The following is a 72,089-nucleotide window of genomic DNA, read 5'->3' on the forward strand; positions in this document are numbered from 1 at the left end:
TGACGAATTGTTCACCGATTGCGAAAGTGTTGCCGAGGTATCGAGCGACGAAAAAGGTAACTTGTCTAATTCTACAAATCAATTGTTGGCGCGAACCCCACCGCTGTGCTCTATTATCAACCACCTCGGGCACCGGTGTTGAGGCGAAGCGGTCGAGAGCACAAGATTTCAGGCAAGAATGATGATTTTTTGATTACGTGCAAAGGTCTACCTCGTCACAATATTTCACAGGCATCATCTACTACTGGGTCGCCCACTACCGCTGGTCTGTCTACTGAAGGTGGAAATCCCCAATAGCTGGGTGCAGTAGCAAAAATCGTTCCGAAGGCCGCGGATGCCATGCTGAGGCTCTGGGTCGAAGTGGAAACAGGCGATGCAGGAGGAGTATAACGCGTTCCTTGACTGAACTCCAGTGCACGTCATCCAGTGCAAATTGGTCTACAAGACGAAGTACGACGCCGCAGGAAACGTTGACCGTTACAAAGCTCGCCTGGTCATCAAAGGATCCTCTTAGCGAAAGGGGGTGGACGACACGATCTACACATCGACCAGATGGATGCAATCACCGGTTTCCTACAAGGTGATTTGGAAGAGGAGATTTCAAGGAACAACCGCCATGTTTCGAAGAATCTGGACGCTCTAGACAGCGGAAGCTAGTATGTTGCCTGTGAGCCGGGTATGGAACCGGAAATTGGATACACCTTTGAAAAAGCTCAGCGCAGCTCAGCGATCCGTTTTTGTACCACCGCTGCACCGGTGACAAAATGCTGTTCGTTGCCATTTAAATATGTCATGATTTTCGCAAGCGACAAGACCGAAAAGACGATATCGAAATGAAGCTTAGCAGTACGTTCCGAATGAAGGATTTAGGACCAGTGCGGAACTGCTTGGGCATCCGGGTCACCCGACTGGGGGGCACCATTGCGTTGGACCAAGAGGCATACATCGAAACCGTTCTGGAAAGGTTCCAGATCCAGAATGCCAAGCCGGTAGCTACCCCGTGGAATCCTGGTGTCAAGCTTACCAAGCATATGTCGAGCGATGGACATGAGGGCTAGGTTATGGAAAAGGTTCCATATTAAGAGGCGGTTGGTTGCTTAATGTATTTGGCGCAATGCACCCGACATCCTTTTTGCGGTCGATATGTTGAGCCGCTTCAACCAAAATCTGTCTATCATTATAATGATAAAATTATATATACTATATTAATTATTATAAAAAAATAATTATTTTTTAATGATTCCAGTTTATTATCGTCAAAGAAATACTCGAATGCCTGAAAACTAATTATTTTTATATTTGTAACGTTCAGTCGTTGGCCAAAGTGACCCAAGAGGAATAAGCGTGTGAAGATGAGTGTGAGTGTGTGCGAATGAGCTACCATTAAACCTGTGTGAGCGGATTGAGTGACTGGAGACTTTGTAGAGTATGCTAGAGGAAAAAACGGTCAGAGTAGAATTAACAGTTGAGAAGAATGTTATTAAAATAAAAGTGCTCCGAAATATGAAGTTTGTGTTTTCCGTTCCCGAAATGAAATTCTGAAAATATTATCCGTTACAACTTCAGAAGTGGGATTTCCCTGCTTTCGGGAAAACGGTGGATCCTGGCTCCGATAGAAGAAATGGAGGATTTAAATCGAGCGGCAAAAGTGAGCTGACGGCTTGTTTGGAGGACCACCATATTGAATTCATTTGTGGGCCCTCTGCGAAATCTTGATTAAAAAAGAACGAGGAACCAACGCGGAAGGAGAGCTTCCTTCTATTTCGGGAAGTCCAGAAGAAGATTGGCGGCCAAGAAAAGCAGCATTGAAGCAGCTGAGATATGATTGTTGCAGAAACGCCGACTCGTGGCTGAGAAACTGCTTTGGTTGGAGCCGATCTAAACATCGCGAAAAGGGGTTAACAGTTCGAGTTGACATGAACTGAAGGATTGCGCTAAGTTAGGTTTGGTGGACAAGTTCCGGCGAGGCACAACCACTGTGGATGGAGAAAATGACATTCCCGATCGGTTCCGAAGTGCAGCATAGTAGTTCTTATCTCTGATTTCTATTGTGACATTGTTACTTGCTATCTATTCCTCTTTTAGTATCCCGTCTTCCGTAATTCCGTCTTCCGTTATTCCGTCTTCCGTCTTCCGTTATTCCGTCTTCCGTTATTCCGTTATTCCGTCTTCCGTTATTCCGCCTTCCGTTGTTTCATATTCCGTTTTTCAATTCCGTATTAATTTTGCTAAATGGTTGGTTTAATAGAAGTTAAACGATGCTGCATCAGTGATGGATTTTATAGCATGACAGCAATTTACAAAAAAAAATGTACTTAACTATAAGTCTTCACCCAGTTCCCTTCCTTTGACATTGTGACCTACTAACCCCGAGAAAGCCACGGGACACTGGCTCCCCATACTAACATTATATTTGAAAACAAAATTCTTGTTGAAAAACAATCGCTAAGAAAAATTCTGATCGAGTCGATCAGATGTCAGGATGGCCGAGTTGTAACGTTCAGTCGTTGGCCAAGGTGACCCAAGAGGAATAAGCGTGTGAAGATGAGTGTGAGTGTGTGCGAATGAGCTACCATTAAACCTGTGTGAGCGGATTGAGTGACTGGAGACTTTGTAGAGTATGCTAGAGGAAAAAACGGTCAGAGTAGAATTAACAGTTGAGAAGAATGTTATTAAAATAAAAGTGCTCCGAAATATGAAGTTTGTGTTTTCCGTTCCCGAAATGAAATTCTGAAAATATTATCCGTTACATATAATTTTCATTTCTGAGTGTACAAAGCTGGATTTGAATTTAGAAAATCTAGAATTAACAAATTTTAGATATGAAATTTCCAGGACCTGATTGATTTTGTTTTGTTTTTGATGATTTCCGAAATACCATCAATTTTAGTCAAACAATTTGACAAAAAAATATGTTAAACGACATTGTCTCGATTAGAGGATGAACTCTTGTTCTGAAACCACAAAAAAACTGCGTTGTCTTTGTTATTCATGAAATTGCGTCGTTATTTGTTGTTTTACGTCAGCCAGTAAACCCATAAAAAATCTACGCATCCACTCCAACACATAGACCCTCTGCCATGGTTCCGTTTGTTATACCCCAAAATATTGGTTCTCCATTGCTGGCTGGCGACACTATGCAGCCGCAGTAGGTAGGTACCTATACTTACAGTATTTACAACCCATATCTTCGGCCATAATACACAACCTCCCAACACCACCCAGCCGTTTTCCACCCCGTTCAAAATGAAAATGGGGAGGTAGAAGACGCGCACACTCACTCTTACTTTTTACAAAATACAAACACAATACATGATGCACGTACATGCGCATGAATATCCAAACAAAGCAAATAACACCATAGCATAGCATAACTGTTGTGACTTGACTTGGGTGTCGGATGGCCCTCTAGCAGCTAGACAAAGAATAATAAACAAAAACATTAAATGCCCTTCGCGCCTTCCTGCCAACCGGATCGGACACTACTACTACTACTACTAGGTATCATTGCCCATCAACATTGCCCAACCACCCACCCATCCCGACCGTTTTTGAGCATTTTACCGAAATCGAATCGAACAGGTCGCTGAAAGATTTTCCCTACCAACCCATCTTTGTGTAAGAGGATTTTCCGGTGACTCTCGCCGACTGAAAAGGTGTTAATTGGATTCTGTTTTTTTGTGTTGATTTTTAATCTTTCTCGTTCTCCGAAAATCGATCTCGACTCACAAATGGAATTTGCTTGCACTTCAGCCTTATTTTTGGGAATCTTTTGAATAACCTAACTATCGGCCTTTTATACTTTTTTCCATCCTTGATCGTAATTGTATTTTTTTTTTTGTATGCAAGCTATTGTTGAAAATTTTACAATTTACACACTTGTACTAGACAAGGAAACGACGAAATTCCAGCTAAATATGTCTGAATGGTCTAAATTCTGAATAAGTCAATTTTATCAAAATTTTTCAATCAACGTCATTCTAAAGTTATGCCACGAGAAGATTATCTTCTGGAAATTTTGATTGGAAATTGTCATTAGGCTTTGAAATGTAATTTAGTATGTAGTGTCAATCCTTTATCAAAACAGAAAAACCTGACATAATCTGAGTCGTTCCTATCCATGCTAGCACACCCATCATATACGCCTCCCTATAGAAATTGCGTGTTTATTTGCCTTCTTGAGATTTATTGTGTGTTTCGCATTCCCCTTGTTGTTGAGGTAGTGGGCATATGTCTCGCGCGCATTTTCCACCCAGTGCGTTCCGATCGTAGTGTGCGTAGAAGACGAAGTCGCCGTGTCGTGTGAGCAAGCACACGTGCAAAAGAGAGTGCACCATTCAAAATATTTTTATTCGTACGTCTTTCTGCTCTCGCTTCTTCTAACATACACTTGTATGATTACCATAGGAGAGGCACCGATCGAAGGGGGCTTTAAAAATGTATTCGTTATCATTCAGGGTTTCCCCAAAAAAAAAACAGACGCACTTGTGATTCACTTTCGATATAAAATGATCCATATGAATGTGTGCACAGTGCGAATGATTTCAATCTTCTGTTGACGAAATTATTACAGCAATAAAAACTACAATCAAATATGGATAACCTTTGCTTTTAACATGAACGATATCAATCATTGTTTGAATAGTTTTCTTGATATAGTTAACTTAAAAAAAAAAATTTGCGTCCATATATTTCTTTTCCTTCTTTGAGTAATCATGATTTTTTCTAAAATTGTTCGCAATACCTTTGACAATTTCATTGCTAACATATTCAGCAGAGTAACGAACGTAAGATAAGCCGTAGCATTTCTTAATACATTGGCTTTCAATTAAAAAAAAAACGTTTTTGGACGATTATCTACAAAAAAGCCATTTTTCAAACATGTCAAAAACAGGGCCTAGGTATTTCTTACTTTTTTTCCAAACCACTCCGAGTGGTCACTCGATTCGGATTCCCGAAATTTTCAAATCACTTCAGAATACTTAACTGTGTTGGGAAAGTCCAATATAAGTTCAATAAACGTTCTAAAGGATTAATGAGTTTAATATCAGATTAAAATATCAACTAAGACAGAACTTTTTCAGTCAGTTAATTTTCAATTGATTTTTCAGTAATGTAAAACGTGTCGAATGAACATATTAAAACATTTCCTTGACCGGATAAAAAGGATGATTTTTGGTATGTAAATGAATCAACAATTACAATAACCGAAAACCATTTTGAGAGCTTTATGACTCATAAATTATGAGACAAAATCTTCAAATTGCGTTTCTCAATTCATTTCGAATAAATTATAGCGCACCTTGAACAGTAAACTTTCGACGAATGTTCCGATAGGAAACCTGAAAAGCGCCTGGCAACTCTGACGATTGTAAAGAGCGCGAAAACACACACCACCGTACTCAAAATAATAAAAAAAAAAACCTGTATGTGTGTTTTGGTTTACGTATTCATATCGTCGTGGTACAAACACACGACAGGTGAGGGGAGGCAATATACAGGAAAAGGTGGGCCATAAGAGGGCGACGACGGTGGGTGGCGGAGCTGCTCGTAAGAACATTAACTTTTCTCTCCATGAAAATGTTTTTTTTCTTTTTTTTTTTGAGGGGGGCCACTTTACTTTGTCTTCATAGAATTTTGGAAAAACGCAATTAGGCATCTTTGGCGGGTGCGATAAGAAAAATCTGTCTGGTACTTACTCGTCGCCATCGGGGCAGATTCCAGTTGTTTCGTCGTATTTGGTGCAATAATTGTCCGCACTGTAGTTAAACGATCCATCCCGTCTTCGAACTGGCCGACGGCGTCGCTGATTCATGAAGTGCCAATTGAAGCACACGAACGGCCGATGTTGGTTGCATTTGTGTTGCAAAAATGATGGGCACTGTTCCACTCGAAATTCTTTCAGGTATCTGCAACGGAAACTAGATGATTTATATATCGGCCAACGCGGAAATCTTTCCGCTACAAGATGCGACACTTTTCAGACATTGAATTCACAACTTACGTGTAATGATTTGGCTTTTCTGTTTGGGTATTTAGCAGAGCTGCTTTCGGATCTGACGACGCCATTTTATGGTTTGTTTATGCCTGGTTCCAATTCCACTCGTTGAGGGCGCTGTGGTGGCGTTGTTGTGAAAAATAAAACGTCTGATATCGGCCATACATCCGATGCAGACGCTAGAAATGTCGCATAGCTTAGCGAAGACACGCTCCGTTTGAATTCGGGTGGCTTGATTTGTGCACGGAGAAAATACGTCTCGCGTTTCGCTTATATGGAATGAGGACTTCAAGGTTTTGAATATTTGCATAGATAAAAGTTTGTTTTCCGAACGAAACAATAACAAATTTTGTGAGCTTCAAGCTGCTACTGATTAAAATCTACGTTCCAAATTAAAAATGACTCAAATATGTTCGCTTATTTTATTCAAAGATTTGAATCAAGAAACAACTGGAAATTCATCCCAAGCAACCAAAAGTCGCGTTTTTACTTAACTCCGAACTCCGAAGTTCACATTTGGCTGAAAAAATGTATTACGGGAACTTCAGGTGACTCTTGTCGCGTAAAAGTTACTCAGGAACTTCCATCGCCCTTTGAAAGGTTAAACTATCGATAACGGAACTTCTAAGTGCTTTTAATGGAACTTCTTTCAAGAAGGTCGATAACGTTCGCGTAACATTCCAAAACGCACCATTAAGATACTTGAAGGTGTTTTAAAGAACCTATATGGGAAATCTAAGCGACATGTCAAAAATATTTTTCAAGAAGGTCGATAACGTTCGCGTAACATTCTAAAGCGCACCATTAAGATACTTGAAGGTGTTTTAAAGAACCTATATGGGAATTCTAAGCGACATGTCAAAAATGTCTGTCAATTTCTTGTCATGGTATTTGTTTTGTTAATATCTGTACTAATATTTACAAATGGAATTCAATATTTTTTCGAATTTTTCTTATAAATGTTAAATAAGATATTCGAATAAATTTTTGATGATGCGAATTTTTGCTATGATTCATATTGTGTACTGAAAGTCCTTTGAACGAAATAAGGTACCTTCTATTGACCAACCCACTCAATCATCTCAAATGACATTAAGTTTAAATACTAATCATTACAGTGGCAATTAGCTATTGCTGGATTGGTCGAGAGGCTGGTGAGTTTCATTGCAACCTAGAGAGCAGCGGTTCAATTCTCTAGGCGTCTAAGCAGCTTTTGTAATCAAAACAATATAATTAAAATCAATGAGATAGATTATGATAGACCGGCAACCTAGCAATCTGACATGTGGTTGTCAGAGCAATCTGTCAATTGGATTTTTTTTTCGGCGCGTAGAAGTTTCTTGACATTCTCTTAGAAGCTGAATAGCGTTCTCTACAGCCACCTAAACGAACTTGAAAGTAGCTTTAAGAACTTAAATTTTGGGCTGATTAGCATTCTCTTCAGACACAAACGAGAGCTGATTAAGCTTCTATGGAACCTTTTTAAGGGAATTCTGGTTGCTTGGGATGTCATCGTAAAAATAAACGAAAAAATGCTTTCTACATTTACATCGTGTTTATTTTCAAGTTTTAACCTCTCTGTAACAAAGTCCAGCCATGTGAGTCATTACGAATTTAATTATCAGCTTATGCGTCAAGTTCTGAGATCACAAAGTCCAAACAACTTATTTTAAAAATACCGTAAAAAATAGTAACACTGAATTCAACGGTTACAATACAAAATTATAAAATGAAAAAAAATTTTTTTTTTCATTTAATGTAACAGAACAAACATCCGTACCCACCAATAAGAGCACCTGCAACGGTTCAGGCGTAAATATTGGTTTTAAGTATACCAGTTTTAGCACAATTTGAAATTTTAGAATCGGCTAAAACACCCACTCCCCACCGGTGTATGAGCAAATTTAAAACGGAAACACTTTCATTGCAGACACTCAATAATTGAGAAGAAAAAACCCATTTTATTAGAAAAATTGCATAAGTTTTGAGTTTCACAGTTAATTGTCTTAAAATTAATTCTACGCATATTCTTTTTGACAGAACAATGATTTCAACTATTCTACCAGGATTTCATTAATTTAAAAGCAAAAATGACTACACAACGAGGAAAAAAGGTCAATTGAAAAAATTCTTCAATTATTTCAACCAAATTGCTTTGAATCAATGGAATAAGGTTTTGTTGAAATGAAATGAAAAAGCAATTTTTTTTAAAGTTATTGCTGACATTGATAAAGGAAACGAGAAATGTTCATCCCAAAGCCAAAGGAAATTTTCCTTTGATTTGTCGACATTTTTGTTTGACAAAAACTTGTTTCACTATGTTGCGCCCACTGCTAAAAAACCGCTCCTGCGGTGTAATCTCTAGGTAGAGCTAGATCAAGATAGGTAGATCAAAAGGTATGACATTGCGCTTAACCTCAATCGACAGAGCCGTGTAAACACAGGGTCAAAAATAGTTACGAAATTTCGAACAATATGTATGGGATTTGAAACATAATTTCAATTTATGGAAGATTGAGGGGTCTTATTGTCCAAATAAGTAATCAGTCGCATTCTTTGAAATACGTTGTGTAGCAATTCGTAAAATTTATGTTCAAATGCTTTCTTTATTTTGACTACGAGATAGTTTTTCTTTGGCAATATTGCAGTATTTCAGCAAAATATTCGAATTTCGGAGAGCATTTCTTCAGATGTAGTTGTAAACATATGGTGAAAAAATGACTTGTTATAACTTGTAATGATTGCTTCTTTATTTTAGATACTAAAAAAATTAATAAAGTTTCAGTTATAAGGAATTTAGCAAAAAGCAATTTTTTTTAACTGTATAAAAAATCCGCTTAAGAAATATATTTTCCATCCGCAGACCGCTTAATGCATTGTAAATACTTTGGTAAACATTTCTATATTTTTTGCAGAATTTTAAAATTAGTAGTTTTATAATAAAACTAGTATTTAAAAAAAATTCCATACATTTCTGTGGAATTTCTATAACTATTTTTCGGTCGACCTACTAATACATATGCAAGCAACGGAGTAGTATACCTAAGGAATCTAGCTATCCTGGAGCTAGATAGCCGAACCCCATCAACTGACAGTTGCGAATATCGCTTGCACCAACACAAGCGCGCACTGTCTGTCAACGAGGGTCGGCGGGTAGGAACGAGATTGTCTAGAGTACAGTGGTGTTATAGAGTAGCATTCTCTGGCCAAAACATTAAAACGAAGAAGAAGAAGAAGAAGAGATTGTCTAGCAGTTTCCGCTTAGTCAGTCTGTTGAAGAACGTCTGTGGCAATAAATCGAGTCCGTTAAAAATGTAGAACAGAATTTGTTATATTGCTGATCCACTCTTTTTTTCTATTTCTGCGATAGCTGATTTGGGCTCCCGTAGGGTACCACTGTAAAAAAAAATTACAGTATTCAAGAAAAAAAATGAGCATTGTTCTACATAAGGATTATTTATCGACTGAAATTTTAATCGGATGAACAAGCGGAAAACATTGTAAGATGATTTAATAAAAAGTTGTCAAACAAACATGTATACCAAATATTATTATCGGATTATCTATTGTTTATAAAACAAAAAATTGTTTTAATGAAGAGATTAACCACCGTAATATTTATATGTTACTTTAATTTGTCGGCCTTAGCGGTGAAAAGTGATGTCCTTTTTAGTAGGGACATCTAAGGCTTATGAAATTTTATAGATGGATAGAAGGTTAGATGAAAATGAAAGATGTTGAAAATGAGCGGGTAGAATTTATTTTGAAGCATACACTGAACAAAATCGGGCTATATAATATATAGGGTCAATCCAACAACTTTTATAAATTAGGGTCTTGATAAAAGATAATAGCATTTCTAATAAAAAGTAAAATAAAATCCAATAAATTCTAGCACTTGGTTTTGGTTGATAAAAATCCGTGTGAAACTACTAAAATATCCAATAAATTCTATAAGGCAGTCACCCGTAGTAAAATGCATAAGAAGATCTAATAACATTTATCAAATTTAAACCATTTAAATAATATCGATTCTGAAAAGTAAGATTATTCGTTCGTTAATTATAATCATTGTTCATTTTCAAAGCTCAATCCAAAATACTGGTAAGTAGTTTATTTTGATCTGCAATGCAATGAAATATTGTGATTATTTTTATTCCAGAATGAATACATGCGGAAATAACAGAATTTATTTTATTTAATTTCGCTCGATAAAGAATTTTCTCCAGCTCAAGAAGAAGACGATCTATGTGAGGGGAAAACTTTATTCGCAGCTTCGTGTGGCTCAATCAGAACATCCAGCTTGATGAGAGGACTTTTTTAGACGTTGCAATACGGAAGGGTGTACATATTTCGTCGGTAAGTTTATATAGTTCAATTATTTTGAAGGAAAAGTAATAGTGTTAAAATACATTCCAGAACAAATGTCCATTAACCATATTTTATGGATACCACCTCACGGCAATGAGCAATACAACACAGGAAGAAACACCAGCAGTATTGAAAGTACGGAGAACATCCAAAAGTGCATGATATGGAGGATGCGGTGTATATATTAATTAAAAAAATTAAATTGAAGGAAAGTAAGTAAAATAGAGCAAAACAAATTTTTAGCAAAATAAACATTAGTATGTTTCATTGGATCCCACGATACCGTTTCATTTCATCTGTAAAAATAATAAATCATATCAACTAGCCACGCTAGCCACACTACTGCATTTATCGGAATTTCCAATGAAATCAATCCTTCAACCATTTCAATAGAATAAATTCTTTCTAGTACTGGTAAAAAGTATTGGATTTTCTAGTAGTGCAAAAGCATTACACTCAGAAAAATACTATTATGTATGCCATAAGATTCTCTTATGAAGTGGCGCCATAAGAAAAATAAATGAAATTCATAAGATTGTCTTATGACGCGAATGAATTCTGAAAATGAACGCCTACTTCAATGAGAGGTTGTTGCTTTTCATAAGAGATTCTTATGGAAACAGTAAATCACTTTCTAATAAGAAAAATTATCGATATTTCATGCTGAAAACATTCACTTTACTGTTTGCCAAATTCGTTTAAAATCAAATCCTTCATTGTCACCATCAGCAGCGCATCAACAGACGGCTCCATCAAAGTTTTTTTTTTGCCGCATCTTAATCCTCGACCTTTCGTTTTTTGCCGATCAGCTTGCTGAAAAGTAAACAAATAATGTATTTTAGTTTACTAATATATTCAACGTTCACACCAAAAACATCAAATCGAACTTACCATTCCGGAGATAACAATAACATTTAACATTGAAGGAAAACTATAACAACTATGAACTGGCGATTGCTTCGTACTGTTAGATGATGAAAAAAAAACTGATGCTATGAATGAATGTGTTCATCATTTTTTCACAATGCCGTTTCTTCTATTTTTCATACGAACATCGTATGAAAATTGAAAGAATTTCATAAGACTCTTATGAAAAATTAGTTTGGACGCAAAAAAGTGGTTCATAAGATCTATTTTATGAAATTTATAATAAGATATACTCTGAGTGTAGAATTTCCGATATTCTTTATAGCCCAATTTCGTTCAGTGTATCATCACATATCAAATTTTTGTTCCTCAACATCTTTCATTTTCATCTAACCTTCTATCCATCTATAAAATTTCATAAGCCTTAGATGTCCCTACTAAAAAGGACATCACTTTTCACCGCTAAGGCCGACAAATTAAAGTAACACAAAAAATTGTTTTTGCCTTGAGCTTGGTCAATCAGCGGTCAAAATCACGGAAAAATGAATAATTAAAAAAACCTGTTTGCGATGGGGTCAACCAGCGGATAAATTCACGAAAAAAATGAAAAGCTGTAGTTGTTTAAATAAGTTTAGAGTTCGACGACACGGTAGCAATCATTCATTGAATGTTGGACTTCGTGCTATGTTTTGCAGTCGGAGTTATCCGTATAAAGTTTAACTGAAAAGCGGTTAGCGTGTAGAAAACCGTCAAATTTTATACTGATTTGACAGATCGCACAAATTTCGTAATTATGAGTGCGCAGTCCAATTTTTTGCGATGCGAATGGTATTATTTTCTATAATAGACTATTCACCGTACACAACTCCTTTTTTTTAACTTCTCATATACGATTTGTTACATTTTAACGACAACATAATTGAATTCGACCAGCATTTAAAGTATCAAAGACGCATTTATCGCATCAAAAATCTTCGTCATGCCAAATAAGTTAATTCTCAGGCTATGGAAAAATGTGTTTTCAATAATGTAGATTGTTTTTTGTTTTGTCTGGGATGTAATTAATTCAATCTCAATGAATACTTAGAATAATAATATTTCATTCCGATGACTTCATGTTTTGTCCTCTCTTGCAAAATAATGATTTGAAGATTGATTCAAGAATTTACTTCTTAACTTTTCAATGAAATTAGTGAGTAAGAGTGAATTTTTTAACTGTGTTTACTGCTCCGGCTAGCCTACCGCACGGAAGGCTACCGTCGCGCGATTAGAAATTTTCCCAGTAACCGCAATACATCGGTCGAATAAAGTAGAAGTCCCTTGCGTAAGGCTGATGTCATGCTGAAGCAACTAGCAACGCGACCTACAACGCAACGTTCACACGACTAACCAGCTCTCATTTGATCTCCATGGAAATCGCGCAGACCTGTCATACTGGTTGCTTTGAGTAGCGCGACCAATCTGATGCCAATGTGTTTAGTAGCGCGACTAGTAGGAAATCCAATAGGAACATTGTTTTTTCTCGATTTGAAGCAGTGATTCCGGGTTTTAAGCACAATTGGGATTGGGCCTGCTAAAAAGAATAAAGCTTGCTCTTTACTCTTACACAGATTTCCATAAGAATGACAGCTAATCGGAGTGAAATTGGAGTGAAGGCTATTGCTTTCTCTGTTTAACACACGAGAAATCGTATACCGGGTTTGCGAGCGCGCCCATCGCCCATAGTACGAAGATCTGTCCGAACTTGTGATAATAAACTAAAAACTATCTTAATCGGCGAGAAAATTTTCATGAATTCTTAGTTCCGGCAAAAAAACAAGGAATTTTGTCGGTTCAAATTTCGGCATTCTTGCAATCCGGGTCGTGATTTGATGAGTTTTTGATGGCTCCGGAAAGAAAGGAGACGATTCAAAGCATTATCAGTTGTAAAGAAGTGATGATTTGTAGGGAATTTCAAAGTGACAGGTCGCGCCAGCATGACATACCAATGCAATGCAAAGCAATCTTATTGGAACGTTGCGTTGCGTTGCGTTGCTAGTTGTTTCAGCATGACATCAGCCTAAGACGTTAGTTTTTGAAACTGAGTGGATCCGGAAAAAAAATAACACAACGTAGGGTCCGGTTTATCGCTCGACGGTACACACTATTTGTAAATTTGTGTATGGATACATAAAAATATGCTGATATTGACGAAAACTCCGACCAATCCATACGAAACTAAAAATCTCTCAATATCTCAAATAAAACAAAAATTATAGAACAAACAATAAACATTTATTTTACCTCATCGAAAAAGTATTAAAATTTTCTTTGCGTATATTTTTTTTTTCAAATTTTAGAACGCTGACTGGATTCACAATTCGTCGAGCCCAAATGAAAAGCTTTTTATTTAATTATATTAAATCGAGAGTAATGTGACATCTATTATTTATACTTGATATGGTTGTTATTAACATCTATTCTCAATTTATGTTACGTATTAATAGGGTGGTTGAAGCGAAAAAAAAAATATTCAAATAATATCTCAAAAAGAAACTATTATCACACCCAATGTTACCCAAACATGTGTGAAAGAAATCATTGTTGACTAAAATTTTCTCACCGTGAACTAAATCGGTCTGTCGTATATTTTGAAATCCTGTTCCAAATTTGCATGAATTTGGAACAAAGGCGTATAACTGTTGGGAATTTTGAAATCGATAACTGTGCTAAAACAGCAATATACGACACCGGTGCCAGCCGAAATGTTTTAGCGTGGTCGAAAACCGTGTTTTGCATCTACCGTTGGGACAGCCCTAAAAGCTGGAAACTAGGTAGATTAAATTTTGAGCCATCCAGTGACTATGCATCTGAGAAATTCCGCCGGTTGAGAAATGTGCAACGAATAATAAGGTAGTGTAGAGAATAATAAGAACTAAGAAAGAGAGCAATAAAAACTATAACATAAAAATTAATTACTTATCCACAACTACGTGAGTTGAGGAGAGATAATCCGTTCGAGAAGAGACCGAGATCATTTAATTGAGCAAATTTGACGATAACGGTTGTGAAAAAAACGACGGTGAAGTTTAGTTTGAAAATTTGTTCGGTGAAGATAAAAGGTGGAAAGTGAAGATATGGAGGAGTATCACAGGTACTAATATATGGTTTCTCAATAGATTATCTCACTGTTATCTGACGAAATGTGACATTCTGAATTTGAGACTTGAGGAACAGCAGTTCTTCGAAAATTTGACATTTAAAGGGTGATACGGTCAAAATTTGGTCGATATCACTTGACGTATTTCTTTCAATTTTGTATTTAAAAAACCTGAACACCCCTCATTTGGAAGGTGTGTGTGTGTGTAGAATGTTGCTCCTATTTTGGAATTCACTCTTCAGTTGTCAAAATGCCGTCCAAGGAAGAAGAGCAGCGTATCAAAATTTTGCTCGCGCATCGCGAAAATCAGAGCTACTCGCACGCAAAGCTGGCAAAATCGCTAAAAGTTGCCAAATCAACCGTTACAAATGTAATTAAAGTGTTTGGGGAACGTTTGTCGACAGCCAGGAAGTCTGGATCGGGGGGAAATCGAAAACCGGAAGCCGCTGAGACGACAAAGAGAGTTGCCGGTAGTTTCAAGCGAAACCCTAACATGTCCCTCCGAGATGCCGCAAATAAGCTGGGAGTATCGCAGGCTTCGGATTCATTTGAGAGCAAAAACCCACGGAGCTAAAATCTGCTCCCACTCTTTAAGCTGCACGCTCTTTTATTTTAACTCAAAATTAAGTACGACCGAGGTTCAAAACATAGTTCGATTCCATGAACTTAAAGTTAAGTACCCTTTTTCCTCCTTGCGATGGTTCAAAATGGAGTTCGAACTGCGAACTCAAAATTGATCCTATTTTTTCCTTCGGCGAGGGAGCAAAGCTGAGTTCGACTAAAAATTGAACTTAGCGAGTTCAGTTCGAACCAGAACAGCAACCAACGAACACGTCGCAAAATTTTGTCGTTCCGGAACAATTACCGGAAGACTATGAAGGAACTTCATTATGGAATGCATGTTCACCGTGTCAGCGTGAAATTCTGTCCGTCATTGTCATCATACGGTGAGCGGCTTGGAATGTCCGGAAACTTCCGGATGTTGTTTACTTCCCGTAGAAAGTAACATCCGGAAGTTTTCTTTGACTGGGAGTGTCAAAACTTTCCACCGCTCTGCAATTGAAATGCAATGTACCGGAACAGCAACATCCGGGTTCAACAAATTTTAATCATCCTTTAATTCCCTGAAAATAAGCTACCCTCGAAAAAAAAAGGATAAATTCGAGTTCGGCTGCCGAACTTAGTATTGAGTATGCCTATCAGAACTTATATAGTTTTGCTATTGCCCAGACAAACTCAAAGTTGAGGGATGCCACTGAAGTGCGGTTTTGAACCAAAACTACTTAATTTTGAGTTTAAAAAAAAGAGCGTGTGCAAAAAGGAAGGAGAAGGAGTGACCATTTGCCTCGAAGATGCAATTGGGATTGGGCCTGCTAAAAAGAATAAAGCCTGCTCTTTACTCTTACACAGATTTCCATAAGAATGACAGCTAATCGGAGTGAAATTGGAGTGAAGGCTATTTCTCTCTCTGTTTAACACACGAGAAATCGTATACCGGGACTGCGAGCGCGCCCATCGCCCATGCTCCTAGGGAGTTCTTATTGCCTCTCACTCTACTCTGAAAAGAGAAATGAGCGCTCTGCGAGAGTAGCTCCCTAGGAGAACGCTTATAAGGCAAACGTTCACACAAAATTTTCGAGGCCGAAATTTAGCAAAATTTTGCTCAAATTTGACCAGCTAGAAATTTAGCAACCAATTTAGCAATTTTTTTCTACTAAAATTTTAGCAAACCAGAGAAAAAGTTAGCCGCCGGAATGTTTTACTAAAATTTTAGCAAAAACCGATGAAAAATTTGGCGCCGAATCTCAAATCTCAAAATTTATTTTTTTTTCTCTTCAAAAGCGGAAGGAATGTTTGATTATTAACTAGAATACACAAATCACTTTACTTTTAATTTATTTTTAAATTTTTTTTCGTGACAATATTAAACACTTTTTGTAAAATGAGTTTAAATTAGTGCCGTACTTTGAGATGTAGGGGAGATGGGGGCATAATGGCCACCTTAAGGAAAACGCTTATTTTACCATAGAAAATAGCTATAATATGGAGGTTACATTATTGTTTTGTGTTTAGACACTTGAAAAGCCTATTCCCTAACGGGCTGAAACGTGAAAAACTAGATGAAAACGTCAAAAAATGCATTTTAAAAAATTTTGCCAAAAGCTGAAAACCAGCCACTGTAGAGGCATAATGAGAACCCCCCCTGAGGCAGTATGAGCACCATTAATCAGTGCAAGATGTGCGTTTTCTGCGGGGAATCTAGCAGCGAATTCAACTCGATGATCAGGTGAGTCGTAGATTCATCAAACAAAGCAATAACAAAATAATCTAGGTCTGTTTGTAGAATACAAACAATTCTCGCACGCTCATACATTATGTGCTTTGTTCGGAGGATGATGCTACTAGCCGTATAATGTAACAATAAAAAAATCGATCATGAATTGTAAATGGAAAAAAATCACCTCGAACAGAAATCGAACTCTATAGTCTTTTGATTACCTCTCCGACACCTTACCAAAAGGCTTAATCGTCGGATGAAAACTAGTCAAGGTGTGGCTCTATAAATCAATTTTAATTTGCTGCTAGATTCTACGGCAGAAAATGCTCATTATGCCTCGATAATATGGTGCTCTATATACCCCTAGTCAACAAATTTAAGTAAAAACGTTTTTTAAAATTGATAAAAGTGAAAAATCAAAAATTTTATGATGGGAAAATTGAGAAACAATGTGTACATCATGTTGCAGTGCGTACATTTTAGATCAAGGTGATTTTAAGATCATAAGAGCTTATTTCGTGATGCTCAAAAATTATAATATTATCGTTACTTGAGAACATAGCCCTTTTTTCAAATATCTCTGTAAAGATGATAAGGATATTCCTGTTTTTGTGAAAAATTAATGCTATAGAAAGTACGAAACAAATCCTCATGAAAATTTATTTAAGAAACTGCGTACATTCGTAGAAAAGTAAAGTGCTCATTATGCCCTGGCTGCTCGTTATGCCCTCATCTCCCCTACCTTCTGGTAAGCGAAATGCCAAGTTTCCGATTTCCACTAACGAATTCACCGGATGCAACCATCGACATTTCCGGACAGTTAAAAAAATCCGTCGTTTTCGCTGGCAGTTGTAACCTGTTAAAAAAACAAGAAATTTTAAATTTAAAATAAAAAATTTGCACTTTATATGATCGGCCCTTACCTGTGCGCATCCGGTGTCGAATTCGCTACCATTTTGTCGTTGACTTAGCCACCACGAGAACCGTCAGCATCGTCAGCATCAAACTCCAGGACCGCACTTTATCGCGTCAGGTTGTTACTTTTTTTTCTCAGCCGGCGGCGGCTGCTGCCTGTAAACAAAGCGGCTAGAAAAACTTTGTTTTGCTAAAATCAAGTAAAATGAACCTTTTTATTGCTAAAATCAAGTAAATTTAACTTTTTGCTAACTCAATAGTAAAAAAATATTTTTGCTTACAGAAAGTAACAGCCAAATTTTGCTAAGTGGAGCCCCGAAAATTTTGTGTGTTATTAGAGTGCCTATAAGAAGAGTGACGCCAACTGTCAAAATTGGAATAGCGATGAACTGTCAGTGTCATTCCAAACGAACAAATGACCTGTCAAATTCAGCCTTCTCAGGCTGAATTTGACAGGTCATTTGTTCGTTTGGAATGACACTGACAGTTCATCGCTATTCCAATTTTGACAGTTGGCGTCACTCTTTTTATTAGGATATATTGACAGTTTTACACGAACACCACCTTAGCAGGAGGCCTCAGCCATAACCTCAAACCATGGGAGAATAGAATCGATTTTTGAGAAGGGCGCACGATAAACGCGTTTTTCCGGTACTCATATCGACAAATTCGCCCTGTGGAAAAACGATACACGGTGTTCGTGTTTTGATTTTTTTTTGGCGTTCAGGGTTGCCAAGTGCATTGATATTTGGAAAATGATTATATTTTTTAATTGCATTGTTATTGCATTGTTATTGAAAAACCTTTTCATGAGTACTGAGAATTTGCAATATTCCCGTAGATTTCTAGAAAAAAATGAAATGCAAATAAATGCGTAGAAATTGATTTCAACATTTGTCTAAACGGAATAACAACTGCCTGTATCGCACACTTAAACGATGTAGCGAATTATGTGGATTTGTTTATAATAATCAGAGCATGCAGGAGATTATTTTCAAAGTCAACATAGACGGGCTTTCATTAAATTACTTTTTTTGTAACAGTTAATGATTTGGCATTCGTTTAGAAGATAGAAACAAATTTTGAATCTATCAAGCAGTATATGAAAACATATTTCAGATGTTTTAAATTCACCTTGAAAATTCATTAAAAAAATATGGCTAATCTTCATCGATTTTAAGACGTATCATAATGAATTCAAACGTTTAGCTGTTGACATTTAAAAAATAATCAATTTAATCAATTCAGAAATATTATAATTAGTTGAAATCAAACAAATACTGATTTTAGTAACGCACCTAGCATCACTGGTGAGGCCGCCAGCACAGAGTGCCTCCAGTAGGGTGGGTGCATACTGAGGAAAAGTAGGCAAGGGGTACTAAAAGTTTCTCATTGGTGGGGGGTGGAGACGGTGCGCTTTTTGACAGCGAATTGTTCGCCTACCATGCCTACGATTACGATTGCCTGTCACAAGGGTCACAAGATGGACGATTCCGTGCATTGGTATAAGAACACACCTAGCTTTACCCGCCTTGCGCCAGCAAATCAAAGTTTGAGGTTATGGCTGAGGCCAATTTTTCGCCAATACTATTGTCCGTATATACCCTTATAGGCACCTATGTGTTATATGCTGGGAATCTGACTGGCCCGTGTTCGTTTGTTTTGGTTTGCGCCGACAGTGTCATTTGGAATTGGTTTAATACACAGCTAGAAAAAAATCGTGTAAATTTAGATCGAAAACGATGCACGAAAACGGAACATCGATTTTGATGTAAAATTCTATCACGGTGTATTTTTTTCGAGGATGTAATTTTTGAGGCGTGTAAATTTAGATCGAAATCAATGCACGAGATTGGATCACAAAAGCAGTCGTGTAAAAAACACAGGGATGTAAATTTTAAAAAATTTTATCGTTAATATTGATATTTTTTTCTAAATATTAAGGTTTTTGCTTTTGTCTTGAATAAATACGCCGAATATATAATTTTTCATTAACATTTATTTCCAAAACTGAACATAAAAAAACCATTCGGAAAGCGTCAGGCTGATATTGTTGCTGCATCGGATGATTCTCAGCACGGGGATGTTTTTCGAATCAGCATGATCAGCATCCTCGAATGGTTCCGGAAATCATAATTTTTCGGTCAGCACTTGACTTGTTATGACAAAAGTTTCTCCGGATAATCACTGGCCGGATATCAGCCGCTGCGAAAAATCTGACCTTGCTGTAATGGAGAGAAAACTAATCAGTTTCAACCATATTCTTCATTTCACGTCTTATAAACTTACTACGTAAAAGACCTTTACAGTGCTCCTGTAGCTACGCCTTTGAATGAATCGTTTCCGAATAATTTTCCGACTTGTTCCGACTTGTGCCCGACGCGCAGACTAACTTGAAATATAAAAAAGGCACAATTTAAATATTTGCATTCAATTTTAAATCAAACAGATATAATTTTACACTGTTTGTGATATAAATTTCATTGACCGGTTGATTTTTGCATGATGCAGTGTAAAATTAAATCAAAACAGTTTATTTCTATTCAATTTTGGAAGATAGACTAATATTACATCGAAAGAAGTTTAAAATTACATCTTTTTGTAATTACACTCAAGAAAAATTAGATCACTCGTGTTTTAGATTCCGTGTACTTTTAGAAATTTTTTGCTGTGTATGAATACCAAGAGCTAGAACGTGTTCTCGCTGATTAGTTTGTTAAGTAGAATGCTGTTGGTGTAAAAATATTTTTTGGAAAATCACCAACATTTTTTTTTAATAAATATTTTTATTTAGTTACCAGTCTGGGCAAAAATTCATCAAAATGCAAATCAAAGATTCACCTTTTAAATCTCGAATCCATATGCTGGGATATGATTGTTTTGCATTGCGCGATTGGTAATCTCAAAATTTATTCTATTTACCATAACATAAACTTTTACGAGTTCAGCTAGTTGATTTTTAGTATTTTTTACCCCTAAATGTATTCAGCACCTTCATTCTATTTCATTTAAATCATTCTTAACATAATTGTTTTGCATCACGCGTTTGTTAATTTCAAAATTTCATCTATCATAACAAGATGATCATTTAGGATTTAAGCATGCATAGTTGATTTTTAGTATTTTTTTTACCCCTAAATGTATGCAGCACCTTCATGCTTTCTCTTTAAAATAATTTTTGACATTTTTTTTTAACAAAACTAAAACTTCTGAAATTGGTGTTTAATGCGTTATGTCATCACAAATATATCTAAAATTATAAATTGTCAAACGTTTTCATTTGATTTTTCATTAAAACAAAGTTTGTTGCAACTTTCCCCTTTTTCATTATTTTTATCTGAATCGTCACACGCAAAGTGATTCCTCCCAGGGAGGCCTCTTTGGGAGGAGCACAGAGCCTCTGAGGGAGCAAAGAGTGACTGACGCTCTTGGCGATTCCGGCGGTAGGAGCAGCGAATAAGAGTTATTTTCGACTGCCAGGAGTTTGCGAGTTCCTCCTCTATGAGTGGTACTGCTCTGCCTCTTATGAATCGCGCCTCAGGATTCGTCCGAAGCCTGGTGTATCGTCTACAACCGTGCATCTATCCGAAGAACGAGCCGAACTATCGACTTACAAGAAGGTAGTGACTCCGAATCGCGATGATAAACAAAATACGACGGCCAAAGCGCGATCCCGGAGGCTGAACACGACGATGCTGACGAAGTTTGACTGCGTGGTAATGGACGACGAAACCTACGTCAAAGCCGACTACAAGCAGCTTCCGGGGCAGGAGTTTTATACGTCAAAAGGAAGGGGAAAGGTAGCAGATATTTTCAAGCACATGAAACTGTCAAAGTTCGCGAAGAAATATCTGGTTTGGCAAATCATCTGTACCTGTGGCTTGAAAAGCAGCATTTTCATAGCTTCCGGGACTATCAACTAAGAAATTTACGTGAAAGACTTTTTGAATAAATGTCTGCTGCCTTTCCTGAAGAAACACGGTTGATCCGTACTGTTTTGGCCGGATTTGGCATCTTGCCATTACGGTAAAAAGGCCATGGAGTGGTACGCCGCCAACAACGTGTAGGTGGTTCCCAAGGACAAGAACCCTCTCAACACGCTAGAGCTCCGCCCAATTGAGAAATACTGGGCTATTGTCAAGCGGAACCTACAGAAGACCAAAAAACTGCTAAGAACGAGCAGCAGTTCAAGGCAAACTGGCTTTCTGCGGCGAAGAAGGTGGACAAGGTGGCTGTACAAAATCTGATAAGCGTAAGGCCCGGCAATTCGGATTTGGAAAAGCGGAAGCCTAACTGAATATTTTTACTGAATTTTATATTAATTAAACTTGAAAGAAATTTAATTTGATTTTTTAAATAAATGATCTCACCGATTTACACGCGTTTTCCCTTGACCAAATTTTAGATCTCAAATCTGCATCCGAAATTCGATTCAGAGCTCAGATTCAAATACAGATTTATGATTCAGATTCCTGGTTCAGTTTTGAATCCGAATCTGAAATCTGAATCTTAAATCTGAATGTGGAATCTGAATCTGAAACTTGAATCTGAAATCTCAATCTGAATCTAAAATTTGAAACTGAAATCTCAAATCTGTACCGGAAATCCGATTTTAGATTTCAGCTTAACATTTGAGCTTCTTATTCCAGATTTACATTTCATATTCAGAGTTCAGATTCAGATACAGATTTCAGATTCAGATTTCTGGTCCAGATTTGAATATGAAATCGGAATCTGAATATGAAATCTGAAATTTGAATCAGAAATCTGAATCTGAAATCTGAATCTGAAATCTGAATCTGAAATCTGAATCTGAAATCTGAATCTGAAATCTGAATCTGAAATCTGAATCTGAAATCTGAATCTGAAATCTGAATCTGAAATCTGAATCTGAAATCTGAATCTGAAATCTGAATCTGAAATCTGAATCTGAAATCTGAATCCGAAATCTGAATCTGAAATCTGATTCAGATACAGATTTCAGATTCAGATTTCTGCAATCTGAAATCTGATTCAGATACAGATTTCAGATTCAGATTTCTGGTCCAGATTTGAATATGAAATCGGAATCTGAATTTGAAATCTGAAATCTGAATGTGAATCTGAAATTTCAATGGGAAATCTTAATCTGAATCTGAAATCTGGAATCCAGATCTCAATTCTGAATCCGAAATCCGATTTGAGATTATAAATTAAAATTTTAGCTTCTGATTTTAGATTCATATTCAGAGTTCGGATTCAGATATGGATTTCAGATTCAGATTTCCGGTTCAGATTTAAGATTAAGATTTCTGACTTAGATTTCAGATTACAGAATCAGATTTGAGATATTCATCTAATTGGACACCATTTTTAAATGGAGAAAATTTAAAGCTGAGAATGAGTTCAGTTGTTACTTTAGAATCCAACGTTGAGTTCACGAAATTCCATGCATTCAAATGTTTCTTTGCAAAAATATTGTACAACAAAAAATATTCGATATTCATTTGATCATCAAGGCTACCCGAATACGAAAATACTGTAACATAACAGTTTCTGTAGCAGTTATAAAACGATTAGAAACAGCGTAAAAAAACGTTTAGACAATGCTATCTGAAACCATAAAAAACATTGCACTTATCTTGAATTCCAAAACGACGGTCTGTTGAATATGGCGTTAAGTTATGTTACTGTTTAAAACTATTAAAACCTCTGTATGGAGACACTGTTCTAGGAACGGTTAGGGTATGGTTTATAAAACGCTTATGAATAACGTTTTCAGGGCATTGAACTGTTTCTAGAATAAACATGTGTAAGGCATATTTTAAACGATTTACCAAACCGTTAATAGAACTGTTACTGAAATCGGAATGATTATTGTACGAACCGTTTGTACTAAGATTACTGTTTCTGTGATGGTGCTTCATAAAACGTAACCATTGAAAAAACTATCAGGTTATATCGTTTAACTGATAAGAGACGATAATCGCAAAACTTTTTCGACCCTCACCCACACATTGATCAATATATTTTGGGGATTTTCGGATGTTTATTATTTTATAAATTCAATTTTTCAACTCATCTTCATCGAGATTTTATTACGTACTTACACACCAAAATTTAGCTATCGCAGCTCCAGTGCCTTTTTCATAAGATATCCCTGGTATGAACGATGTAGCCTGCGGACCAGGACAATATTCCGGGGCGCCGTTCCCCCGCAACATAACGATGCCGCTGCACGAAAACTGTGGGAGGTGACCTGGTGCTGGAATAGAAATAAAATTAATTATCAGTAGGTACATAAGTATATTTTTTTAAAATAAGCAATAAGAACAAAACACAAAATTTCGCTTACCTGAAAAGGGCACGGATTTCAGTGATCCTATGTTGAGCAAAAACTCCAATTCCCGGTGTTGTAGCACACTGCCGCAACTGAATAAGGCCCATTCGGAATGGACCGGCAGTGAGAGCCACACCACCGGGTGTTCCGAGATATCCGAATCTGGAAAATAAACTTTTTCCCCGAGGAAATAGAAAGAGACGCGGCGAGCTAGCGAAATTTCAGCGCAAAAAAACAAACAACGCACAAAAACTATCAGGGATGCCAGGTGCACTGAACTTAAAAAAAATAGAAAATGTTAAACCTTAAGTTAATGAAATTTTGTTTCGTTATGAATTTCAATGAATGTATTCATTCATTAGCAAAAACTTTTACGCAAAATCGACTATTTTATGTCACCTGATTACATGTATGCTAGTCTACATTAAAAAATAGATAACCATAGTTCTCACAAACATCTAAAAAAACGATTGCTGAGGAAAACAGTAACAAAACTACATCGAAACTTCAAGCTGTACCCCTAACAGAAGAAATAGCCTAAAAATTGCAACAAGAGCAGCAGTTGGAAGTTGGAATGTTTGCTTCTAATATGGTTTCTTTTGACTTGTTGGAATAGAGTGGATTTTGTAGAGAAAGGCATGTACTGCAATTGATGTTTTATGGAATATATTAGGGAAAGATACCTAGATTTCGACAGTTTTTGCTTGTTTTGTCAGACCATTGAAATAAATTAATTGACTAAAGTTTTTCTCTCAGATATGACTGGTTTTGGGAATCAGACTTTTTTTTTCATTCTCAGGGCTAGAAGCGACCATGCGATAAAAAAGTAGGGCATTTTAGTTACTTTGAAGTGAAATTAGGCTAAAATTAGTGACCAGGTCAAGACGAAACTAACTAAAAATGATTTTCAAAACTAAAATAAAACGCTTCAAAGACAATTCTGTTCATTGAAAAACGTTTTTTGAAAGGCTCTTGGTCTTACTAGTAGAAAAGCAATACGTTGGACAAAAGAGGAACATTTCAAATGAGCTTAGTTAATTCAAGAATAGCGTCCGCAGAATCTTAAAGTTCTAAGGAAACAATGGCAGGGAACCAAAAGATCGTACCCGAAGGACTAGGACAACTAAGTCCGACAAGAACTTCAAGTTTATCCATTTTCTTTGAAAATAAAAATCCCCATATTTTGAAACTGCACTCTATAGTGTGAACAATGAAAAAATTCATTTTCTCAATGTCACTGAAACAGTTGAAAAAGTCTAAAATTATATTGAAAAAAGTTAACCATTCGAAATAAATTAACAGAAACCAAAAATTTTAATCAAAATTGTTATATGGGAGAAATCTACAAAATCAAATGAAAAACCAGCACATGTTTAACGAAAAGTTCTAAAAATATACTTAAAATTGAGTTAAGATTTACATTTACAGAAATTTCATTTCATGAAGGGTCATAAAAATAAAAATAAGTAGGTCCTTATGAAAAAGTGACAAAATAATGATAAAAGATTGAAAATAAATAAACGACAAAATGTTGACAGAAAATTGACAATGATTAAAAAAAGCTTAGCGAAAAATTGACTTAAGATTCAAGATAATAACACAAAAAAAGCTCAAAAAATTTACGCGACTAATCTTCAAGGTAGAATAAAATTTTTCGAATTTCAAACTTACTCAAAGAGAATTTCAAAAATGAAACATTTCCAAAGAGATCCACTGCAGACTTTATTGCACGTTTCATATATCAATCAATAGAAATATTTACTAGAAAAAAATGAGGTTCAAAAAGGAAGAAATTTTTGAAAAAATATTCACAAATGATTTAACACAACAATTCTTGAACAAAATAACAGATCCAAGAAACACCTCAGAAATTTCTTGGAATATTTTAGAAAATATATCAGTCAACCTCTAAAAAGGTACTGAAATTACTGAAAGTTATCGAAAACTTCAAATATGTTTTGAAATCTTAAATTGATATTTATGTAGGTATCTACCAATCTTTCAAATGTTTCCAAAATGTCTAGAAATAAAGGAACTTAGAAATGAAATATCTGATATTTTCGATTCAATTGAGTTACTTTTCACAAGTTTACCTTTCATTCAATACAAACAAGAGCTTTAATAGCATGGAAGTTTCCTGCCATGTGATGAAGTGCACTGTACATATTTTGATTGATATTTTAAAATTAATTTTAGAATCATATTTTAACAAACTCAAGCTTTAAAAATCATAATACTTCAAATTTTGGTTGTACATGTTGTAAGAGTGTCTCTTTAGGAAATATTTTAGGTAATAAATTTATTAATAACACTTTTTTTCTTGACACGTATGCCAAAACGTTGATAAAATGTCACAAATTAACAAAAAAAATCATATTTTTTAAGGCAAAAAACGATTTTTGTTTAAATTAAAATTTTTATTAAAATAATGTTCAAGAGTTATAAATCAAAGCAAAACAAAACAATAATCTTCCTTTACTGAACCGGAGTCATTCTCCTAATTTAGGTCGTGTAAATTTCCACAGGACTCGAAAGGAAAGGAAGGAGAAATATCTAAAAAAATAGACTAAAACAATTATTTAAAAAAATAGTGACTTTAGTGACCAAATTTCGAAAAAAGTAACTTGTGAGTGACCAGCCTGAAAAAAGTGACAAAGTTACTAAAAAGTGACCAACTTCTAGCCCTGCATTCTCTACCTTTTTAATTGATCAAAAGTTTCAATACAATGATTTTATTATCCTTTTACTAAAACCTCTCAAGGATCTAGTTTTCGACATTCAATTTTAGTTTTCGACACAAAAAGTTTTAGTTTTCGCTAGGAACATTTCCACCTCCTTTGTTAGAACAGGATTATGAATATTTGCATATAGAAATTGCTTGTCTATTTCACGGCTTTTTTTACACCATGGAAACAGTATAAACATACACAGGAAGATAGTGTGTCGAAAAATAGATTACTAGGTGAATATTCAGCGCTAGTTTTCGACAGCTCAAACCGTTGAAATTTCTTAATATGTTAGCACAAATATGAAATAAATTACAGAAAAGCTTGATTTCAGAACCTTATCCATCCATTGATTTCTTTTATGTTGCTTTTAATTGAATAAAAGGGGGGTTTTTTATGATTCAAAATCATTCTTATTTCGACGATGGCATTGAATTTCACAGGTGATTTAGAATGTTACTATTAAATTATTGATTTACTACTATCAAACAACTTATTAAGAAGAATTTCATTATTGTCATTGTCATCATAATTGTGTATTGATTTTGTACAAAACCAACTGGCATCTCTGACCGGGCATTTCGTTGATTTTGACGTTCGAGTATGACAAGTATGACAGAAGGGATGAACGGTTTGTTTAACGGTTCGAGTTCAGTTATACGATTAAAGAAAAATTGAAGGAAATCGTTCATATCATTCTATCACCTTTTCAGATACCATCGCACGTGTTCACATGAACGTTCATATTTCGTTGTTATCGTTGGCGAAGTAAAGTTTAAAAGAACAGCTACGTTTACAGATCCAATCACTGTTTCTGAAACCGTAGATGTATCGTAGAGACTGTTTGAGATATGGTTTTTTAGTATGCGGGTAGTGAACGGTAGACAATGTGCAACTCGAGATCATATCACCTCTTGTCTGCAACTCCGATTCTCTACCTCCCCGTGGTGCTAACTGGGGTGCGAGCAACCTTAGCGGAGATCGGGTACCCAACCCCGGTGGATGCTTTGGTCGCATGCAGACTGAGTCAGGGGGCTTCGTACGCGTCTGTTCTCCATGTCAGGGGCAGCGTGCGGAGTGCAACAACATCCTGGTGGTGTTCGGGACTCAAAACAGCAACATCACGACGGTCCTCCTGCGAGATAGTGGGGTTAGCTGCGGGCCTTGCGAGCCTGTGACTACAAAAACATAAGCAACGACCAACAAACAACAAATTTCGAATGGAAATCGGCAAAGACCCACGCGACGAAAAGGGACCAGCGATTGGAAACTTGGAACATGGAACTGCCGATCTCTAAATTTTGTGGGCAGTACCCATGTGCTCTCCAACGAATTGAAGAGCCGCAAATTCGACATCGTAGCGCTGCAGGAGGTATGCTGGAAGGGCTCCACGGTACGAACGTACCCAGATGGTCGTGCCATCTACCAGAGCTGCGGCAACACACACGAGCTTGGAACAGCTTTTATAGTGATGGGAAAGATGCAAAAGCGCGTGATCGGGTGGTGGCCGATCAACTCACGAATGTGCCGGTTGAGAATCAAGGGCCGGTTCTTCAACATCAGCATCATCAACGTGCACAGCCCTCACCTTGGAAGTTCCGGTGACGACAAAGACGAATTCTACGCGCAGCTGGAGCGTGAATACGACCGTTGCCCAAAACATGATATCAAGATCGTCATCGGGGATTTCAATGCTCAGGTCGGACAGTAGGAGGAATTCAAACCGACAATTGGAAGGTTCAGTGCGCACCAGCTGACCAACGAAAACGGCCTCAGACTTATTGATTTCGCCGCCTCCAAACGAATGGCCGTACGTAGTAACTTTTTCCAGCACCGCCTCCCACACAAGTACACCGGGAGATCACCGTACCAAACGCAATCACAGATCGACCACGTTTTGATCGACAGCCGGCACTTCTCGGACATCATCGACGTCAGATCCTGTCGGGGCTCCAACATCGAGTCGGACCATTATCTGGTGATGGTGAAGATGCGCCCAAAACTCTCCGTAGTAAACAACACGCGAAACCGGCGCCCGCCTCGGTTAAATATCGCGCGACTGAAGCAACTTGAGGTCGCGGCAGGCAATCAGTCGAAGCAGCGCTGCCGGCAGAGGGCGAGCTTGACGAAGCCCCTCTCGAGGACTGTTGGGATACCATCAAAACAGCCATCAACAGTGCTGCGGAGAACGTCATCGGTTATGTGGAGCGATCTCGACGGAACGACTGGTTCGACGAGGAGTGTAGGAGGGTGATGGACGAAGAGAATGCCGCGCGGGCGGCAGTAGTGCAAAGAGGCACCCGTCGAAATGTGGAAAATCACCGACAGCGGAAGAGGCAGCCAGTCCGACTTTTCCAAGAGAAAAAGTGCCGCCTGGAGGAGGAGGAGCTCGAGGAGCTGGAGCAGCTGCATCGTTCCCAAGAAACACGAAAGTTCTATCAGAAACGCAACGCACCCCGCAAAGGCTTCGTTCCGCAAGCCGAGATGTGCCGGGATAAGGACGGGGGTATCCTGACGGACAATCGTGAGGTGATCAAAAGGTGGAAGCAGCACTTCGATGAACACCTGAACGGCGCACATGCAGGAGATCAAGACGGTGGGGGAAGGTACATCGCCGGCGTAGCCAACGACGAAGAGGAGCCACTCCCAACGATGAGTGAAGTTAAGGAAGCCATTCGCCAGCTGAATAGAAACAAGTCGGCTGGGAAGGATGGCATCGCAGCTGAACTCATCAAAATGGGCCCGGACAGGTTGGCCGATTGCCTACACCGGTTGATAATCCGGATCTGGGACATAGAACAGCTACCGGAGGAGTGGAAGGAGAACGTAATATGCCCCATCTACAAGAAGGGCGACAAATTGGACTGTGAGAACTACCGAGCGATCACTGTCCTCAATGCCCCCTACAAAGTGTTGTCCCGAATCCTACTCCGCCGCCTAACGCCACAAGCAAACAGATCCGTGGGAAGTCATCAGGCCGGCTTCATGGAGGGACGGTCTACGACGAACCAGATATTTACATTACGGCAAATCCTCCAAAAATGCCGTGAACACCAGGTCCCTACGCACCATCTATTCATCGACTTCAAAGCCGCATACGACACGATCGACTGTAACGAGCTATGGAAAATCATGGACGAGAACTGCTTTTCCGGGAAGCTGATCAGACTGATCAAAGCGACGACGGATGGAACGCAGTGCTGTGTGCGGATTTCGGGTGAATTGTCGAGTTCATTCGAATCGCGCAGGGGGCTTCGACAAGGTGATGGTCTATCCTGCATGATGTTCAACGTGGCGCTAGAAGGTGTTATTCGACGAGCGGTGGGCGAAATGCGGGGCACGATTTTCAACAGATCCAGTTAACTTATCTGCTTTGCCGATGACATTGATATAGTCGGCAGAACATCTGTGGCGGTGGAGGAGATCTATCGGAAACTGAAACGCGAAGCAGGAAGGATTGGGTTGATGATTAATACGTCCAAGACGAAGTACATGCTGGCCTGCGGATCCGAAACCGACCGAACCCGCTTGTCCAGTAATAACAAGGTCACGATCGACGGTGACGAGCTGGAGATAGTCGAAAACTTTGTCTATCTCGGCTCACTGGTGACCGCAGACAATGACACCAGCCGTGAGATCCGGAGGCGAATTATCAGCGGAAGTCGTGCCTACTATAGACTCCACAAGCAACTGCGGTCGAGAAGACTTAACCCTCGCACGAAGTGTAACCTGTATACGACGCTCATTAGACCGGTTGTTCTCTACGGGCACGAGACATGGATATTGCTCGAGGAGGACCTGCGTACACTCGGAGTATTCGAGCGACGAGTGTTAAGAACCATCTTTGGCGGCGTACAGGAAAACGGAGTATGGAGGCGAAGGATAAACCATGAGCTCGCGCGACTCTACGGTGAACCCAGTATCCAGGAGGCGGTTAAGGCTGGCCGGATACGCTGGGCGGGACATGTTGCGAGAATGCCGGACGACTGTCCTGCAAAACAGGTGTTCGCTACAAATCCGGTAGGAACAAGACCAGCGGGGGCGCAACGATCGAGGTGGTTAGACCAAGTGGAGCGTGATCTGGCGAACGTGGGGTGCCCGAGAAATTGGAGAACGGTTGCCATGGACCGAGTGAATTATAGGAATTATGGTCGTCAAGTTATGTCGTGAGACGGAATACTATGTAAACAAATAAATAAATAAATAATTGATCATCAAAAATTAACAAAAGGGTACCAAAGAAAATCGCGAAAATCGAAACTTTAATTTTGATGCCAAATGACTTAAAAATGCATGTAACATCAAGATCTGGAGTTATGTTGAAAAATATTTTTGCCAAAAATCGACGTTTTACAAAAAAAACTGCTAAATCCCAAAAAGTCGATTTTCGAGTAAACTTACCTTAAAATGTATGTGATATTAACTACTTACGAATAAGAAATCAATTCATAAAGATCAAAGGTATTTTATTCCCGAAGTATATTTTTATACGTTATATTTCTAAAACATACGGTTATTTCGTAAAACCTATTTTTAAAACAAATAAGTATATAAGTTATAATTTTTATCCGATATTAATCAGTATTATTACATGGTGTTTTTAAACTCATACCGATTTAATAAGCTTGTCTCGCTTTTCACTGATAGCGCCATTGGCAAAACTACACATTCCTCCGGTCGCCGGTGTTGGAACCGTTGAGCGGGATTCTGTTCCATTTTGTTGAGATTTTCCTTGATTTTCGAAATACGTCAAACATTCCCTGAATCCGTACAGGAACATATCGGCATTTTCCGCATTGAAAACCATCGGCGGTTTTAGCTTCACCACATTATCGTCGGGACCGTCACTGCTAACCAAAATTTTGTGCACAGTCTTCATCCGACTGACGACGGCGCGCGCCAAACCGGTGGCCGGGGTACGAGCTTTGCGATTCGACACCAGCTCGATACCGACGAACAAACCCGTTCCCCTAACGTCGCCAACCACCTCGTACTCGAAGCGTAGCGCTCGGCACTGCTCCAGTAAATAGTTTCCGACCTGCAGAGCGTTCTCTTGGAGCCTTTCTTCGTCGATCACACGCATTACGGCGTTCGCGATGGCGCAAGATACGGGATTTCCACCGTACTATGAAGATGGAAATATCACGTGAAGTTGTATGTCTTTTGAAGAATAAAGTACAATACTCACTGTATTGAAGTAGCATACACCAGTTGAGGCAAAGCTCTCGGCAATTTCCGGTGTGGTCACCACAGCCCCCACGGGATGTCCGTTGCCCATCGGTTTTGCCACCGTTACAATATCTGGCACTACATCGTGAGGTTCAAAGGCCCAGTAGTGCGTTCCGATACGCCCGAAACCTACCTGGACCTCATCGGCAATGGTCACACCGCCGGCTGCACGGACGATTCTGTCAGATCATGATTAAACTCCATTAGTTCGTGAGAAAAACTTATCCAAAGACAATTAACTTACTGATATACTTTTTTGAAGTAATCTTTGGGAGGAATGATCTGGCCACCGCAGCTCTGGAGGCTCTCCGCGATGAAAGCTGCAATACCACTGGGACTGCGCTCAATGAGACCCGTAACCTCATCGGCGTATAGCTGACCTAGGTCTACGCCCTCCGGGAAATCGCAATCCCGGTACTTCCCGCGATAAACATCCGGACAAGGAGCCTTCGGTAGAAAGGAAAGCATTTCATAGGGTTTGCTTTCACGCTATTCAGCGCAACTAGAAATGGGTTTGCGTTTGCATTCATGCAATGCACTTATATTTTTTTTACTTGTACGGCATCGAGCATGAAGTGTGTCTACTTCTACCAAATAGAATAGGATCTATGCATAGCTAGTCGCAAGATACTTACGACGTGTACAAAGTCCGGTTTCGGATCTCCACCGGGTTGATTGAACTTGTACGGAGATATCTCCATAACTGCGGATACATGACCGTGATAAGCGCTGAAAAATAAATCAAAATGTTTTAAACTATTCTACGACATGTACTCATGTCGGTCATAAATTAAGTCTAGCTTCGTCGAGCACAACAATAACAGGAGGCAACGCAAATAGGTCACTTATCAAATATACTCAATTGTGATGAGAAAACACACCTACTGAATCTGTTCTTACAAATAACGCGAAACAACTGTCAACCGAGGAACAAAAATATGCCCATAAATTAAACTGAAACCGCGATGCGCCATCCTGTCCTATGATCACCTTATCGTACCCAACTAAGTAAGTGCTTGAGATAAAATAACGAGGACTTACTGATCGAGGGTGATCACGTCGTGGCGCTTGGTGTGCTGCCGGGCCAGCCTCAGGGCCAGATCGTTGGCCTCCGAGCCCGAGTTTACGAAGTAGCACACTGACAGGTTGCCGGGCATCTTATCGGCCAACGTCTGGGCACACTTAACCAGCTCATCGTGCAGGAAGCGGTTGTTGGTGGATAAGGTGGCGATCTGCCGGGCGCCGGCTTCCACAACCTTCGGGTGACAGTGACCGACTGGAGAGAGAGAAACAAATTACGAATGTATTTATCAGCGGTGTTATCATCATTAGTTATAAATCTAGGTAATTGAGGAATTTTTCAAAACTTCTTGTATTGGAACAGGATGAAGAATGAACACACTCTTTGGCCAGTAGAGTTTTGTAAAACATTGATAAAGTATTTACAGCTGTATAGCAAGACTTCATTATTCAGCATTAAAATGCTTGCCAGCTTCCTTTTCAATTCAGGGTCAACAATTCAAACAGGGTTTCCAACATTTAATACTATGCGGCCGGGCATTGTCGAGCTACTATACTCTAAGAGCACATGTATCCGTGGTCTATTCTTGGGTCTTATTTATACAAGAATTGAACCAAAGAAATGAGATCCAATCCAGTGAAAAAACTGACAACCCCACTCGTGTTCCATTAACTGTCAAACGGATTAGAACGGCGTCAAATTGGATCCAAATCTCATCGGTTTTGGATCATTCCTTATACCGGTTCTAAAAAATGTTGAGATTAAATTGGTATTATAGAACACGAATGCGGTTGCTGGTTCGGGATTTGGGTCTAAACCGGCTGTTTGGACCACGGATACAGATGCTCTATGTTACCTGTTCTGATTAGGTTTCAGATTTCAAACCTATCCTTAAGGTGATAACACGAAAAAATAAAATAATGTAACCAAAGAACTCTTCAAGGTACCTATAATAAATATGCTGCCGCAGATTTATAAGGCAACAGCAAAATAGTTAGCACATCTACCTGGATCCCGATCCCGATTTCTGACTTGAGCTCGTCTCCTGTTCCTGGATTCTAAACCCGGCTTCTTATGTTGAATCTTTATCCTGAACAGGCGTAAAAACAGCTGAAGTAAAGCTTAGTTCCTTTTTTTCTGTATTTACATTTTATTTATACCTACATACTAAATAAAAACAAAGTTACACATTACTTTTGTTCAAAACATTCTATCCTAACAAAAGTTGAGATGTTTTCCGAAAACTTTTTCAATAATCGTTTTGTTGTTGCAACGATAGTCTCTGATTTGTTTTTGAAAACTAAACAAACTTGGCTCTTTGTAATGGCTCTTTGTAACGATATTGTATGCAATTGCTTCTGATACTATCCAAAGGGCTGCTTTTTCAGTGGTACTTTTATCATTGATTGCCATACAGAGAATTTCGTCAGGGTCTTTCATGTTAACGAATTATTTTGGGTTTCCAGTCGGAAATAATATGAGATTTACAACATTTTTTAACTCTGTGTACGTTTCTGTCTTTTTTCTTGAAAATCTCGCAAAGAGCGTCATAATTTGCGGCAGAATTATGTTTAAACATTTTGATTCTGTTTCGTAAAGAATGGGTGTGGTTTCCATATTCAAAAATTTTTTATGATTATTTGTCCAAATAACTAACCAATTTTGGTTAGGAAGTTTCAGTTCGATTTTTGCAACAATATTCTTTCGATTAATTAAGAAGTCATAAATTTTTCGGTTGGAACATAGAAAATCGTGTGTTTTGGTTTCTAGGGCATCAGCTACCAATTTTTGCAATTGATTGTCACTTTTTTCAAATCTGGCTATCTTAATAAGGAGTGGTCAATGTCTGTATCTTTTTGAAACAATAAATTCTTTACAAACAACGATTTACACTGTACTTCTGGGTCTAATAATGGAAGGCCTCCGTGGTAACGGTCTAAATACAGTTGATTCCTTTCAACTCTAAAAAAGCGATGGTGGCTCCAGAGAAACTGCCCAATAAATTGATGTATTAAAGCAAGATGTTTCTTGCTTGGGGGAATCATCTCTGCGATATACCATAGCTTGGCAAGTAGAAACATGTTCGTAATAAATACTTTTTCTATCAAACTCAGCCTTCTTGTGTGATAGAATTGAACAGTTGATTTTATGTTGTTTGTCAGTTTTTCATAATTTACTTCAATTATTTGCTCCCAGTCAGTTTTTACAATCATTCCTAAAATTTTCATTTCGTTTTTTTTTTCAGTTAGTTCTTGTGGACCAATTTACAAAATCCAGATTTCTTCAGATTTAATTTGATTCCAGATTTTTTTCCAAATTCATCAATAATCATCATAACTTTGTCCAATGCTTCTTCGCAGCGAATTATGATTGTCAAATCATCAGCGTACGCTAGTATTCGAATAAATTTGTTTTCTATTGAAATTCTACTTAGATTGTACTGTATTTGATTGATTAATGGCTGAATATTAATATAGAATGAGAATAGTACCACATAGTACCATTGAAAACAAACATCCTTGTCTGACGGAGCGGGATATTTTGAACGAATCTGTTGTGTGTCCATTGAAAATAACTTTTGAGGAGGCGTTAAAATACAGTTTTTAAATGCAGTTGAGGCGGAAAACCTATTTTTTCTAATACTTGCCAAAACTTAGTGTGATTGACGCAATCAACCGCTTTTCCAAATCACAAGAGTTCTTATCACATCCAAATTATGAATAAAAGAACTACTTTTCCCACAAGCTGATTGCTCCTTTCCAATAACTTCGCTTGTAAAATTGTTGATTCGATTAGCTATTATTTTAGTAAATATTTTGTAATCCTTGTTAAGAAGACTTATGGGTCGATAGTTACTCAAATCATTTTTGCAACCAACTTTAGGAATAAGCGTTATTATTCCACTCGAGAATAGTTCTAAAGGAACCAAGGTATTATCCAGAAAATTATTTAAAAGGGTAAGCAAATCTCATCTTTTAAAACATCAAACATTTTGTTATAAAACTCGTATGTTAGTCCATCGAGTCCTGGAGCTTTCTTTTTACTGGAATTTAGCAATGGTGTATTTGAGTTCTTCAGTGGTAATAGGTTGTGATAATTTGCTCATCGCTTCATTGCTTAAAATGTTATTCAAAAACGAGAGGGAGTTAAATGAATCACTTACTTCATTTTCACTAAAAAGTTTTTTAAAGTGTTCCTAAACATTTTTTCTGAGTTCCTTGGAATTTTTCAAGATTTCTTCACCTCGTTTCAAACTCTGCAATACTGGATTCGTTTTGCGCTTATTTATCAAGGACATTTGATAAATACCTATTTTCTCGTTTTCTAATAGATTTGGAACTTTAAATCTCTAGGCATAACTCGCTAATCCCTCAGTTTCTGCTTTAACTAATTTGCATTTTATAATGGCTATATATATCGGTATGCACATCTTTCCATCTTTCCCTTCATTCTGCAACTTATTCAAATCAAAAAAGGCTTTTTTCCATTTATCTTTTTCCCTCCGATGAAAATCGTTCATTTTGTAAGATTTCCGCCAGTAGAATTGTTTTATTTTATTTTTTAAGTCAAAGGACCACCATTCGCTAAAATTTCTAGTGTACTTTCTTCGTAACTTAAACTGCTCAAAGACTTGTTTGAATTCATTTGTAACAGCTTTATTTCTCTTAAGGGTTGTATTAATTTTCCAGTATCCTCTCCCAGGCGCTTGGACTCTTTTGGATAAATCAACCTTGTAGCTCATGACTACAGCAAGGTGATCAAAAAAACACACAGGAATCGTTTCTATTTTAGATATCAATGGGATGAAATGTTTGTTTGTATAAAACCTGTCCCACCGTGATGCCCAGTTACCTCTATGGAAGGTATATGACTTGTTATTGAACTGAGGCTGAATAGCTGCATCAAGAAACACTAACGAATCTACCAATATTGTCTTGAGGTCGCTAGAGATGTTATTCGCTTTATTTCTACAATCATTACAGTTAAGGACGCAGTTGAAATCTCCACCTACAATATTTGCGTCAACATTTCTTTTATTAAAGTGAACCGCTGCAGTCGATGTGTATAGTTCGTCTCTTTGATGTCTGTTTTTTGAATTATCCAATATTTTTAATAGAATGTATATTAAAAAATCCTAAAATACAATTTCAATTAAAGGATCATCAAATTGGGAAATTATTTTCACTTACTTTAACTGTTTTTGCCACTTCTTCTACTCTGTTTCTCCAAACCTTTTTCTTTCCTTTATCCTGCTACTCTACATCACGAATTTCATCCGTAGGAACTTGGTACGACAAGTATAGTTCCGGTAACCTATCACTAACATTCAGAGTTGATTTTATGTTATTTTTAATTAACCTACAACGTGCTGATCGTCCATAAACTGTCTGGACCGAGATCTATTGGATGGAAGGCTACTAATGCACTCTTTGGAATAAGTCTGGTGATAGCTTCCTGCATACATAAATTAGCTTGAAAGAAATGGATTCAATTGAAATAAACTTACTAGTACTTTATACTGTAGAAATTATCGATAATCTATCTTAGTTTTTGCCGCCAACTACACGCTTTGCAACTTCCGTTTTATCTCATCTGACAATCTTCCTAACTACATGCCTTCTACTTTATACATATATCTATCTTTTTCTCTTGAGATTTATGTTGCTTAAAGGTACTTAATACCAATGTGGTGGAAAGAAGGTGCTGAAGAAACACGAACACTAATACAGAACTCGTTATTCAAGAAGTAAAAAGGTAAACAAAGCCTACGTCACTTGCCAGGATGTTTATGTATCCTAGGCGAGAATCGTAAACAGCAGTTGGCAATGATTTTTTTCTCTATAGTTTGGGTTTATGTTTACAAACAAAAACTTTTACTAACACTTAGCACGGGATTTCCATCGCCATCTGAGATGTGTATGCAGGTTGACTTAATACTACCCAAATAAATGTCGCTGGCAACCGTGATGATGAAGACGCTACGTCCGAGAGGTTCTCACACAGTGTGTCCGTAAAAATTAATACCATCAGTGGTAATCGAAATTATACGCCCTGAAGGATCAAAAGTATATTTTGGAAATCAATTGATTTTCTTAACAAAACTGCCAGTATTAGTCTCATTCATATTAACAACAGCCGTATGAGAATGAATAAAATCAAAATTTTCGAATTGCACTTCTTGAAGCATAACAACATCTATATAGTTCCTTATTACCAATTCTTTCAACAACATTTTCTTAGTATCTATAGCAAATGGCATTTATGTTAAGGGTGGCTACTTTTCTCAATAAATTCATTTTTTCGCGTAGATAAAGATCTAAAATGTAGTAGTGATCTCTAAAAATAAATCTAAATCTTATTTCTGGGTTTGGAATCCGAGTTTGTCCGAACTTTAACCTTCGTGGAGATCTCTTCCAGCGCGTTCCTCTTTGGGCGACGACTTCTGCTTCTTCCCGAAGTGAGAGTGTGCCCTTCCTCGTCGGTTCCATTGGTCGAGTCTCCGTGAGATCCCTTTGAGAGCTGCCGTTTCAAAGACGTCTTTCCGCTGTCGACCTCCAACTCCTCTGTTTCAACTTCCGATCCGCTTGATGACCTAAGAGAAACCAGCTTGACCATGTTGAGTGATGGCTATGGAACTGTTTCAGACTGCATGGTTGATTTTAATACGCCCGAATAGCTGCACTCCAGTTGCGATTGTAGTCCGATCTCACCCGAAACGACCTTCTCATCAGCAGCTTTCTCATCAGCGACCTTTTCATTAGCGACTTTTTCGATTTGTTTTCTTGGAGTTATGGTTGGGACATTTTTACTCCTATTCTTTGGACACTCAGGCTTCAGATGGCCCTCGGATTTGCAGAGGAAGCACTTTTGCTTAATACCTCCTCAGTATACTCTGCCACGACGGTTGAGGAGGTATAAAGATGCTGGTACTTCCTTTTTCACGTCAATGTAGACGCCGCGAACACCGGTAAAAAGGTCTAACTAGAGTTCAGTCGGAAACTTCTCTCGCACGAGTCGTTTAACATTACCATACCTCAATAGGACTACTGATATGTCAGAATCTGTAACTTCTAGCGGCAAGTCGAAGATTCTAACATATTTCGTGATGCCTGTAGCAATCCCCATCTTCAAGATTACTGTCTCTTCAGAGGAATACACAAACTTGTGCTCCTCAGGGTTCTGCGCCACCGCATCTTTAAAAGCCTCCTCTGAATTGATTTGATGAACAGAGAACGTTCCTGCGCTACCTTGTATTTAGGAAGTCTCCATGGACAATTTGTCTGCGTCAAACGCTTTTACGAAACGGGTCACCTTATCCAAAAATGGTGCTGGTGCACCTTCCGGGAAACGGAATTGTTCCGGCCATCGCGACGCACGTGGTTTATCAACTTTAAGGTTATGGAACTCAAATAACCGAAACTTTGTGAAAGAACTAGAGCTATATAGATGTTGCCTTAACGGAGTTTGATCGTCAACTGTCATTTATTCGCCGAAAAACTTCGATAAAATTCAACGACAATACATCGCGACGATGTAATCAACATTCATTATCTTTAAAAGTAATGATACCTTAACGATGCCTTATTTTGCTATCAGATAGATTTCTAAATCTATGCTAGTAGTTTGCTGTAGCTACCTCATTTTGTTCTCAGCTTGCTGTCAAATGAAATTTCTTGATACCTTAATGATGCCTGATTTTGCTCTTGTAGAAAAGTTGTTGTTGACACCTAATTTTGGTCTCAGTTTACTATACATCTGGGCATCAAAGTCTGCTCGGGTTTGGTGATTTCAAAGGACTGAGTTTTGTTGGATTTTCTTCAATTTAGACATTCAGCTTCACCGTTATATTTTTTTCTAATTTGTTGTGCGATTCCCACTAACGTTTAACTTCCAAACTGTAATTCCATGTATCCGAGATATATTTGTCAGGTCAGCATTACGATTGCTTATCAACTTATGCCGTTATATTTACACAGAACAAACCATTCAATCAGCTTGACCTATATTTATAGGTATATACCTCAATTTGGCTCATGCCTTTTTATGGTATTGTCACTTTAAATTTATTATTAATATGTTTAAGAAACAATTGTCTTCATAAGTGAAGTACCTTTTATGTACGAACTTAAAAAATTTATTGAGAAATAGTTACTTATTTTATTACAGAAGAACTTCTACCTCAAAAGTTACAAGTGGCTATATTTGAATTTTGTCATGTCTCCGAAATGCAGTGTACGGGTAGAGAAAATGGTTATCAATTAGAATAAAATATGTTGGCGATTAATGTTATCGTTCATGACGCAAATGACCCTCCGGTTATCACTGCTGAAACCAAAAGGCAACAAACAGAAAGGTAAATTTTACAGCTAACGAATTTTCAAATGGTCCACATACGAGATAAACCTGAGCAATGATGGCTCAGTCAGACACGCGCCGCCCATCTATACCTTTCCTGTTATCAATCACCTACTAACGGCTAATAGCTGTTTAAGCTCTAGACAGACATCGTCGTTCATGTCAGACAACGCACTTTTTGTGTCGCTGAACTTTTTCGTCACTGAGCAAACACGCTAGCTAGCTGATTGATATGCCTACTTATCATCGATGAGCTATTTACGGATTAAGCGCATTGTTGCCACAACAACTCTCTTTTGGGAACTCGTGGTTTATCTGTTGATAAGCTGTTGATCGGTAAGATTGATGAATGTTATTTTAAAACAATATTTAGCTAAGTTACGTCACAAATCAAAGGTCAAACCACAAAACAGACTGCATCTTCCAGGAAAAAATCAAAAAGTTTATTTCATTTCAAAAGCTAAAAAATTAATCAAAATTCCTAAATCACTACCAGTGTCAGTTTCTTCATGTCCTGTTGTTTATTTTCAGATTAAGTCATGTACCTTACCGGCTGGGTAGTTGTTTATTTTATACGATTGAGAATCCCCACTAAGCTAGAACTAGACGCGTGAAACAAGTTGCAATCACGCTTTAATCACGAGCTAGTTCGTTGGGTAGAAACGTGCCGTAATGCACTTCTGTCTGCCGACATTCGAGACGATTGATGCGTGTGACCAGCCATAGTCCAGTCCTGTGGCTTTCAACAGGGTTTTAGGAACAGTTCTTATCAGCGCTTGTGATAATGGATGCAGGACAATATTGTCAAACGTAAAAGGGTTGATTACTGCTACATGATTACATGAACATTATTTCTTCGTAAATATCTGACTCAGCTTCAAACGGTGCAACTGACTGTATGAATAAAAAGATATTACGGTACTGATTACTCTGAACCACAGTTCAAAATACTAAAATAGACTTTAGATGTCTTTTTAACCTGCAAGTACATACAGTGGTGTTCGAAATAATAGCAGCGCAAGTGAAGCGCATCGAATTATACTGCGTACTTGTATGAGTGTTGTCCTCCGCTAACAAATGTTACGCACGTTAGTGTATTGATGAGTGATGAGTGCAACGCTCGACTATTTCGATGCACAACGCACTTGTTTACTTTATTCGGTTGCCATTTTGAAAACATATCGTTCTTGGGCTGTTCGAAAAAATAGCAGCACAGGTAACAAAGTGCACTAAATCGCTGAAGTTTTGAAGAAATTCATAGTTTTCGATGTGAATTTGTTGTGGTAAGAGACATAAAGGTTCCATGATGAGTTTTGGTTGATTATACATTACCGAAAATCTGCAATATTTCAGCAAAATGGGTCGCTCGAAGCATTGTACGTTCGAAGAACGAAATCACATCAAACGACTGATTGCAAGCGGAAAAACATATCGAGAAGTTCAGGAACTGCTTAACTGTTCTGCGAAAAAGATATACAATGCATTGCACTGGAAGGAAAAGGGTGAAACTCGTGGCAGAAAGCGAGCAACAGCTTCACGAACTGACCGGAAGATGATTCGGTTGGTGAAAATGCAACCACACATCTCATCAAGAGCACTGAAACAAGAGTTGGATCTTCCCATCAGTACCTCAACAGTAAGAAAACGTCTGATTGAAGCTGAATTGCAAGCTAGAAGCCCGAGGAAAGTGCCCCTACTAACTTCACGACATATTCATAACCGCTTGAACTTCGCCAACTCTCACGTCAATTGGCCCATCCAAAAATGGCGTAACATTTTGTGGACTGATGAAAGCAAAGTAGAGTTGTTTGGTTCCAGCGGTAGGCGAATGTTCGTCAGACGTCCTCCAGGTGCAGAATTCCAACCCCAGTACACCGTGAAAACGGTTAAACATGGTGGTGCCAAAATCATGGTGTGGGGATGTTTTTCGTACCACGGTGTTGGGCCCATCCATCGTATAGACGGTATCATGGACGCAGTTGGTTACGTGGAAATTCTTCAGAATATCATGCTACCATACGCAGAAGAGGAAATGCCCTTGAAATGGATCTTCCAACAGGACAATGACCCGAAACATACCAGCAGACGAGCAAAAGCGTGGTTCCGGGACAATAACGTTGATGTGATGGATTGGCCGGCTCAATCGCCGGACCTCAATCCTATCGAAAATTTGTGGGGAGACATCAAAAAGGCCGTTTTCGAGGCAAAGCCGACAAATGCAGAGCAACTATGGGTTGTAGTTCGCCGTGCATGGTCAGAAATACCTGTCGTACGGTGCCAAAAGCTTGTGGACTCTATGTCACGCCGTTGCGCTGCAGTGATCAGAAATAACGGGTACACTACGAAGTATTGATGTCATAAATGACTTTCACATAGAGAAAGACTTGGTATTAATTCATTATTTGTTTTTAAAAAATATTTAATTTCTTGCTGCTATTATTTCGAACAGGGCAAAAATCATTTTTTTATTATTCTCAGCCTGCAATTGATATTCTGATCCTCAATCTTTTGTATTTCTAATGTACCACTAATATGCTTACTAAACCAAGAGAGAATTGAAATTAAAGTGACAATACAGAAAAATGCCTAAATTATTTTATCAATTTTCGAGCCGCTGCTATTATTTCGAACACCACTGTATATATGTAGTTTCAAGTCTATTTCGGTTCATTCATAGGTAGGTAGGTCACTAAGCCAAGCAGGAACCTACACTAACCGACCGTAAAAGGGCAAAAATTATCCTTGAAAGTGAAGGCACATCAATCCTTTGTCGGCCGTGGTTAAATTTCATCTCGTGTAGGTACCTACTTTATTCAGCAATTAAACGTCTCAGTATTGTGGTGTAGGCAGCACACACAACCCAACACGCCCATCACCTTCATTCAGTCTGTTACAAAAACCGGTCAGTGTCTTGGACAACACAGAGTGCGAATTTCGTAAGAAATCATACTTTACATACCAACATTGAAGGTTTGGTCTAGTCTAGGACTGGTTTTGCGACAACCCTTGGCTCGGCTCAAAGCCGTTTATCAAACATGATTCCAGTGTGCTTACATTGAAATCGGGCTTAAATTATTGCGAATCATGTCTTTTGAGCTTGGCGCCTAAAAATATCCCTACCGGGCTATGTTTGAAAAGGTGTATCTGGTGGGTGCTACACATTCAAGTACCTTTTACCACCGGTTCTTAAACCCAACCGGACCGGATTGGTGAAAATGTTGATCAATTAGGCATAAACATTAACATTAATTGCGGCATTTACCCAGAGGTGTGACCACTATCTAAAGGACTGAGTTAAACATTCGGATTAACACATTAACCCTTTTAGCACCGAGCAAAAAGAGCATACACTGGAGAAAACAACCGACCCAAATCGGTGAATTTTTAGAGATTTCTTAAATAGCTTATAAAATTAAAAGTAGAAAAAATTGTGGAAAAAATTACGAAGAAAGAAGTCTTCATAATTTTGTTCCAATATTTATTTAAACTTATAAGTTAAACGCCATTACAAGACGTCGTCGATTTTTTTTATTTTAAAACTATACAATTTTGGCTTAACTTTTAACACATAGCGGGCCAAGTGGTAAAACATAAATAAATTTACAAATGTATTTTGCAATCGATAAAATAGTTTGGGTACTACTTTTAGGACTTCTGTGTTAAGACATTTAAGTATTATTTGAACATCTGGTATAATTCTTTTTTCCAACAAGATTTTTCATATCGTCCATGTCCTTGTTGCATAATTTGAACAGGTAAACAGGAAGTGATCTGGATCTGCGTTAGACGCGCCGCACTCACAGGTGTCATTCTGGATAATTCGGTTCCTGGATAGATGGTAGACGTGAATGCACAGTGGTCCAGAAATGAAATTTAGCGGGAAACAATTATTTGCGCTCTTGCCTTAGGTTTAAGACATTTGGTGTCCGAGACAAAGTTGTACATCATCCCAAGGCGCTACTTTTGAATGAAACATTTTTAGGGTGGTTCATAAAACTCCTAAGATACGAAAATTATTTTTATACTGTAAGGAGATAGTGCTGTATTATGTTCAGCAATTATGTAGAACATCATAATTGATGAAACTTTGTAGAAGACTTTGAATGTCTATCTATTAACGTTTAGGTTTTATGATGATTTTTCGTGTACAAGTTAGGGTGGTCCTTCAAAAACAAGTTTTTTTGTTATAACTTTGTTGGGTATCAACTTATCAAAAATGTGTGTTAGGCAAGTATTTAGCAAATCATTATACGCATCTTTTGTAGCAAACAGATTTCTAATATCTGCTTTTGATTCGCAGTTATCATGAATTTTGTGTTCAAAAATGGCCGTTTTGTATGAGCCATAACTTCAAATGGAGCAAACCAAAAAATTCAAACTTTAATTCGTTTGAAAGAACATGTTAACATCTACATTATATAAAAAAAACTGGAGAGGTGTTTTTTGTTTAAAGCTGGCCAAAATTGCCATTTTTCATATAACCTTTCTATATTATTTTTGACTACTTTTGGCTGCGTGAGGAATTACCGTACACATCGTAACATTCATATCATCATTATAGTTAACAGAAACGGAAAAACGGGAAAAAAAGTTTATTTGAGAAATCAATAAAAATTCATAGAAAACAAAAAAAAAACACTTAAATTCTAGCAATAATGAAACTAATAAAAAAAACGCGTTAGGGGTCACAGATCAAATGACGGCTGCATTCAGGAAGGCTGATTTTTGAATATTTCATACCTTTTCTATTGGATAGTGAGAAGTACAAATCTGATGTCAGGAGGAGTTTTTAAAAACATCCTCCAGACTAACCACACAATCGAACTTTCTGGAGTGGTTTCCTCGAAATCTTCGTAAACTTCTGTTTCTTGTTTCACTAGCTTCTTCCGAATACATGCCTATGGGTAAAATATTATGTTTTATGTATGCTGCTCCATGCACAAACAATTTGTGTACGATTGGAAAAACGGGATACCAGCTATATAAATTGTTATAAAGCACCCGAGTTTCTTCAGCATACCCTTCAAATTAGCTACTGTTGATAATGGTTAAAATCACGTAAAACTTTTCCAAAAGCTGAACATTCAGTCCCGTAATTTGTGCAACTTCAATCCGTTTCTCGAAGAATTTCCTGTATTGGAATTCCCACCGGTGACCCTAGGCTCATCAATACATAAGTTCAGTTGTTCTTTTAGTATGTTTCGAAGACTTTGACGCCGTTCTTTCATTTCTATATTGTTTTTCCTGACTCTCCAAGTGGGTTTGTCCATACAAAGACGATCTGCGATCCTCATGAACATTTCCAACGAATCTTGTTAGATCTGCACTTTCCTTAGCAAAAATGAGCCTAATAGGTCTGCTCAAACTCACTGAGGTTCCAGATAACGTTTTGTATCCCATTAGATTTATCTACGAGACGTAACGGCACAAGAGAAACCGCGAAAATGTGTGAATCGCTGTATTCACGCATGTCTCCTTCAGTATCTTCGTCAATGAATGATTGATTAAATCTATATTGAAATAATTTGAAGATCAAAAGATAAAGGTTCGTTCAAAATAAATTTATACCTGCTGTGGTTTGAGCTACCATATGCTCCTCATTTGAAAATCAGTTGAAGCATTTTTTCCGGAAATGTAGAATCATATTGTAAATATTTCAACAACCTTTCCACTGTATGATCCACCAAATTAATTTAATTAATTAATTTCTTATTCAATGTTAATTTCGAAGCTTCGGATCAATTTTTAACAGAACTTCAACCACATCTTTTTCACTAGACCCCTTCAGCCAGTGAACGACTATAACTTTCCTTTGAACGTTCATCACGAATAAGCGAAACTCTTGAACTGAAAACTGTGTGGTTTACTTGGGTTTGATCAAAATTATCACCGGAGAAACCAAAACTGGCTTTCACAGTCAAAAGGACATAAGTGAATAATAACTCCTTCTAAGAAAAATTCAAATCAAAATTTTTTTGTTGGGTAGTTTGTCAATCATTTATTTCAGTTTTTTGTTCTATTCATAAATAATCAAAAATCCTAATTTTTTATTTGTGCTCCTCTGGTTTTTTAAGTCTTTCAAAATGTTTACAAAAGCCATTGAATAGGCAACTCTGCTTTTGTAGTGATGAAAAATTCAGAATTGTTGACTAAGGCTAATGTCATGCTGAAACAACTAGCAACGCAACGCAACGCAACGTTCCAATAAGATTGCGTTGCATTGCATTGGTATGTCATGCTGGCGCGACCTGTCACTTTGAAATTCCCTACAAATCATCACTTCTCTACATCTGATAATGCTTTGAATCGTCTCCTTTCTTTCCGGAGCCATCAAAAACTCATCAAATCACGACCCGGATTGCAAGAATGCCGAAATTGGAACCGACAAAATTCCTTGTTTTTTTGCCGGAACTAAGAATTTATGAAAATTTTCTCGCCGATTAAGATAGTTTTTGGTTTATTATCATAAGTTCGGACAGATCTTCGTACTATTGTGCGTAAAACCCGGAATCACTGCTTCAAATCGAGAAAAAACAATGTTCCTATTGGATTTCCTACTAGTCGCGCTACTAAACACATTGGCATCAGATTGGTCGCGCTACTCAAAGCAACCAGTATGACAGGTCTGCGCGATTTCCATGGAGATCAAATGAGAGCTGGTTAGTCGTGTGAACGTTGCGTTGTAGGTCGCGTTGCTAGTTGCTTCAGCATGACATCAGCCTAAGGGTGCGAACGCAAAGAAGACAATTCCATGTCGCAGTACATAAGTGGTTTATTTCGTTATATGAAAAATGGTAATTTTGGTCAAGTTCAAATGAAAATAAAAAGCTTTAAACAAAAAACACCTCTCCAGTTTCACGATAGATTTATGTAGAAAAAAAACAATGTCAAAGAAGATAGTTCAGGCAGTTTGATTTGAGGGGCGTCCGAGTTATCCAGTTTAAGTTTTTTTTCTTCTTACGGAAAATCGTTGAACGACTAACAGTTATAGATAATAGTAAAAAAAAAAAGAGGAAGTAAATGTAGTATCGTCACTTATTCAAAGGTTGTCTAGTTTCCATTTTGTTCATCAAAGCAACACTCGATGTTATGGGGAACAACAATAAACATTCTACTTCAAACTATCAGCAAGAGCTAACGTTTTAGTTAAAAGCAGATCCTTTTCTTGGATACTACACACAAAATTTTCGAGGCTCCACTTAGCAAAAATACTGCGTTACTTTCGATTAGCAATAAGGGTTGTTTTACTAACGCGATAGCAAAATGCTTATTTTGCTTGAATTTAGTAAAAAAGCCAACTAGCTAGCCGCTTTGTTCGGATAGCAGCCGCCGGTTGCGAGAGAAAAAAAATAAATCAACGTGAATCAGTACGATTGGCGGAACCTGTGGAGCCGGGGCTGATAAGTCAGTGACGAAATGGTAGCCAGACTAACACCGGAAGCGTACAGGTAAAGAACCGGTCATGACACGAACAGATTGAATTGAAGATCGATTTTTAAAGCAGGAAATTCTGTTTTTTTTCTAGGAACTTACCAATGAATGAACAGTAATGCGGTTACGGAATCGGGTTCACAAGGTGTGATGGCCAAGTGGCCGACGGAAGGTGGATAAAACATCGGAAGCGAATAGGTATGATTCGATTCGACCATGAGAAAATCCGGCTTTTAATATGCTAAATTATTTGTTTTTCGCCAGGTTGCTCCTGCCGGCCCTCATTGCAGGATGATCGACAAAAAGGAACCATTTTCACCCGGGCGAAAGACCAATTTTAAAGATCAAGTGGAAAAATTAGTTAGTTAGTTAAGTGACTTGCATTTTTTTTTAAATAAATGAAGTGAAATAATCTGTGTTGACTTTTTCATATTCCCTCCAGAATTTCCATGGAAAAAAAAAATCAATATTCCTTATCCCCCGCGGTCTTTTCCGCCGGTTTTTGCTAAAATTTCGGTAAAACATTCCGACGGCTAACTTTTTCTCTCTTTTGCTAAAATTCTAGTAGAAAAAAATTGCTTAATCGTTTGCTAAATTTCTAGCTGGTCAAATTTGAGCAAAATTTTGCTAAATTCCGGCCTCGAAAGTTTTGTGTGTACAATAAGGATTAACTTGGATGCACGTGCTCGGAAGTGTGCCACTTTGTGTTTGTTTCGTACATATTTATGTTTGGAAATCTCACTTCGTCTTGTCTTATAGAAAGTGTTATGGCAACTGTTTCTATTTATTGCTTGTGGAGACAATCCAAAGCGCAAATGTACTTTTAACTCATCCCACCAAGCAAACAAACCTGTACCTAGCACTTTTCAACTGGTTCAAGAACTAATAGATAGAAATCAACTCACCATGTGCGACGTTATTGATACAGTCCAGATAGCGGGTACCCTCTTCATCGTACATGTACTGGCCCTGGCCGCGAACTATTTTCAACGGATCCGAACGGTAGAACAGCTGGCAGGATTTTCTGGAACGGTGAATGTAAAATGGTAAACAGAACCAATAAGTTCGAGAGCTAAACAACTACTTTAATGGATACGTGAAATGTGGAATATTTAACAACACAGCTTGATAGCTCTATAGTCCAATTTGCCGCTGATAGTGTTCGTGATATTATGCAGGTTGTTTCACCAGCACTTTTCAGTTTTGGGACAATCAACCTCAAAAACTACCATGTGTATCGACCGGCTGCCCCTTTTTGTACCGAGAGTTTTTGAGGTTAATTGTCCCGTCTCATCTGTACACGCTCAGCAAGTGTGCGTAAGAAATGTCAAAAACAACTCAATAGCTGCTTTGTCCCAGTGATGGTAAATTTCGCCCGTCACGCTTGACCCGACTAGTTTTGTTTCATCAAACGACTGGCACTGTTCTCAATTGACGGAGCCTCACTACTCGCATGACGGATAAAGCACGACAACAATCAACATTTCTACATCATCGACTGGCGAAGCTCCTACACATGGTCAAAATTTCTCCTGAGGGTGACTGGCAAATCTCTTCACACTTCGATCGGCTGCTGACGGCAGGTACAACAAAACCTGAACGACTTGCTGGCAGAGAACAACAATAGCAATAAAAAACTGAAAACGAGCTTGCTGGCAGGAGCAACAATAATAATAAATGCTTTTCTTGTTCGTCTTCGGTCATCTTCGGCTTGCTGGCAGGAGCAACAATAATAATAAATGCGTTTCTTTTTCGTCATCGGTCGTTTGAATGCGATTGCTTGACTAGGTTATTATTTTAGCTTCAAATGACTGGGAAATGAATGACTGGCAAACGAAGTGACTGGTCGTTAAGGAACAGTCAAGTGAGTTTGACGGACCAAAAGGCTTCACAGTCACAGCTTCACGCCTCATGACGATGACTTTTGCCAAGCCTGCTTTGTCCATCCTACACACTAAAATTGCAAAATTTCCGCTCGGGAATCTGACCCTCCGAATCACAGGAAAATGCTTCATCCTCACGAAATTCGAAAGGATATCTGATCGAATCTCGTAACGTTTTGTTTAACCTGACATCCAGTATTGAATGTTTACGAGTGCACAGGTACTCGAACAAGCGTCCAGAAATTCAGGACAGTGCCCACATGTGCCACAGGCTCATCTGGTTTCGCGCGTTTTTTGCCGGTGCCGATGAACAAGTAGCTGTTACTATCCTGTTTCTATCGTGTGCGGTGTCACAGCTGCATCGTAATTTTTTTTTTCAAGTTTAGTTTCAAATTTTCTAAAAGTGGATGTGTGAAGGAAGACTCGCCTCGCCCCAGTAAGTGTAGCTTGGCACAAAAACCCAGCGGAGAATAATCGCAGCAACGATAGACTGAAAACCGATTAGGAAAAATTGAAGCCTGTAAGAAACGTAAGAAAATATTTGAATGGCATATATTTTAAGGTTTTTTTTTGTGGTTTAGGCTAAACGTACGGCTTTCGGCAGACGGTTCAACCAAAGGTTCAACTGAAAACCGTTGCAGAATAACCATGCAGCTTTTTTCCGTGAGATGCAGAATGGTGAAAGTGCAAGGAAACAATTCCACCCAGAGCATGAGGCAACAAGTCCTACCGACCAGGAAGTGGAATAAATCACAATGAGGAAAGCCATCACCGATCCAGAAAAGTGATTTATTATACCTTCCGGTTACTCTATAATAAAGTGATTTAAAAGTGTTATTTTTAATGTGAGCTGTGTGAAATGATAGTGCAAAATAAAATTTGTGAAATAAATTAAAGTTTCAACAGTATTTTTTATTTATTTTGATTCGAAAAAAGAGAATGCAAAACGATTTCAGAATTTCCAATAATTCTCGGAATGAGTCCGTTTCGAACGTTCAGGAGAATTTCAAAACTACCTGTAAATTGCCGGAGGAACGCGTATCGAGCCTACAGGACAGTTTGACAGTTGTTTTCCTGAGCTCTTTTTCTGTCCCGAGATCGTCCTGTAATTTCAGCTGTTGAAAATACAGGACGAAATCGTTCCGACCACAGGAGAAAAGATTAAGCACTGACCATACTGACTGGACACTCGATTTCGTTTTCTGGATAATTTTTCCAGAAAAAAAACAAAAAAAAATCATTTGTCCAACAGTACGCAATGTCGATTCCAGAGTGCGCATCGATCGATTTGAAGAAATGCTATCCCAGTTAGGAAATGCCACCCAACTTTAAAAATAAAACACGCAATTTCTACGATAAAATCGGGCTAAACAGGACCATATTTCCTACAGGGCATTTTTTGTCAAATTTTTCAGGTTCGCCACCTGCCGTCGGTATTGCGAACCTGCAAAAGCTGACAACAAAAAATTAGACAGAAAATGGTTGAATTTTTGTTCTAAGAGTCAAGTCAGTGTGGTCAGTGGATTAAGTGTGTACATTTTATTTTATTTTTCTCAAAGTATCTCGCTCTTAGATTCATTTAATGATCAATTTTGAGTTTATAATGCCAAAAGATCTAATATATAAAAATGGAGGCGTTTTCTTTGTAACACCATCACGTATAAACGGGCGGTCGAAATAAAGTAAAATTTGGTATCCGAGGGTTTTTCGTGCCAGAGATGGTTTGTATTAGTGAACCTACATGTAAGAGAAGCGACGTCCGAAACAGAAAATTCCAATCGATACAAACAAACTGTCAAAACAGATTCCATGGCAATCGTACCGAGCTTTTGTTGAGAGCTTATATCACTGCTTATATATAGCTTTCTAATTGAAAACTCAACGAAGGAGAGTATTGTGATTGCTATTGTAGTTCAAGCAAATAATTTTAAAGCACGTCATATGAATTTATGATAAGGAGCAATTGTATTCTCTACTCTGATGGATTGTGTTCGTAGTTAGAAAACTATGTGATCGTTAACAAAATTCAAGTCATACCGTTTATTGCGATCCATCAGAAATCAAATTCAATGTTATTTTGTTGGATTGATTGAGCGTTCACTTTAGAGCTTGAACATTGAGCCAGAACACAGTGCTGAGGATTTTTTTTGTCCAAGCTTTCGGCGATGTGACCAGATACCAAGTAACAATTTAGGTTTTCTAGGGGACTCCATACCAACTATAAATTAAAGCTACCCAAGTAACACACAAAAGTAGAATAGGTTTTATAATTTTTGCAAGGAGTTTTATAAGTGATATATTATACCGTTTACTATTTTAAAATGTATTCATTAAAAACCTATTCACAACATATCACCACACACAAAATTTTCGAGGCCGGAATTTAGCAAAATTTTGCTCAAATTTGACCAGCTAGAAATTTAGCAATCAATTTAGCAATATTTTTTCACTAAAATTTTAGCAAACCAGAGAAAAAGTTAGCCGCCGCAATTTTTACTCAAATTTCTAGCAAAATCCGAAGAAAAAAACCGCCCAGAATTTTTATTTACAAAATTTATAATTTTTCCTTTAGAAACGCAGGGAGGTTATCAAATTTAAAATAAAAAAAAAATGCTTTCACCTTTTACTTTAATTTATTTTCTGGATTTACACTTGTCCACCAGCGTTGTGAAAACTTTTTCGAACTTTGCCAATAATTACTTTTTTCTTGCGCCTGGATCGGGTTGTTCCGGATGTGGGTAGGTTGACCGTTCGTTTCCGGATGTTTCCATCGTCGACCAACATTAAGCATGTTCCTTTTTCGGAGACTTGGCAACCTCTTAGGTGAATCCCCGGCTTTGGTGTTGTATTCGCTGGGAGCGCCATCCTGGTAAAAATGGAAAATTTACATATGAAAAACTTAAAAAGTTTGTTTGCGTCTAGATTGGTCTTTACCTGTTTGCTTTCCAGTATAGATCCGCTTGGTCGTCGTCCGCTTGGTCATCAAAATCACCGCTGGCACCGAATTTCCGTAACCGAACTTATGTTTTCTTTTCGGCGGTAAAGGCGGCTGTTATTCAAAAGAAAAGCGGCCAGAAAAATTAGTTTTTACTCAAATCAAGCAAATTTAGCTTTTTGCTAACTCTAAAGTAGAAAAATTGTTTTGCTAACGGGAAGTAACAGCGAATTTTTGCTAAGTGGAGCCCCGAAAGTTTTGTGTGCAGGATAGCTACAAGCGTCTTATAAAGTCAATCTATGAAACAGCAATAAATTTATCTGATTGCGTTTTTTATTTAACTCTTTGTGCAAGCTATAAAACATTTTTATACCTTTAAACATAAACCATTTGAAAAAGTCATGAAACATCTGCATACAGACCTGTTTTGATCTATAAAAGCCTTTTTAAATTATTTTGTAGCACTTGTGTTCTTATATGATATTTACGAGAAGCTTCGGTTTTATAATTGTTCCTTAATGACTGATTGTTGCCTCTTTAAACCGTTTATATGAAACAAATCCCTCTATACGACAAAATAAGCTTGTAAGCGGTATTTCGCCAAATAAAGGGTTTATAAAAGAAAGTTATGTAGTTATTGATCAAAATGTGAACAATAAGATGTTTTTCGGCAGCGAAAGGAGAAATAATTGTTTTCGCGTTTGTCAGGAACAACAACGGATGAAGTTGACCTCGTCGCTCGTCAGAAAAACGGAAAGGAATGCTGCTCAGGATTAATTATCCACTGGAAGTGTACAGCTTACCGGAGTTATCCTTGTTCCGCGATAATTGAAGTTTTCGTGAAAATAATCGACGAACAAAGTTGTCTCTCAAGAGCATCAAAACAACATTGTGTTTTTCTAAGTGAATAAAGTTATCTGTTGAAATAATTTGAAAAATAATTTGAAAAGTTGTGTCAATTATTTTTATGGCAATGCTGCATATTTGATTACAGCTGAGAGACCATTGTGTTGTTGTGGAATCTCATGTGCAATTATTTTGTTTGCTATGAGTTTATAAGGCACATGTAATGGTCTTTCAATAATTTTTCTAGAAGGCCTTGACACTTTTTGTGTTTATAAGACTTATCAAAATGCCTCAAAGACACGCATCAAGGCTAAAGCAGTTTTGTAGGGATGTCTCACAGAATGCTATATAACTTTTCCGATTTATAGAATCGGCATCCAAGCCTTTTTCGAATTTTACACACTTTATTAAAACATAAAAGTTATGTAAAAGTATATTAGTTCGATAAGTTATTTTACGGAAACAAAATCATTTTTCAAGTGTCCAATAAAGACTATTATAAATTTTATATATTAGCGCCATTTTTATGACAAATAATGATGAATGTATAAACGATGTATTTCTATTTAAGAAAGTAAACTTTATCTTGTGCATATTTTTAATACATTTTTACATCATTATGGCTGATATACTGTAGAAAATTGTTCACCAACCGCATAAAAGATTCAGAAGTTGGAAACGATATTCTTTAAATATTATTTATCGGATTATTATTCATTTGAAGTACGAATTTTAGCTGGCCCCTAATTTTTCTCAACTTTTCTCATACATATTTGCGATAAATTTGAAAGCGCAAGTCAATCAACCACAGGAAACGAAATTCAGGATGAAAAAATAACATTGATTTACTGAATAAAATGATGATAAACTGGATAAGCTTTGTGTTTCATTTTATTTTTATATTTGCTTCGGACGAGATTTATTTGTTTTAAAATTGATCACCAGGATCCTCATTAAGGTGCAGAATTATTTGTAGATGAAAATAATATAATAATATAAAATAATAAGCGGAATTTATAAAGAATTTTAAATTTGATTTGGCATGTCAAAGTTTTATAATTTGCTCTACAGAACCTACTGCAGAAGGGCCTTTTTATGCTGCTAAGCGTTGTATTGCAGTTTTATTGATCCTTACATAACCGTACGCGATTTATAGCTTTAATTTATAGTTGGTATGGATTCCTTTAGAAAACCTAAATTGTTACTTGGGTATAAAACCGCGTCCGGTTATGTAAGGATCAATAAAACTGCAATACAACGCTTAGTAGCACAAAAAGGCCCTTCTGCAGTAGGTTCTGCAGAGCTAATAATAAAACCTTTCCAATCCAAACCTATTTATTATGTTATTTTCATCCACAAATAATTCTGCTCCAGAATTGGGTTTTTTTCAAAACAATTGAAGCTCTTTCAAACCAAAAATGAAAAAAAAAACAAAGCACAAAGGATATATTCATTAGGTGGGTGCTATTTTTTAAGCCGGAATTCTCAATACCTGCTATTTATTTACTTGCGCTTTCAAATTTACCGCAAATAGGTTTGAAAATAATTGGGTAAAATTATGGGCCTGCTGTAAATCGTTCTTTTAAACAATAAAAATCCGATTAAATAGATCGAATAAATATTGCTTTGAACTATTGAATATCTTGCGGTTTGGAAATAAATTTTAAACATTATCTCAGCAATAAGGATATCCAAGTTTATTATGAAACATGAATAAGATAAGAGTTTCTCTTCAAAATAAAAAGATAACGTTTATAAATTCACCATTATTTGTCTTACAAATGGCGCTAATATATGAAATCTATAAAAGTCGTAATTGAACTCTTAAAAACGATTTTGCTTTCTGAAAAATGCTAATAGAACTGTTTTTCTTTTAAATGACTTTTTTTTGTCTTATAAACGTGTGTGGAATTCGAAAACGAAGCTCCTATGGTATTCTATAAACCGACAAAGTTATATAGCATTTTGTGAGTCTTTCCTTCAAAACTGCTCAGGCTTGTTGAGTTTCTTTGAAGCATTTATAGAACCATTCTGATTTGGATATTTTTGGCGGTAATTGGATGGATAATTAAAAACATTTTTAAATCTTTTATTTATTTTTTTATTGAGTTGAAAATTATAACACAATGCATCATATGTTTTTTCCAATAGAACTCTTTAAAATTTTCGGATGATCTTCCGATTAATTTCGCGAAAAAATAAAACAAATCTGCGGCTGAGATCACACAAAATACTGCACTTTTACCTGAGATTCCTTCACAACATTACGCACTCTCATCAGGTTATAAATTATGCTGCATACCGTTCCTGGTGATCGGAGAGATGAACTTCGTCCTTTATTATTCTCAGAGGATGCGAAATTACAGATTAACTTGTTTTTCACAGAAAACATTCCATTGTTGACATTTTGGACGATTAAGAGACGCCTGACTGTTGTAAGCCAATTATACGACCGAATAACTTTAATAAAACTTTTACAGCGTATATAAGTTTTAGTTTCTTATTAACGGTTTATAGACGCCACGAAAAGTTATTTATTAGCATTTTTAAAACCTAAGCCACTTGTAATGACCGTATAAGAACACGAATACTAGGAATTTGTTTGAAAGGGCTTTTATAAATCTGAATAGGTTCATAGGAAGGCATACTTAAACATTTTCAAATCGTCTATCTCTTCAAGTATAAAAATGTTTTATAGGACACTCAAAGTGCCTAATAAAAATCAAATCTCAAAAGTTTAATGTTGTTATATAAGTTGGAAATATAATGCGCGTGTAGATGTCCTAGAGACTAGTTGTAAAAAGGTTATCATTGAATGCTTTTTAAACCAATAAAGGATATTATACGTCGTTTATAAACTAGCGTACAAAAATTATAAAACCAATCTGAATTTTGTGTGTTACTTGGGATACTCTTTTTCGAGTGAGATCAGATGTCGCTTTTCTGATATGCAGGTTCATTATTTGTATAATAGTTTCGAGAACCTCACTTTTTATGGAAGAGGGGCTCCCTAACAAAATCAACTTGAAATCGGACACAACTCGAAAAACTTTGATTTTCATGAAAACTATTTCACGAGCACGAATAAGTTAAAGATTTGTAGATGAAGTTAAACATTTTCTAACGATTTATTTAGTAAAAGGTAAAACGAAGTTTACCGGGTTAGCTAGTTTTTCGTATTTCAAATTATATTTCATGATTTTTCAGATTTTTAGAATTGTTTTACAAAGTTTTACGTTCGAAAGAAAAAAACAAATGTTTGTTTCTTAATTTATCGACATTATCTATGAAAAGCGATGTCTTTCTTTAGTAAGAACGTCATAAAGAGTGATACGGTCAAAATTTGGTCAAGGGAAAACGCGTGAAAATCGGTGAAATCGTTTATTTAAAAAATCAAATTAAATTTCTTTTTCAAGTTTAATTAGTATAAAATTCAGGAAAAATATTCAGTTAGGCTTCCGCTTTTCCGAATCCGAATTGCCGGGCCTTACGCTTAACCCCTGCCATCAGATTTTGTACAGCCACCTTGTCCACCTTCTTCGCCGCGGAAAGCCAGTTTGCCTTGAACTGCTGCTCGTCCTTAGCAGTTTTTTGGTCTTCTTTAGGTTCCGCTTGACAATAGCCCAGTATTTCTCAATTGGGTGGAGCTCTGGCGTGTTGGGAGGGTTCTTGTCCTTGGGAACCACCTGCACGTTGTTGGCGGCGTACCACTCCATGGCATTTTTACCGTAATGGCAAGATGCCAAATCCGGCCAAAACAGTACGGAACAACCGTGTTTCTTCAGGAAAGGCAGCAGACGTTTATTCAAACACTCTTTCACGTAAATTTCTTGGTTGACAGTTCTGGAAGCTATGAAAATGCTGCTTTTCAGATGGCTTGCCAAACCATACATTTCTCCGCGAACTTTGACAGTTTCATGTGCTTGAAAATATCTGCTACCTTTCCCCTTCCTTTTGCCGTATAAAACTCCTGTCCCGGAAGCTGCTTGTAGTCGGCTTTGACGTAGGTTTCGTCGTCCATTACCACGCAGTCAAACTTCGTCAGCATCGTCATATACAGCCTCCGGGATCGCGCTTTGGCCGTCGTATTTTGTTTATCGTCTTGATTTGGAGTCACTACCTTCTTGTAAGTCGATAGTCCGGCTCGTTTTTTGACTCGATGCACGGTTGTAGACGATACACCCAGCTTATTTGCGGCATCTCGGAGAGAGAGGTTAGGGTTTCGCTTGAAACTACCGGCAACTCTCTTTGTCGTCTCAGCGGCTTCCGGTTTTCGATTTCCCCCGATCCAGACTTCCTGGCTGTCGACAAACGTTCCCCAAACACTTTAAATACATTTGTAACGGTTGATTTGGAAACTTTTAGCGATTTTGCCAGCTTTGCGTGCGAGTAGCTCGGATTTTCGCGATGCGCGAGCAAAATTTTGATACGCTGCTCTTCTTCCTTGGACGGCATTTTGACAACTGAAGAGTGAATTCCAAAATCAAAATAGGAGCAACATTTTACACACACACCTTCAAAATGAAAACGTTTTTTAAATGCAAAATTGAAAGAAATACGTCAAGTTGATATTGACCAAATTTTGACCGTATCACCCTTTATCAGCTGTGACAACTAAATGCTTTCGGATGTTCGAAAGCGCGAATTTTTAGCACAGAACTTAAAAAAAAGTTTTTCTATACATCGGTTGGATTTTTTATTCCCTCTTATGGCGAGGGTGTCCTCTACGATATATAAAATTTACAGAAGTGCTAAGGGGATGAATAACGCGACAGCGTTAAAATCCTAGAAAAAAGAATTAAAAAAAACAGAAGTGCTAAATTTAATTTGTTTGAAACGTGACTGCATGTTCCGATGCAATGCATCTTAGGTGTTACTATTCACGTATTGAATAAGTTTCACGAAATACACGAGCTCTCTGCGCTGATAAGACGAGTTATTTCTTCAAACAGACCTAGCAAATCAAGTGCGGGATTTATCAAGTCCATCTCAGTTTAAGACTAATTCTTAGTACTGGTACTAGTCTCGAGAATAACCGACAACAAAATCACTTTTTTTATATTCTTAAATGTCCTAGCGAATACAAAAGTATGAATTATCCGGTATTCGATCGCTGACCGAAAACTGCTATTCGGTACAGCTCTGGCTGCGCTTTAATGAAATTGAGGCATGTCTAGACGTTCGAAATGACATATTTAGCATAATTTTTGTTTTTCTATGCGCTTCCGAACGGCCGATAACGGTGAAGTCTTGTAATGAAGGTTATCACAGCTGATAGGGGAAATGGTTGTATAACGATCTGGGTTTTGGCAAACTATCATATCTACCTGCCATTTACGACTGTCTGGGACTTGGACAGGTAGCTGATGTCTAATAATTTGAATACACGTCTTGCTTGTTCAGTGCCGCAAAAATGCCGATGGGTCATTTACATGGGAAGCACCAGACGACACCGGATGACATGTGATTGAAACAACTAACTTTTGTGTCTAAATATAAACTGTTCCACTTACCCGATATGTTTGTTTCTCAGTTTGATGGTATCAGCTTTGGGCATATCCTCCTTGACCTCCATGATGATAAAATCTCGGCGATAAGCGATTACGGAAGATAATCAGATAGCTTTTGTAAGCTGGCAACACACTCAACCCAATTTCAAGATAGGATTTTTATTTTTACGCCGCCAGTCGGTTTCCTTTTCTTTGTCCTTCAAAACGAACCGGGGTGACAACCTGTCTGTGTACCGATAAATGCGCACGTGCCAAATTTCGCCAGAATCACAAAACAAACGCGAAGATCTCACACTCACGCTTCAGGCGACAACACGGCAAGGATATGTAACTACTTAACACTTTTCAGCGAAATGAATTGTATCCCGCTAAAGTTGGCAAGGACCCTTCGACATCGGACACGATCCCCGAGACCTAGATCCTGCCTGACCGACCGAGATTGATGTTATACACCGAAATGATAACTTCAAACTGAGCCAAGCCGTTGGAGGCACGCCACTATTTGTATTCCCATTTCCAATCTCTCTTTCAGCCAGCACGTTGTTGTACTTGTACTGCTTGCTGCTACTGGGTTTCATTTGAGTCGAGCACATCAGGCAGCGCTAAGGGGGTGTGGCCGAAAACGTACCTACCAATCCGAAGTGTGGTCGAAGCTTTAAGTGTGGTCCTCCCCTGTAGAATCCGTGCAACTATCTATGAGAGTCTAAAGAGAAAACAAAAATTTATATTTTCGGACTATTTTTGACAGCGGCAGAATGCCACGTATTCCCCCGCAGAATGTTTGTTTGTATCAATCATCTCTTCGGCTGTTCTTCTCCTCCTAGCTAGCAGCCATGCAGTTCCTTATCATTGTACCACCACGCTGTCTAGATTTGATTGACTTATTTTGAGCGCGCTGCTGCTTATGCTTTTTTTTCTTGCTTCAATCGATTAAGTAAGTAACTATAGTTAGTGATATGTAGATAAGTTCATCAAACATGAACTAGTTTTCAAGTTCCATTTTCCTACGTAGTCATATACATTTCTATATTTTTTTTTTCTTTCTATGAAAATATCGAAGTTTCAGGGCTGGTAGCGGTTTGACAATGAAATAGTAGTGACTTTAGTGACCAAAATTTGAAAAAAAGTGACCAAATAGTGACTTTGAGGACCGAAAAAAGTGACCAAAATGTGACTAAGTAGAACGAAAAAAGTAACTTTGAAGTACAAAAAATGTGACCAAATAGATTTTGAAGCAATTAAAATAGTCAGCCGAAGATAATTCTGTGGTTATCAAGTTTACTTGTTACCGCTTTAATCTGGTGTTCAAAGTCGGCAACAAATCCTACGGGTGACACAAATATTTTTGTTCTTTTGTTCGCGTTAATTTGTCTTGTTTTTTGTTATTATGGCTCGATCCGTTGAAGTCTATTTAAATTTAAATTCTTGTTGTAAATGTACTTGCCCGCTGTTGTCCTATTTGGGGTCTATCGTCAACTGACAGTTGACCTAATGCCAGTCATGTATTAACCGGATATCCAAGTTCTAGGCGAAGAGGAACCAGGGGAATGGAATGAGGTGAGATGCGGCGGAAAAGAATGGGGTCTTGGGGCTGCTGAAGGCTGAGCCCCGATCACTTTAGTTGAGACTTGGAAAGCGACCAAACGTACCTTAACAAACAAACAAAAACCCTCACGATACTATCCGTTCGGGTCAGAGTGCGTGTGTGGCCGAAGAGCCTATCATAACCGGAAGTGTACGGTGGTGAATTGTGTCCGGAGATCCGGCTTGAGGTTCTGGTGAGTTATTCCCGTAGCCAGACCCAGTGTGGTACTGTTGCGACTACCGTCAACATTGGTTCGACAGGCTGAACCCCGTACCTTCCCGCCCGTTCCGAGAAGCGCCACGCTGTTTTCCAGCGCTTCGTCGGATTATCACAGTCTCGACCGCACCCGCTGAGACAGCCCATAGCGGACCCGAACGACACCACTGACAATCGACCCACCTGGTGAAATTGTCTGACGCACCAGAATCCGCCAACCCGCTGACGGCCAACATCCCTTTGCCTAACCGGTTGGTGGATGTAAACAATCCCCGAAGACGCCCATCGAAACGCTCCCGCAGCCTGGACAATTCGAGCACGACGCTGGTTCCGAATCCGACCGCTACCCTGTTGATGGCCATCACGTTCACCCGACTCCAAAGACTGGCACCAAACGGCAAGTTACAAAAATAAACCTTATCATTACCGTATCATTCCGTAAATTTATAATTTCTGTCGAGCCATAGGTTGTATTTGTCTTGTCCGCCAGAGATTTGTCCGCTTTGATCATTCGATTGGTTGTTCCCATTCTCCCTAGGACGTCGTAGCGACCCTGAGAAAGCGTAAGTATCGTCTGAGCTAGCTGGGAGTATTGGCCAAGGCCTTTACTTTCATACTAAAGATGATTTTTGATCTGCAAGTGTTAAATGTTCATTGGATTACAAATTTATTCCTTTTTGTATCATGAAAAAAGAATTTAAGTCCACCGTCTTCGGTAATCCTTCGGCTTTTCGGCGCTTTTTCTTCCCTACGGTATCTTGAACTTGGTCAGCAGCTCGATTTTGTGACGACTGCTGTTTCCTAACAGCAGGGTTGCTAGCAATTTTTCGTTTTGGAATTCCAAAGTTTTTCTCGGTTTTCCCTGGTTTTTTCGCGTTTATAAATTGTTATTGTTATTATTATTATTAATTCATCGAACAATTGTGTTTAAATGAATAACTTCACGATCACAAAGAATGAAACGATCTTGATTGGTGTAACCGACGAACAAAACGACTTGATGGCTCTCCGAACTGATGTGAGTGCTCAACATCCTGGAATATGCGCATCATTGCGCTGATTGGTTCATTGTAACCGTAGGATGTCCTATGAGTTCGACTCGACAGCAGCGAATGAGATCGTGACATTCTCGACGGAGCCCTAAAGCTGATCATCCTAAGCAGGTTTGGTGATTGTACTTCTCCGTTCAAAATTTTAGCGACAAATGTGGCCTGTTGAGTTTTTCGACGACATTCGAGAGAATCTAGTCCTAAAAGCTGGCACCGATGAGGATGAGGGGGTAGATCTTCGGGATGGTTCCACGGCAGATGACGTAAGGCGGATCTGATAAACCGCTTTTGCACTCGTTCGATTCGTAAGATCCAGCTTAGCTGGTATGGGGCCCATACGATTGAAGCGTGCTCAAGAATGGATCGGACAAGTGCACAGTACAGTGACTTCAAGCAATACGGATCTGTGAATTCTCGCGCTATTTTCAAGATAAAGCCGAGTTGTTTATTGGCTTTATTGATGACCACAGTACGTTGATTGTTGAAGGTAAGATGATCATCCAGGATAACACCAAGATCATTAACTTCGAATACTCTATTTATGTGCTCATTGCCGATGTAGTAGTTATGTAGAACAGGTGATTTTTTCCGGTGAAAAGTTATGACCGAACACTTTGAGACACTAACAGATAATTTGTTACGTCTACACCATTCATCAAAGTTGTCTAACAAAGATTGAAGGTATTCACAATCCGCAGCGCATTCTATTGGAACGAATATTTTAAGATCGTCTGCATATGCAATTTTTGTTCCATTATCTAAGCTAGCAATCAAATCGTTGAAAAACAAAGCAAACAACAAAGGTCCCAAATTGCTGCCTTGAGGGACGCCGGATCGGTTTGTAAACGGAAAAGAGATGCTATCATCAATCTTAATCCTTATGCACCTGTCAGTTAAAAATGACTTCAGCCAATGAATCATATTGTTGTGGACACCGAGCTTGGCAAGCTTTGCTAGTAGAATTCGATGATCAATCGCGTCAAATGCGGCTTTGATGTCGGTATAAACAGCATCAACTTGCTTCTTATTCTCTAGTTGATTCAAACAGAAAGACGTGTATTCTAAAAGGTTCGTACATACCGATCTTCCAGACATAAACCCATGTTGTTCCGATGAAATGTATTGCGAAGAAGCAACTAGTAAGGCTTGGCTAACTACAATTTCGAACAGTTTTGATCCAGCAGACAAGCTTGTTATTCCACGGTATTGTTTCACGTTACGACGTTCGCCAGTTTTAAAAATCGGAAACATAAACGAAGTTTTCCACAGCTCTGGAAATTTCCGTTGTTGGAAGGATCGGATAAATGATGATTTACCGATATTTTTTATACTCGTTTTTGATTTAAAATCATGGCGAATAAAAAAAAATAATATAAAAAGCTTCAAATTTCTAATAATTGTACCCCAAAACTTGTTAACCGATTAGAAATCATGGCAAACACAAATCTAACGAACTGGGCATGTATTCGTTGGTTTGCTCCACAATTTCACTAATTTTGCAAAAAATGTCCAGTTCAATTGATCTTGGAACTATGATGTAGTACTTTTCAGCCAATATAAATTTTCTAGAATTTCTATAGAGTTCTAGAAAAAAAGTATAATTTATATAGAAATATGTTAACAATACATCGAACAATACATACTATAAAATCAACTTGAATGGGGATTACAAAACTTAAAATCATCATATTGCCGGAAAATACTTAGTTATTTTCTAAATCCAGTTATATTTTTTTGTACAAATCCAAAGAAATGTTTTTGAAAAAAAATGTTTTTTAAAACAAAACAATAAATAACTATAGTAACAGTGATTTGAACTAAAGATTCATGAAAATATAGAAACCGTGTATAAAACAGGGCTGAGGTTTAATTGTTTGAGTTTAAGATATTATTTTTTATCAGGGTTAAGACCTTAGATTTCGGAAACTATAAGCAACAGCATAACGTAGAATGAATTAAAAACTTAATGTAATGTTTCCTTCCTCAGACCAATTCAAACGAAATACACAACAACAACTACATTGAAATTTCTGATGAATTTCTGATAAAAAAAAAGGTGTAACTCTGCTTAAAAACGTCTCACGCTGCCAAATTATTTGCATTTTGCATAAAATAATTTTATGAAATATGTATATCGAATACTGAATAATTTTACGTCGAAACTGAAACTTGTACAGCCTAACCTGGATGTGCGAGAAACCTCTATAGTGAGAGAAAACAACGAGTCTCAAGATTTGCAAAACACAAAACCTCTTCAAGTGAGAGTGTAATACCTCCATAAACTAGAATCGTTTTCCTGACTAGACCAAGGAAGTTAGAGAAAATAACACTTTTGTATCATATTGAAACATACTTAGAAAACTTCGAACTGATGCATCAACTGGTGTCAAGTGGATTTAGTCAAATACAGTTGAATTTCTAGATCACTTTAATTCATTTGTATGTTGCTGACTCTCTATAAAAGAGAACTTTAAGAGAGGAAAAAAGTTCAGTTTTGTGTTTAATTTTGTCATTATTAGTTTCATTATTAAATTAATATTATTTGAGTTATGCTTGTGAGTGTAGCACACTTGCGGAGACCGATAAAATGAGATAACTCGTATTTCTCCGCAATTAGTTAAAAAAGTGATAACATAAACGCTTATTTTACTAATGAACGAAAATAAGCGATTATGAGATAAATCTATATCGAGACTCTCAAAAATACTCTTAAATTTTGAAATAATTCTAAAATATTTTTGAAACTTCGTGAAAAAATCCAAAAATGTAAAATTTCCCGGTGAGATGCCGAAATTCCCAGTTTTTTCTCGGTTTCCCGGTGACGTGATCAAATTCCAAAGTTTTTCCCGGTTCGCTAGCAACCCTGTAACAGTCGAAACTCCCACTAGCATCGCTTGAGCTAGCTCGACTTCTGCCATATTATCTGCCTTTTGAGTCGTGCGTTTGCTTCCAACAAAAATCTAAAGAATATAAAAATATTAAAGTTATTCTATTTGGGTACAATTTTCCAACAACGATGTTTTCAGGTGAAAGAAGGTTCTCAACGTTATCAAAAATATCCTTTGGTAGTATCGCATCGGCAGGCCAAACATCCTTTTTGCACACTCTGGTTACTATAGTACGGACTACGGACTAACCTCTCGAGTTCTGAATACATTAGGTTAATGAGTGGTTCTTCTCTCTGGAAGAAACCTATATAAAAACATCCATTCATTAGGACCGACCCAAACATAGGGGAATTAAATGCGGATTTTCAAATCAATATTCGCCTCATGTCAATATTAACACGCGCAATTCAAATTACTCTTTCATTGGTTTATTTTCGGTGAAAAAAGTGACTTTTGGTGATAAAGGTGACCATTTTTCGGAAAATAGTGACTTTAGTGACCAAAAGGTGAAAAAAGTGACTTTTTAGTGACTGACCCAAAAAAAGTGACCAAGTCACTAAAAAGTGACTCGCTACCAGCCCTGAAGTTTATAAGCACGGTTTTTGAACGTGTTCTAAAACGTGTGGCATAGAAACCAATAGCATTCCTCGAGGCACCTGAATTTGAATGTTTATTTGAAGAAGTATTTTATGCTAGAAATTATATAGTTTAGGGTGGCAATGGGAACAATTTCATCATCAATTAAAAAAATAAAGACCTATCCGAGATATTAACCAAACAGTAGCGCTACAAAGTGCTCCATACAAGAGTTTAGAGAATTTGGGAAGCTTTTAGGAATAGGCATATAATTAAAAGGGAATTAGATCCTAATGTTTTTTTTCGATAATTATTGGACAAAATTTTGTCATGAAAAGGTACTTGCAAGACATGCCGACAGAAATACATTCGATTTTTTAACAAAAATTTTCGAAAAATGTGCAAACAGCTCTCACATAAGAGCAGACATTCCAGAAGTGAAGTACAACTCTTAAATAAATCTATAAAAAGTCTAAATCATTTTAAATCTTCTTTCAGTACAATAAACAACTCAAACACTCTATTGATTTCAGAAAAAAAACATCAAATTTATTACTTTGGTTAACAGAAAACAGGATAAAATTCCAGTTTTTTCAACCAGGTTTTTCCTTGTTAGAATGCTTTCCAAAACGGAACTTTCGTAAATTTAGCTTACAAATATCTTCAACAATTTTTTTGAATGAATGTTTTTGGGAAAATATCACTTTTTCATTCAAAAACTTTTAAAATACTTAGGTGTGTTTTCAATCGCAAGAAAAACACCAGTTTTTGAAACTCAATTTATCGCTTAGTAGCTATGAATATTTTTTTCAAAAAATATTGAAAACACTAGAAGAAGACCTAAAAGTTGATTCTACTTAGTTTTTAAGAGATCTCTGAAGTAAAAAGCCGTAGTAAAATGAGTTTTAAATTCATCGAAAATTTACACCCTTCCCGAGCAGACTTTGATGCCTAAATTGATAGTAAACCGAGACCAAAATAAGGTGTCAACAGCAAATTGATAGCATCTTTTGCTGGTCAATTTTGTACGAAAGCAAAATTAGGTATAATTAAGCTTTCATATATTTTTGTTTGACAGCAAACTGAGGCCAAATTTAGGTATCTACAGCAAACAATCAGCAAAATTTGGTATAGAATTTTAATTGATAGCAAAACAAGGCATAAAAGAGGTGTCAATTTTTTTTATTATAACACTTAAATCCCAGACCAAAGTTTAGCATCATTTGCTGTATAACTTTCACAAAGGCAAAATTAGGCATCGATTTACTTAATTTTGACAAAATTCAAATCTATAGTTTATATTAAAGCATATTCTGGTAAAGAAATTACCTAATCATTTATTTCTGCAAAAAATATAAATTGATAGCAAAACAAAGCATAATTGAGCTATGCATATTTTTTTAGATTACTAAGAGAGCTATGCTCACTGTATTTAAAAAAAAAAAAACTAAAGTTCACCAACATGACCAACATCCGTGTAGCATTGAATTTCTCAACCTTAAAAGAAAATAAAAACTTGAAGCAAATTATTGAAAATTTCAGTGATTTAAACTAACGAAACATGTTTCCAGGAAAAAAAAAAATATTAAAAAACAATTTAGCCTCTGTAGTAGGATTTCCTTTTTTTTGCATTCGTATTTATTTATACCAAAAAGTTTCTTACTTTGACAGATTATGTGCTTATTTGAAATATCACTCAAATAGCGCAATAAATATAATACTAATAATAATAATAATTGTTTATTAAAATAAGCTATTAGATTAGTTTAATTTATTTTGATAGTGATAGAATGAATAATATCATCAAAAATCAAATTTAAAATGTCCATGGATTTTATTTCTATCTAATACGAAAGTTTCGAAAAACGACAACACCTATCCAAATGTATAAACGATCGCATTGTTTGGTAAAACGAAGAACCACTTCTAAGTTTACCATAAGTTAATTTTATTTTCGAAACTTTTATGTGTAGTTGCTCATTGTTTGATAGCAAATAAAAATGTTTCTTATACTAATGAATGTAGTTTTTCATGCAATAGCTATAAGCTAAGTTTAAATTATTAAATGTAATATATTTCTTGATAGGCAATCGTAATCGTAGGCATGAGGGCGACAACTGACTGTCAAAGAGCGTTCCGTCTCCACCCTCCACCACTGAGAAAATTTATTACCCCTTGCCTTCTTTGCCTCAAAATGGTAGGCGTCCCGTTTTAACGTTTTCTAAAGTGTTGCCAAGTGCACTTTTCAGTGCATAATTGGATGTAGAAATTAATCTTATAAACGTGACATCAAGGTTTTTTTTTAAACATTATACATACACACCTTGAGCAACATGTAGTTAAAATGAAGTAGGTATTGACATTATAATGATATCGAGAATATGTATGTGCTTTAAGTTAAAATCATAGACTACAGAAATAATCATAATTGTCACTGTTTCGCAGAACGTGAAAAAAACGTAGCGTTAAAAAATTGAACTCATAGCTTTATTTTGAAATATTAGGAAAAGCAAGGCACAAACTTGTCGCGACAATAGTTTATTGACAACATTTCCTTCCCATCAGAATATATCAACATGTAGTTTCTCCCAGTTTGAGATAGGAAATCGAATTTATAAAACAAAGTACAAGCGCGGGTACTCATGATGATTATATTATTGATTTTTTTTCATATGGTAATGTCGCCTTTCTGAACTGTTATGCTAGACTTCTAGTCTCTTTGAACTCGACGAATTCGATATGCCTTCGTACAGTAGAGTCCATCTCTGGACTCCGACACACAAGAAAATAAAATCTAGCATACTGGCAACCACGTTTTTCAAACGTCAAACGAAACGACATAACCAAAACAAACCCAAAAAAGTTCATCAAGCGGATCGGTTTCTTTTGCTGGTTCCCTAGAAATCGTCTGGCCAATTGATTTTGGGCTGAACTGTTAACGAGTGTGTGCCGAGGAAGGAGCTGTGGTGTTCTTGTTTTAAAAAGACCGTGAACTTCCCACATCGTTCCAACTAAGTTCCAACCAGTTATTTGTAGTAAGGTTAGTTTTGTTTTGATTTAATTTTTTCTTTTAAGGTCTTATCTGTCGATTGTCCGGATTCGCTAACCGTTCTCGACGAATCCAGTGGTTGGATAGATGCAATCCTGTTGTGCTGTTTAATGCCAATTGGTCGGAACGGCAAGAATTGAACGCAGTTAGGGCTAATGTATCTAAGGAGGTAAGTTAATTAACAGTTAATAATAATGTTTCTTAATTTTACAGGTTCACACTTCTAAGATGATAAACCCTATCCAATCAACAGTTTCAGGATGGATTAGAGACGCTTCGAAACTGTCCCTGGAAAGATGTTGGCCTCGCTTCAAAAGGCATACGACGTGTCGTTTCTACAATTCCGCCTGACTTCCTCTTCCTGCTTCCTGTCTAGGGGTGCTTATAAAGGCTGCAAACGTAAACAGCTCCAAGGAAAATCGTAAGTAAGATTTTTTTTTGTAACTAATCCATTAAGAATTAGCAAATTAACAATCCGGGTTAGTCGAATTTTCGATTTTTCTACTGCTGCAGTTGAGTTTGAGTCCGTCGGAAATCTAATTTCTGTGTACGTTTGGCCCCTTTGGAAAGATGCAAAGCTTTTCTTTTAATGAATAATGATGAATCAACTGGGTTGAATGCACTTGTTTTGAATTATTGTTTTATAATTATGTCATAATAGTTTGCTCGGTAGCATAATTCTGAACTTAAGTGCCTCTCTTATTTTCAGTTGATTACTTTACTGGCAATCACTGGTACAACCAGCACGTATTCATTAAAAGCGAGCAATCTGAATAGAAACATTATGGAATTGTATGCTTGAAACAATTTCTTACTGAATGGATTTGAAGCCGTTATTTTGAGCCTTATGAAAGTTATCGCTCATCAAAGTAAGATGTAATTTTGTGAACTTTTTAGTTTATTTTTACACGATTTTGCCAATTTTTACAAAAGTTGATAATTTAGTGCAGGACAATGTTTGTGATTAGATGGGACTAAAAATTACATAAAAGATCTAAATATGTAATAATGAGAGTGATTTTCCCAAAATTTACTTTTTCCATAAATTTGTTATCAATTTTAATTAACGCCTCAATGTATGCATATTACTATGACCATCTTGCAATTTAATGTCGTGATCTTATGGTTCATTAGATAAAACATTCGGTTCCGTTATTATACATGAATTAAGCGATTTTAAATGACAATATTTTAGTTTGAATTCATTAAGTTTAATCAAAATTAAGTATAAATATATTTTTTGAATTAAAAAAAAATGGAATTTGTAACAAACCTGAATTTTTCAAAATTGGATTTTATTTAAATAGTTATTTATTGATAATCAGAATAAATTATACCAAAAGGGTACAAGGGCATAAATCATCGGTTTCGTTATATTTATGACATAAATATGGTTTTAAATTCCCGGAAAAAATCGCTTAAAAATATAACGTAACTGCCTAGATCCTAAACGCCAGAATGTATGCTTAGCACTTGATTTCTTTTTTACTGAAACTAGTAGATCAGTACAATTTTTTAACTTTCTTTTCATCTGAATACTTTAATATACGCTTAAATTTGAAAAATTATTCGTAAATGAAGCAAACAATATAATTTGAAACTAAATTCTATCGCGATGTTGAATATTTGACATTTGGCTATGCTGTTTTAGGAAAGCTCAAAACGTTTACGAAACGCAATTGCAAAACTGATAGCTCGAACACAACTTTTTTTTCTAACTTCCTCAACTTCAAATTAACTGAGCAAGTTTTGACATTAGCTTCAACGAAATGTAAATAGCCTCAATTTATGCTAACATAAGTGCAGCGATATTTATAATGCATTGCGATGTTTTTTTTTCGTTGCATTTGAGAAGACGATATACGCTATAAATTGCTCACACGTTGCATAACTGAAGGCGACTCTGGTGACTCGAAAAAAAATTGTAAGATTGAGTTTTGCTATCACGCCTTGATAAGCAAGTTCGTTCTCATTTCGGTTGACTTAAGGTAGAACATAGCAAAAATAAAATGCAATTTTTAAACAGGGATAACAAAATTATACCTCATTTTGCTGTAGTTTTGTTAACATTTTGAAAGCAAAATAATGCCAAATTTTGATGTCAGGCAAAATTATGTGATGCCTTATATTGGCATCATTGTGCTCTCCAAGCTCTCGGAAAATGAGGTGTAGTTCGGCTCTCAGTTTTAGCAAAATAAGGCATCACTTTGCTAACCAAGTATGAAAATCTTTGCTCTCATTTTTGCTGTGTACCACCTTATGTCAAGCAAAATGAGAGCTAATTCGGCTCTCAGGGCGTGATAGCAAAATTTGCTATAATTTTGCCATAAAAGTCTGCTCGGGTTTTGTTTACCTTTTTTCCTAACTACAAAACGTCAAACATTTACCTGGCATCGCGGATAGTGCCTTTCATAATTCTATAGAAATTGGGATGCTCGCACAAAGATCTTCTAATTTGCAATTTTATAACTCAGTTTATATTTCTTCTTCAAACTTTCTATTAGCGTTAGAGTAACTAAAAATATCACAATTTTCTGAGAAAATTTGATGTTTCTTAAATATTTTGGAATTAAGATTCAGAAAAAAAGCTGCGAAAAGCTCGCTATTTGGACTTATGTCGTTCGAACTGTACCTGAGACATGAAATCTTCCATCTGAGATCTAGGAAATAAAACCTGAGACTCGAGACCTTGAATCTAAAATGAAAGATCTAAAAGCTGAAACATACACACAAAATTTTCGAGGCCGAAAATTAGCAAAATTTTGCTCAAATTTGACCAGCTAGAAATTTAGCAATCAATTTAGCAATATTTTTTTGCTAAAATATCAGCATATATGGGAAAAAGTTAGCCGCCGGAATGTTTTACTGAAATTTTAGCAAAAACCGGTGATAAAGATCGTGCAGGATTTGAGCCTGCAAGATTTATTATTTTTCTTCTGGAAACACATGGAATGTATAATATTTTCAATCAAATACAAAAACTGTGTGATTTTCATATTATTTTTATTTTTTTCGGAATTTGCACTAAACACTTTTTTGTCACTAACATTTCGATAACTTTCCAGCGGGGAACGGGTTATTTAACGCCTATTTTCGGATGGTTACATCTACGGCCTACATGAACCATCCTTTCCGTACATTCGCGTTGATGAAGTACCGTCACTAGCAGCAGCAATCTAGTCGAAAAAATAGAGAATTAAACACATTAAAACCGGAAAATCTATTTTCCGAATGTAATGTTACCTGTATGCTTCCGTTGTCGATTTGGCCACCTTTTCGTTGTCCACTTGGCCACCAAAGGAACCGTCGGTATCAAACTTCCAAACAGCACTGACTTTTTTCTTAGCGGCGGCAAAAACGGCTGCTGCCAAAATCAGAAAGCGGCCAACGAACTTAGTTTTTACTAAAATCAAGCAAAAATCCCTTTTAGCTATCGTGTCAGTAAAACGAGTCCAATTGCTAATCGAAAGTAATCGACTATTTTTGCTAAGTGGAGGCTCAGAAATTTTGTGTGTACACACAAAACTTTCGAGGCCTCACTTAGCAAAAATACTGCGTTACTTTCGATTAGCAATAAGGGATGTTTTACTAACGTGATAGCAATATGCTTGTTTTACTTGGATTTAGTAAAAAAGCGGGCTTACTAGCCGCTTTGTTCGGATAGCAGCCGCCGGCTACTAGAAAAAAAAACAATTCGACGCGAATCTGTGCGCTTGACAAAAATAGGTAGATGTTGGCGGAACCTGTGGAGACGGGGCTAACAAAGTCAGCGACCATAGTGTATACAGGTAACAAATGATTAGGACATGAACGGATTGTTCGATTTTGAAGTGAAAAAATTTTGTGTTTTTTAAGGAAGAAACCAATGAACGAACGGTTGTTGGGCGGTTACGAAAACGGGC

The 72,089-nt window shown here is 37.2% G+C and overlaps 1 protein-coding gene and 2 long non-coding RNA genes across 3 annotated transcripts in view; 2 read left to right on the top strand and 1 right to left on the bottom strand.

Moving 5' to 3' along the window:
- Positions 1–31,062: 31,062 nt before the first annotated feature.
- On the bottom strand, positions 31,063–59,331 carry LOC129747844 (alanine--glyoxylate aminotransferase 2-like). Its single transcript, XM_055742207.1, has 7 exons — positions 58,828–59,331; positions 48,556–48,674; positions 32,884–33,118; positions 32,478–32,571; positions 32,087–32,289; positions 31,802–32,021; positions 31,063–31,738 (listed from the first exon to the last, which is right to left on the bottom strand). The coding sequence occupies exons 1-7, from the start codon at positions 58,887–58,889 to the stop codon at positions 31,220–31,222; spliced, it is 1,452 nt and encodes a 483-aa protein (XP_055598182.1). The 5' UTR covers positions 58,890–59,331; the 3' UTR covers positions 31,063–31,219.
- On the top strand, positions 47,405–48,044 carry LOC129747845 (uncharacterized). Its single transcript, XR_008737589.1, has 3 exons — positions 47,405–47,667; positions 47,745–47,848; positions 47,915–48,044. It is a non-coding gene; the product is annotated as an uncharacterized LOC129747845 (long non-coding RNA).
- A 12,373-nt stretch (positions 59,332–71,704) lies between the features above and the next one.
- The window catches only part of LOC129748804 (uncharacterized), a 910-nt gene continuing 525 nt past the window's right edge, over positions 71,705–72,089 (top strand). Inside the window, exons 1-2 of the long non-coding RNA XR_008737831.1 lie at positions 71,705–71,975; positions 72,043–72,089. The exon at positions 72,043–72,089 is cut by the window's right edge and continues 73 nt beyond it. This is a non-coding gene — a long non-coding RNA (uncharacterized LOC129748804). The remainder of the gene's footprint in view (positions 71,976–72,042) is intronic.

This window comes from Uranotaenia lowii, chromosome 2, assembly GCF_029784155.1.
Source record: "Uranotaenia lowii strain MFRU-FL chromosome 2, ASM2978415v1, whole genome shotgun sequence".
NCBI classification, from domain to species: domain Eukaryota; kingdom Metazoa; phylum Arthropoda; class Insecta; order Diptera; family Culicidae; genus Uranotaenia; species Uranotaenia lowii.

What these genes read in the sequence shown, in the direction of transcription:
- LOC129747844 (XM_055742207.1), bottom strand. Translation starts at nt 58,889, where the DNA reads ATGGAGGTCAAGGAGGATATGCCCAAAGCTGATACCATCAAACTGAGA. An exon ending in TATCAATAACGTCGCACATG is followed by an intron (nt 33,119 to 48,555) that starts GTGAGTTGATTT and finishes CTCTCTCTCCAG; the next exon opens with TCGGTCACTGTCACCCGAAG. An exon ending in TACTTCAAAAAAGTATATCA is followed by an intron (nt 32,022 to 32,086) that starts GTAAGTTAATTG and finishes ATGATCTGACAG; the next exon opens with AATCGTCCGTGCAGCCGGCG.